Here is a 71,576-nt window from a genome sequence, read left to right on the forward strand (position 1 = left end):
TATTAAGAAGTGTGGGTAATAGTAAATGTCTAAATGAGTACTCAACAATATACATATATATGAAAATTATGTATTTCAAGGGGCTCAATTGCTACATTCAGATTTAATCAATCCATTATGTATTTATTTCTTATTTTATTTTTAAATTAAGATTTACTCTAAAAGTAAATGAGTACTCCAAAATTAACAATATGGTGGAACTCATTAATATTTTTTGTTGGAAATCCGATGGGCCCCTATTTTGATCCTTTATCAACCAAACCGTTTTTACATTCCTATGAAATATTTATTAAAAACTTCCATATGAGAAAGAGGAAAACGCTTGCCATGGCTTCAACTCCACACTCAAATATATGGACTAAATATTATCAATAAATAATAATAGTTACTTCCATTAACTTGTTGCTGATATTTTACTACGGATTTTTTATCAATACGTAGGATATGAAAAACAAACAGTGATGTCCAATGAAACAACACAGATCAGGAGCAGAGCAAAAGCGGACCTTGAAAACACCAGAGGTATAGGATCAGATGTCATGGAGGACACACCATATTAATTCAGTTTTTCATTCGTCAACTTTTCTTATTTTTTTTTTTATTTTTGTTATTTCAGTAGTTGTTATAATGACCTTGTTAACAGTTGGTCATTGTTTTTATACTGAATTCGACTACGGGTTTATCAAAACATAAGGCTCACGATGGACGTGACCGGTCAACATGGGATGCTTACTCCATTTATCCACTTGATCCTACCTCTGAAATTAACGGGATTCCAGGTGTTTATTTTAATTTGCTCCGTTCACAGATTTGTACTGAGTGAACATTTTTTAAATCAATCGGTTTCACACCTTTTTAATTGAATATATGAATACATATTTAATGATTTTGTTTTTTTTATTATGGTATAATTTCACCTTAAATTATAAAAATATAAGCAGAATTGTGATTGCTTTAGAAATTTTGTTTACACCTTTGATTTTTCTTAAAAATTACAATTGAAGCCCAAAGGCTTAACTTACTGATGTCCTTTTTCTTTCACGTGAATCAACTGTACGTGCAGGAAGTTATTTTCCCCCCGGAGGAATTTTCTAGATATGAATTTGAGTGAAGTCAGTACTGTATGATATTAATACTACACAAAAGGAAAGATCAGACTGTTGAAGGAAAACTTCACACTGTGAGAACAAAGACATGACGTCATATCACTGTTTAATGTGTGATATAATCCTTCCTGCTATAATAAATGGTAAGAGCCAAACAATTATTACATGAACGTCAGAGAACAAAGTGGTCAAAACGTTCTTAAAGTACATCTGTATCTACATAACAAAGGACCAGATCAAAATGAATTCTAGCTATAAGTCATGAACTTGTACTAAACACAGCATGCCAGACATAAAATTTGCGTCAGGTACTTTGGCATTAAAATGATACTAGCATGTTGTCTGCTTTATAACATCATGAAATTTTTTTTAAAGTTTTAGAGTGATCAAAACACAAAATCAGGAAATTATTTGTCCATTTCACAATACATGTATATCAAAAAACAAATTAAAATTCCATGTGACATATCAATGAAATTTTTACTTTTCAAGTGTGCCCATATTTCTGATGAATGCCAATTTAATGTGCCCTCAATATCTATTTTCCGAAATGCATTTAACAAAATAATTCTTTGCTGTATATTCAAAATAATTTTAAGCTTGGCCATTTTTAGCCAGTAGACTAGGAGAGGGCAACCAAAGTTTTTAGAGATGGCAAAGCATAATGTTTATAAATTTGCCTGCAAAAATTCTGTTGACATTAAGACTGCAATATAATCTGACAATCAAAGAGAAATATGATTTCCTAACCCTGAAAGTTAAAATCAATACAGTGTAATGATATTAAATTATGTATTTGTTGATACAATCCTCCATAAGATTAATTGATTGATTGTACATTGTTTAACATCCTTTTTTACGCATGCAGAGACGTCACTAGCTGCAGATCCCTTACTGTTTGATGGTAGCTGATATATTATGGTTTTATGGTTTTATATATTAATCTTTGACCATAACACTACAGATCCTGTAATGCAAAAGAAGTTCTATTTTTAAAGGTGCAAGATTTTTTGCGCTTTTTTGGAATGCATTTCTCTTCTCTCCAGCATTTTTCAATCAACTACCTTTCACTCTCTAGTTTTTAACACATTCTTTCACCAATCTGTATATTTTATCCACCTCCTAACCCTTTACAGGTGTCTCTACTGGCGATAAACTCACTTATGGTGAATTTTCAGCAATCCACTAGCCAATTCTAATCAAGTGAGTTTATAACTTGCAAAGACGACGTACATTGTAAAGGGTTGGAGGTGGAGGTGGATAAAAAAACAGATTGATTGTGCCTAGAATAAGGAAGTGAAAGATAGTTGGTTGACCAATGCCGGAAAGTGGTGAAATTCTCCCAAAACGTGTGCAAAAAATCTTGTGCCATAAATTGCACATTTTTTGCATAACAGGATCTGTAGTGTTATTGTCAGTCTTATACTGTAGAAGTACTTTTTTCCGCGGGGTCATAATTCTGCGGAATCTCAATTTCCGTTAAATCCGCGGGTAGAAAATTACGCGGATTTCTTAGAATGTCACTTTATGCCTTACATTTATATTAAGTACGCTTGGACAAATTTCCGCGGAAAATTTGTGGCCGCGTACATAGCGTAAATTAATACCACGCGGAAAAAAGTACTTTTACAGTATATAAAATCATAACACTACAGTTCTGCCCCTAAGACGTCACTATATATCAGTGAAGGGTCTTTCCTCTGCTCTCAAGGCCATCAAGCAGTAAGGGATCTTTATCATACTAATGCCTTCCATGACATGGGGTTTCAGTTTTTAAGGTCTCGTCCAAAGGATACACAACCTTCACTTCAAAGTGCTGAGGGCTTGGCAAAGTAACAGTCGCTACCTATTAATCGACATAGGACGGTTCAGGCTGGGGTTCAAACCCATGGCCTTCCGATTGAAATACTGTCACATTATCCTTCGAAAGGATATTTCAGTTTTATATGAAATGTACACTTAGGTTGATTCGCACTTCATCTAAAGTAAGGTGACGGAATTATTCCATGTTTGCTGATCATGCTCAAATGTCCACCGAAACAATACAATTTTGCAGCAGAGCAAACAAATACCTCTAAAAACATCAGAGGTAGGATCAGGTGCCATGGACAAGTAAGCGTCCCCCGTTGACCAGTCATTTTTACTAAACAATGATATTGATAAGAGTACTTACCGCTCTCCTTCAGTCTGGTCAGTAGTTTGTAGAACATGCCTTTGTAAACATGGATATTAATAAGAGCACCTACCACTCTCCTTCAGCCTGGCCAGTAGTTTGGAGAACAGTCCTTTGTGGGACTTCCCATCAGGGTGGGTCACCAATACATCCACATCCCCACAGGTCAGTTTCCCTCGGCGATACGACCCACAGCATTGTACAATGACCCCCGGAACAAGGTTCTCTGCTGCCTCCCTCACCTATAGATGATACAATAGAAAATAAGAAATCCAGAGAAATTAATTCAGACTTCATAACATGTAAAATATATGCTATTACCACAACCATTTATACAATAGAAATTCAGGAAAATTAATTCAGACTTAAAACCTGTAAAATCTTTTATAGTTAAAATAATATTGCCACAACCATTTATTTGTTTTGCATGGAAATCTACTATATGTGAAAAATATATTTGTTTTTAAAACAAATTCCTGTCTGTTTTTGTTCTGTTAGGATGGTTTAACACCTATCATTTGCTGTAAAATGGTGTTACCATATTGCTTACAATTACAGTACTGTATACTAATCTACTGTTTTGACATATACAAATTTTACTATGTATGATTTTCTGACACCTAACATTTGTTCTATATGCTATTATTCACCTCAACAATTTCTTCAATGTCTCTGATAGATCATTTGATACATTTTTTTTATATCTATTTAGTTTGGGTTTATTTTATACCTACCACTTGTTCTATGGCTGCTGCCTCAGTTCTTGGCATTCTATCCAGGATATCGTCATAATGCTTCAATCCAATCCTTTGCTGGTGGGTCAACTTGGCTTTTGTCCGTAGGTCATCTAGAGTTCTAAATCCCTGAAAAAAAGTGACTAGCTCTTGATTCCTAAATAAAGCCAGGAAATGGTTAGTGCATCGTTTAGAGAGAAGCATCATTCACTAAATAAAATTACTTGCTTTTATTTTTATGGTGCAGAAATTTATGTAAATTAACTCTTGTGATCAACCCTTCACTAATGAATTAATATTCTCGCAACTTGATGTCTAAGAGCCATTTCATGGTACATGTATAAGTACACACATAAAAGAGGGGAATTAACAGTACTTGTACATGCTTTGTACTTTAGACATTTTCTCACTTGAATCATCATTTTATTTTCATGTGACTAATTTATTCAATACCAGTGAAAAATATATTTCCATAAAAGACCTTGAAAAGAGATTGAAATGAATCATAATTTATTCAATATGTGTTTGTATATTTATTAAGAATAATGTGATAATTATGATCTTCAGTTGTAATAAATGAAACACATGTACAAACTTAAATAAAAAACATTGCTATAAACAGAAAAATTAATGTGTTTGTGTTTGTCAGGATAACAATCTCCTTTAATCAAAACTTGTTTCAATCAAGGCCAAAATGTAAAATTTAATTAAAAATGAAGACAAAATGTCAAATAATTAAACTACTCTATTCATTTTTTGAATGCAAATAGACCCCCATGATTGTGGCATCCCTTTGGTCTCTTGTTTTATTAAATTCTGAGACTCAATTATTCAAACCAGATTATTTGGGAAAAAAATTTTTTTCGTTTTATTTCAACAAAAATAGGAAACTGTGTGTCTTTGAAAAGAATTTTTATCTTAAAAAGAAAAGCATTAGGTACTGTATATACCCGCGCATATATTGGTCTGCTTATAAATTGGTTGTGTTTTTGTAGTTATTTTGGAGGGATTTGCCATTGACCAGCTTATAAGTAGGTACAACTTTCTGCCAGAATTAGTTGACAATTTTAGATCAATGTTGTGTTGTTTTAGTGAGATTTCAATTAATATTTTAAATAAATGACATTGATATTTAATTCTATATCACTGAAAAATTGTGTAATGCATACTGAAGAATAAATAAAACTATAAAAATTCATAAATACTTGTACTTTATGCATAATCTTATAAAACTACCTTTCGTTGTCCAGAATTAATACCAATCTTTCAATGGCTTGCCTATAAGTCAGACAATGATTTTTGGACCAAAATTTAACTCCCAAAAAAACAGACTTATAGGCGAGTATATACGGTGAGGTTACTAATACCTGACTGGTACATTTAATCTTGCATATGGGTTGAAAGTGAATCTATAATGTTAATATTCAATGTATTTTAAATTTTCAAAATTCCAAAGAGAGTCTCTAACAAAAACAGTACTAGCTGAGTAGCTGTTCATTTTTTTTTTTACAAAAACTGTGGGCTCAAACTACATAAGAAGAGTATACTGCTGTTAAGAGTCTTAAAAACATAAAACTGATATTATGAAGAATTATGTGATAATTAATTTATCAAGTTGAAAGTCGGTCAAATACTTAGCTAATTTAAATATTTGATATAATTTACACACTAATATATATTACATGTACTGTTATTACATGTACTGTTGACATTTACCTGTTGAAACCACTGCCTTGCAGTATGGGCCCCTGCTCCCCACACATTGGTAAACAGCTCTATGACTTTGATGTCTTCATCAGCATTAAATTCATTTAGTTTTCGGAGCTCTCCACTCTCCGCAATTTCCCAGATTTTGTCGGCTAATCTGGCTCCTACAGCTGGCAGGGCTCTCGCCTCCTACAGTTTGATACAGCAGAATAATTCAAAATTTCCTCTTCATTTATGAAAATCTTTCAGGAGCATTTTATATAATATGTATTTACATGTGCATATTTACATTTTCCTGTGATTTTGGGATTGTAAATGCCTTTACCATGGCTTTTAGGGCTGGGTATTGGCAAGAGATTTAGTATTGCGATATATTGTAATATTTTAAACGGTATTGCAATATGTATTGCAATATTTTCAGTGAAATTAAAATGGCACTTTCTTATTATATCAGATTTAATTTATAGGCAGATTGTACATAACTATTACAAGTTAGCAAAGGAAAAAAAAGAATTGTTGATTTTATTAAGTTATGCTCTGAAATACAACCATAAAACAGCTTCTGTCTTACTGTTTGGTGTCATAACAACTCTTTCTTACATCTATTTTTATATTTAATAATAAAATTCCTTATAGTCTGCACATTTTGCCGATATATCGATATTACTAAAACGTATTGCAATATGATATTTTTTGTCATTGTATTGCAATATATAGAAATATTGATATTATTGCCCAGCCCTAGTGTCTTTATGTTAATTAACTGACATGATGCACATTATACACCGACCTCCCATGAAGTGATTGGTTTGGGGTGTTTTCTGAGAGCCTGGATGGCTTTCTGGTAACCAAATGCTCTCCACTGATCACTTGTGGACTGGTACTTCTTCACCATTTCCTGAAAACACAACTTCTTTAATAAATATATCTGATCATTGTTTCTCAGTACTTGGCATTTTCAAATCTAACATTTCTTTGAAAAAACTTTACATTGTAAAGCATGCAACCAACACCACAGAAATGAACTGAGGTCAAGCACTTTGATAAATTAATAAAAAAAAAATTTACAAAAATAAAACCCTCATCCTCATTTTTTTCAAATCTTCAGATAATCATGCTGAAAACAAACTTCACAATTAATCACCTTACAATATCCATTCTGGACCTGTACAAAGCATGGTAAATATGAATGAAGGGAGGTAAATCCTATTTACTACAATGATAAATATATATGTTATTGCAGATCACCAACAGAGTAAAGATCACTGTAGAGTACCTCAAGTTTGCTAGTGATGTGCTCATTCAAATTTTCTGATACATTTTTTGATGACTGGGTACATATCCATTGTCCTTTCTGAAAAATAAGATTCTTTAATGTTTAAATTTGTATCATATTTTTGTATGCTTGAGAATATGATCTCTTTCACCATTAAAACTGAAAATTTAGCTGTTTATGAATGTTTTTATATTAATTATATTACAATATTGTTAAACATTTAAAATTAAATCACTGAATATATATGCTAAGATAAATGTAACAAAGAAAGAATGTACAGGTGATTTAAAAAAGAAATCAATGTTCATTCTGACAATCATTATTCTACATGTTCTATGGTACAGGTTTTAAGTTAATTACAGCTATAAGTTTCTCTGGTGAGGTAGATGACGTGGTGCTGGTACTGGGCCCCTGAACAGACACTGGATCCTCCCCATCACTGGGAGCGTAATCACTGTCTGGATCCTCCCCTTCCTCCACCTCTACCTTTGGTCTCTTGTAGCTGTGCCACATTTTTACTGGCTTATGTTCTTTATTGTTTTCAGACCCGCCATCCTTAACGTCTTCTTTTTCCGAATCATTTTCGAATTCTTGTTTTCTTTTTCGAATCAACGGGGATAAATCCAATTCATATGAAGTGGAGTCTACACATTGTTTTTGTTTTATACAGTCACTTAACCAAGATGTTTTAACAACTTTAACACCTGCAAGAGGTTGATCTATTTTAAGAAGTCTACACATTCGATCCAGTTCCATTTTTTCATCAACAACAATATAATCCGGCTTGTCATTTTCACCCACTCCTGATAAAAGTACGCCGCCATATTTTTCCGACTGCTTTCGAAAAATATCACAGCGAGCTTTTTCTATTCCTGCACTTAAGATAAATATTTTTATGTCTTTGAAGAATTTTTGGGAATCGTTAATCACGGGACTTATTGTTTCAGGGAGTTTACGCGATTTCTTTGACATTTTTACTCATATCACAGTACCCGTATCAATTAGGAAGTAAACATATGCAAGCTAAATGTCGACTGTTAATGAGTAGTGCTAAAGATTCCGGATTGTACCCAGCGATAAACTCACTGGCACTTGTTTCCATAATAATTTTTTATGCCCCCGTAAACGAAGTTTTGGGGGTATATAATTTTTGCCCTGTCCGTCCGTTCGTTTGTCTGTCTGTTTTTCTGTTTGCATGCAAAAACTTTAACCTTGCCCATAACTTTTCATGGGTGTATTCTTTGTGACAAGACCTTTCACTGGATACCAACAACTTTGACCCTTTGACCTTGAAGATTGACCCACTTTAAAAAAAAACTTTAACCTTGACCATAACTTTGAATAATAAGGGCAAGGGCTTTCATACTTCATATATGTAATCCTTGTGACAATACTTTTCATTGGATACCAACAAATTTGACCCCTTGACCATGGAGTTTGACACAACTTAAAAAAATACTTTTAAGTTAATCTTGGCAATAACTTTTGAACGGTTGGTGCTAGGACTTTCATACTTCACAAAACTATTCTTTGTTACAAGACCTTTCTTTGGATACCAACAACTTTGAATTTGACCTTGACCTTGGAGATTGACCTACTTTTATATTACTTTAACCTTGGCCATAACATTTGAACAGGTGTTTTATATTTTACATTTATATTTCTTGTGAGAAAGCCTTACTTTGGGTATCAACATGTTTGTTTAGCATTTGAGAAAATTTTTAAATAACTGTGTATCAAAAAATTATTAACGAAACAAGATCATGTGAATGAAACCTGAAAATATATTTTAAAATAGCCCCACCCAAAAGAAATGTATTTGTGAAACACTGATGCCCCATATGGCGGCTTGTGGTGAAGTTTGAAATCTCTCAAATACACACAATCTCCAAGGTTAAAAGATAAAAATTTTTAGTATCACGAGAGGGTCTTTTCACAAAGCATTCACATTTGAAATATAAAAGCCTTTATAGTTTTGAATTTTCACAAGTTATAGCCAAGTTTAAAAAAACACGGGGAGACAGACGGACTGGACATAATATAATACCCCCAAAATCTTCGATTACGAGGGCATAAAAATGATTAAAACAAGATGTGTTCGTGAAACTCTATGCACCCGGCGGCAACAAAGTTCGAAAAACGCTATTTTTAGGTCACAGTCAAGGTCACAAGGTCATTGACCTTGGTGTCATTTGCAAGAACTTAATTAGTGGAGTATGAATACCAAAAATGGAGTCTCTATATCTTATTGCTCAAAGGTTATGGCGAAGGTTCAAAAGGCTGGTTTTAGCATATAGGTTACAGTCAAGGTCACAAGGTCATTGACATTGATGTCATTTGAAAGAATTTAATTAGTAAAGTATGCATACCAAATATGAGAAATGATTTACAGTATATATCTCTCATGGTTCAAAATTTGTGACGAAAATACGAAAAATCTATTTTCAGCATGTAGGTTACAGTCAAGGTCACAAGGTCATTGACCTTGGTGTCAATTGAATGAGCTCAAGCAGTGAAGTATGCATGCATATTAAATTTGAAGTCTATATCTCTCACGGTTCAAAAGTTATGGCGAAGGAGTTGACCAATCTAATTAAGATCAGACTCGTATTCACTCTGAAGAAGATTAGGGTGGACTTTATAATATGTACCTGAAGACCGGTATTTAGGTCTCCGTATCACGATATGTATTGCGCAACAAAAAATCGCGATATACCGGTATACCGATAAAATCTCACATCCCTAGAGTTGAAAGACAAACAAACAGACAGACAGAACAACAACAATATGGGCCCTATCTATTGATCCGGATAGATAAAACAAGATTTTTAGTATTACATCGCTATTTTTACACAATCTTTTAAAATGAAAACTCAAAAAAGAAGATAGACTATGATTTACAGGATAAAGACATTAACTTTTTGTCAATATTTGAAAATCATAACTTGTTTGTTTTTGTTATCAATGATGAATTATTTGTTCGATTAAACTTTAAAAAAAAATAAAAGTCTGCTCCTCCTTGAATGAAGAATTTATCCATTCTATCTCTTTGGACTCCTCTAGGATGTAGGAATGTATCTCTAGTTTGAACAAGAATAAACGTTGTACTAAATGCTTAAGAAAATTGCTCAACATTGAAAAGATATTTTACAAGAAATAGAAAAAATCATATGTTTTAAATTGGTTAATCTAGATATTATGGTATGATATGTACAGTTACTGTATGCAAATTAAAGCATGTTTATGTCTGTAGAATTTGCGATTTTCGAATCCCCCCCCTTTTTTTTTAAAGATAAAGTGCTTAGCTATTTGAAAACAGCAAATACCAATAATATTTTATCATACGAATATTTATTATTCTATATATACCAAGTGGTACATAGGAATTTGCTTGAATGTCAATCAAGTTCACCAATTATTTTTATAAGATTTTATTTTAAAAAGTATCTTTGCGGTTCGTCTACATGCTTGTCAAGATTTCCGCTTTATTAAAGAAGTATTTTCTGGAACTGTCTAAATGTGTTCATTTGCATTATTCTGTTTCATAATTTACATTTGATTTTCACTCTCAAACTTGCTTCAGAAGTAGAAGTTTTCTGAGAATGTCAAGTTATTTGAAGGTAAAAAGATTAATTACTTTGTATTATGTATAATGTTAATTCAAGTTAACAAACAGTGATCGACGGTCTGTAACGAGTAATTTTTCCCCTTGTTCATTTACTAGATATTACATTTAACTTAAGGGACCGGGTAAATGTGCCTGTTTATCTTCAAAAGTCAAAGTTACGTAGAGCCTGTAATAACGTTATGCACTATATGATAAACGTGAAGCACTTTAAGGGTCATTGGAGGTGACCATGCCAAAATAATTGCTTAATTATTTACTCTATCATAGACATACATGGATGACAAAAGAATATCTTTTACAGTTCATAAAGATAACATTCCTTCATCTCCAACATCAAAATGTATCACTTTGAAAAAAAACAACACCTGATTAATAATTGATTGAAATAAATTGTTTATAGACTTTTCTCTTTCAAAAAATGCTACTTTTATCAAAAATATTTTCCCTTATATATCTGAGTTAATTTTGTAAAGTCATATGCATAAAACAAAAGGGGTTTATCAATGAAGGGGAAGTTGTATATTTATTTCCTTATTTTTTCAGAAAACGTTATTTTTTATTTTTCTTTGTTAGAAAATACAGGTCTGGTGTCCTTCTATCTTTCAATTCAAATTTTGAATTTGGAAATTTTAAGTTTTATTTCTTGCCAAAACTTTTACATATTTGATGATACAGAAAGTATCCAATTAACAATATACGAAAGCCTATTAGGATCAATCTAGAGAGAAAAAAAATTTAAAAGGCGTTATAACGCCTTTTGAAAAGGCGTAATAACGCGAAAAAAGGCATTATAACGCCTTTTGAAAAGGCGTTATTACGCCTTTCCATTCCAAAAGGCGTTTCCAAAAGGCGTTATTACGCCTTTCTAAAAGGCGTTATTTCGCCTTTCTAAAAGGCGTTATTACGCCTTCTCAAATGGCGTTCCTTTATAAAAGGCGTCATTACGCCTTTCTAAAAGGCGTTATTACGCCTTTTCAAAAGGCGTTATTACGCCTTTCCAAAAGGCGTTATTACGCCTTTTATTCAATACATAGGCGTTATTACATCTTTCCAAAAGGCGTTATTATGCCTTTCCAAAAGGCTCACAATTATTAGGAATAATTTCTAAAAAATAATTTACACCTTTCCAAAAGGCGTTATTACGCCTTTCTTAAAGGCGTTATTACGCCTTTCTAAAAAGCGTTATTACGCCTTTCCATTCTAGAAGGCGTTATTATGCCTTTCCAAAAGGCGTTATTACGTCTTTCTATACCAAGGGTCATTGATTTCAATTGCTCATTATACCCATGCAAATAGTTGCCTGCTTTTTCCAAGAAGAGAGAAAAATATCTTCAAATGACATAAATTTTAATACACTGTACATGGCAAGCAAAGCTCCAAGATAAGTCTGCCTATATTCTAGATCTTCACAAGTAGAGTGTTGCCTTCTCTTTTGGAAAGGCGTAATAACGCATTCTAGAATGGAAAGGCATATAATAAGGCCTTTTAGAAAGGCGTTATAACGCCTTTTAAAAAGGCATTATAACGTCTTTTGGAATGGAAAGGCGTAATAACGCCCTTTTTCGCGTTATTACGCCTTTTTCTCTCTAGATTGATCCTAATAGGCTTTCGTAACAATGTATACTTAAATGTCTGTTTCTTAAAAGTCATTATTTTTGTAATGTATGTATCTGTTTGTTTGTTCGAGGTCGGTCTAATGAATTTTTCACTCAAATGGGGACCGCATCCGTTGTCGGTCGATAGATGCAAATTTTCCTATTTTCAGCATTTTTGGCCATTGAACAGTGAGGGATCCTTTTCCTGTCACCACCTACTGCCACACTAGACCTCGGCTAACATGGTCCCTTCCGAAGGACCGGTCTCTACGTCCCACTGTGGGATTCGAACCGGCGACGTAAGGATCAACTCCTTACTTACCGACTCCAGAGCAGATGCTCCAACCACTGTGCCATGTGGGCGACTTTTCTTATGTGATTATCACTTTAAACAATGTAAGATCGATGCAAAAATTTTTCGTGTTCAACAAAAATATCTTTTGACCATGCAAACGATACGCTTTGGTTTCTCTTTTCTTTCTTCAAATTTATGTTCACTGGTATTTAAATTGCCTTTTTATTTTGAGCTTCCTTAACCTTTTTCATCAGTCATGCGTGTAGTGAAGTGTTCCTTTGGATTTCAAAATATGAAAAGCATTCATCATGAAGAATAATATTCAAATCTAGCAATCGAGTAATATCAAACAAAATCACTAATTTTTTAATATGATTTTTATTTTCTAAATTTTCAGCGCTGTAGGTGTACATTTTGTTCAAGATTTACTCTTTACTAAAGAGACATTTCCGAAAACTCCTTAACATGTTTGAGTTACTTTGTTTCATGCATTTCTCTGATCATGTTAAGGTCTTCTACTTGGTTCTTATTACCTCCATTCATTTCCATCCAGTCTCCATACTTGCAAAACTATATCTTTAACATTACTATGCGTAAACATTTCACTTTTTACTTTCAAAACTTGCTACAGAAAATGGGCGTGAGCTGGGTCTTTATAAGAGGGTTAAAAGTAAAAAGAGAAAAATCAGTCAATTAAAATACTAAATGTAATTTTCGCTCCGTACCTGATGCAATTTCACACCATTTTGAACTCGCCTAGAAACAGCGTTATTCATTAAGATATAGATAAAAATCGCCAAACTTTTAAGGTTCATCTTATAAGGACAATCAAGTGCAAAAAGGGTAAAAAGAAAAAAATGTTCAAAAGAAGATGGGTGGATAAGGCGGGCAAAGTGCCTATAGTGCGACAGATAAGAAGTGAAAAATTTTAATATCAATCAAATCCAAATTTTATTGGATAATTCATCTAGTATTAAAGTATTCTTTATGAAAAACCTCTACAATATAAAAAAAAAATCACAAAAACAGAAAATATTTGCCTATGAAAATGCTTACACACACTAAAAAGTACAAAAACAATCATTTTCTCGTACTTTTACAAGATTTTTCAATGTGAGTGGGCCTTCGCTCCATTTTTAGGTCACCTGAGTAAACTCAGGTGACCTATTGCTATCCGTTGTTGTCCGTCGTCGTGCGTCGTCCGTCGTGCGCTGTGCGCCGTGCGTTAACATTTGAACATTTTCAGCTTCTTCTCTGCAACCTCTCAACCAATTTCAACCAATTTTGGCACAAAGCATCTATGGATGAAGGGAAACAAAAATTGTGAATTTCACGGTCCCTGCCCCCCTGGGGCCTGAGGGGTGGGGTCAAAACCACTAAAATTAGTGCAATCTTTAAAAATCTTCTTTACTCCTGGACATCATGCAGGCAAACTGTTGGCATGAATGTAATGAGCATTGAGTCCTCTACCAAAATTGTGAAATTCATGGCCCCAGGGCCAGGGGTTCTTGTGCTAGGGCGGGGCTATATGGATTATATAGTGAAAATGTATTATTTCTTTGAAGATCTTCTTCTCTGCTTTTGGGTATTAAGTAAACTAAGTAAGTACATAGTTATGTTGAGAAAGAGTGCCTCTTCCAAAATTGTGAATTTTATAGCCCCAGGGTCAGGGGTTCTGGTGTTAGGGCGGGGCTCTATTGATCATATCGTGAAAATGCATGAATTCTTTGAAAATCTTCTTCTCTGCTCCTGGGTATTAAATAAACTAATTAAGTATATACTTATGTTGAGAAAGAGTGCCTCTTCCAAAATTGTAAGTTTTATGGCCCAGGGTCAGGGGTTGTGGTGTTAGGGCGGGGCTCTATTGATCACATAGTGAAAATGTATGAATTCTTTGAAAATCTTCCTCTCTGCTCCTGGGTATTAAATAAACTAACTAAGTACATACATGTAGTTATGATGAGCAAGAGTGCCTCTTCCAAAATTTTGAATTTCATTACCGGTCACACCTGGATTGGGGATTCTGGTGTTAGGTGGGGCTCTATTGATTACATAGTGAAAATGCATTTATTCTTTGAAAATCTTCTTTTCTGCTTCAGGGTATAAAATAAACTAACTAAGCACATAGTTATGATGAGCAAGAGTGCCTCTTCCAAAATTGTAAATTTTATGGCTCCAGGGTCAGGGGTTCTGGTATTAGGGCATGGCTCTATGGATTATAAAGTGAAAATGCATTATTCTTTGAAAATCTTCTTCTCTGCTTCTGGGTATCAAATAAACTAACTAAATACATAGTTATGATGAGCAAGAGTGCTACTTCCAAAATTGTGAATTTTATGGCCCCAGGGCTAAGGGTTCTGGTATTAGGGCGGGGCTCCTTTATTATATAGTGAAAAATGCATTAATTCTTTGAAAATCTTGTCCTTAAATTTGCTCCTGGGTTATATGCCAATTACCCAAGTATATATTTATTTATGATGAAGAAAGGTGCATCTAGAAAAATTGTTATTTTTTTATGCCCCCCGGGTCGCGGGGGGGAGGGGTTACATAGTCTGAAAATAAATTGATGCTTTGAAATCTGCTCTTCCGCATTAATCAACAATTTTATGATAAAATTTGCAAAATTTTGAAATATATGGCCCCAGGGTAAGTGGTTCCTTTGGGTTGAGATGCATAACTGGTTAGAAAGTGGAAGTGCATTTTCTCTTTGTTACTCTGATCTACCTCTGGGTATTAAGTAAATAGAGTAAGCATGCTAAGTTTATAGTTATGATATTATAAGCAATGGTGCCTCTTTCAAAATTGTGAATTGTGAATTTCATGGCCTCTGGGGTAAAACACGAACCAATTTTAATTGTTTGAAAGTTGTTACACGATACTCAGGTGACCTATAAGGCCCGTGGGCCTCTTGTTTTGAAAGATGATCCTGAAAGTTTGCAATAAAATACACATTTTTTAGTTTACAAAATCATGGAGCGAAGACCCACTATACCTTAAAAGAACACTTTTATGACACAACATTCGCATCTTTTCGAGAAATACTTCAAGTCCATTAAGTCGCGGGTCATATCACAAACATGATTTAAATGCTCAAATTCACCACGAGTGATGTAGCATAGTGATTAACGCGTTAGTCTCAAAGCAGTATGCTATTGATACGTCGGATTTTTATTGCTAGGGTTCGAATCCCACGAATACCATCTATTAATTTTATGAAAAAAAAAATTTTTGCGAGAATTTTTTTTCTCTCAGAAAAGTTTTTCTCTCATAATTTCCAAAAAATTAATAATAAGAAGTTAACTGAAATACTTAATTCACATACTGAATATGATTTCTTGATATCGGGCGCTATAGTCATTCTGCCCGCCTTGTTCACCCATCTTCTTTTCTTGTATAGAGAGATTATCCTCATATTAGTATTAGGAATATGGAATATTAGCTATTTAGTCCCAAACCTGCCATCTACATGGGAGATGATTCTAGGGGTACGTGTTCATTTATCTGCAGAGGTAAAAGTTGCTTAGAGTGCTTTAGAGTTTACGATGATCAGAGAAGCATCCCCATTATTTTTCTCAAAATTACCGACGAGGTGCATTACAGGGTGCAGAGGAAAATATTTAAGAATTCTATGAGAATGACCAACATGACATGTTATAGTATTTCAGTAACGAATTTCTGACCATTTTAAAAAAATTGTACTTCAAAATATTATTTTCTCTTTATTATTTCTTTTCTACTTAGAATGATTATCAATTATTTAATTATAATATTCACTTGCATGTTTACATTTTATTACATACTTGTATATAAATGTAGTTGTCGTACTGAAGAAATTTAAAGTCTGTCTTTAAAACCCTTATATCCATTAATTAAAGTGTTCCTTATGGTTATCTAACATGCGTACTAAAAACTAGGACACTGGTAGGCAATGCCCGACAAACATGGCTGCAATTGAAAAACAATATCCACTGGGCTCTCCTCTAGTGCACATTAAAATGTGTGAATCCCATGAATTACCTATTGATATTGTATGTGAGGACTGTGATAAATTTATTTGTGCCAAATGTGCTAAAACGGATCATAGAAATCATGACTGGAAAACTATACCTACAGCAGCCACTGAAAGGAGGAGGGGTCTACTTTCATTTCTGAAGAACATCAAGGAAGAGAATCTACCTGGGATTGAGGAGAAAATGGAAAAGGTGTCTACACAAATCATAGAAAATAAAGAACTGTGCGACTCTGAGATTAAAAAGCTTCAGAAGCATTGTGAAGAGATAATGGCCAGGCTAACAGAAATCAGAGAGCGCCATAAAAAAACACTGCAAGACAATATAGTTAAAAAGAATGATCAACTGAATCATGTGAAATCTGAGTTAGACAAGAAGAAGAGAAGAATTATTGACACAGTGGAATTCATGGAGGTGAACAACAGCACCATGTCAGATTACAGCTTGATTGACAACCACAGAGAACTGACAAAAATGCTGTCTGAATTGGAGGTTCATATGACAAACTGTGAACATTCAGTGAGGTTCACTAGAGGGGAAATCAAAGATGACTTTCTTAATTCTATGGTTGGAAAAACTTGGGATTTAGATGATACTGATGTGACTATAAAAAACTCCTTTCAATATGGAGATAAAGTAATAAATATTTTGGAGGTATTAAGTGAAGATCAATGCTACATAAATGAATTTAAAACAAAATATATAGAAAAAGTTAATCAGCAAGGCACTAAAGAACATAAATTTAGTATTTTTCCTAATGACATGTGTGTGACTGATAACGGTAATGTTTATTTCTCTGACTTAAGTAACATATCCATCAGCTGTCTGTCACCATCAGGATCTGTCTCTAAGGTCATCAGTACAGATCCACTTCTACCATTAGGAATCTGTCAGTCAGTGGACGGTGGACTACTGGTCACCTTGAGAGACACAGAATCAGATCGTTACAAATTAGAGTCACACAGCAGACGTCTGGTGAGACACATCACAGTGACAGGTGATGTCATCCATGAGAATGAGTACCAGGAGGACGGTCACACCAGACTGTTTACATTTCCATTCAGAGTCACACAGAACAGTAACAGTGATATCTGTGTTGTGAACCATACAAGTCCCACTACAGGTGATCTAGTGATTATGCCCTCCTCTGGTCGTTTGAAGTCTGTCTACCGTGGACAGAACCTGACACATAATTTCTGTCCAACTGATGTAGTGTGCGACTCCCTCTGTGACATCCTTGTTACTGACTCTGATAACAAACAGATCCATCTGCTGAGTCCTGACGGGGACTTCTTAAAGTTCTTACTAACAGAAAATGAAGTGAACCCACCAGTCTCTTTGTCCCTATACAAGTCTACACTGTGGGTGGGATTCTATGAAGGACTTATCAAAGTGTTTCAATATAGATGGCAAAACGTATGAAGTGCATAAATATTGAACAAATTCATTAATATAACCTACAACCAATTTATCAAATACCTATGTGATCTCCATCAAAAATTGTCATAATGTAGTTCAATTTCTAGATGTATAAAAAAAATTCAAATTTTGTTTTCAATCACAATATTCACTGATTTATTTACTTTGAATGTATATTGCTATATCATTTACATACAATGATACAATGTTGATTTCCATAAAGCCGAACAAGCAAAGGCCCCTCTGCCTTCTGCTGCAAGGTCAATTAGATCAAGATAGATATTTCTTATCCAGAGACCAAAGAGAACAAATTATTTATTATGATTAAAACATTATTAAGAAAGATTTATTTACCCGGTAATATTTCACACAGAATGCATTAAACCTGCGTATGACTTTCTGCATGTACACATTAGTAAGATTTTCAGAATAAAAAAAAATAATTTAAGCACCATGATGCCTGCATTTGAATTTTAACAAGATGTACCTGGTATGTGGAACTTAACCTAGCCCCTCTATACATGTACTTTGTTAATGATTTAAGTTTTATTTCTAGTTGTTAGTCATAGAGAATATTTCATTGATTTATACTTTTTTTTAAAAAATTCATTATCCTATCACGCTTTTGTGTTATGTTAATTGTCCTTAATGGTTCTTCAAAGGTTTATAAACAACATGAAATATACAATGTACGTATCCCACCTTGTGTAATCAAGTTACTAAAATTGTAATTCAAATTCCTATTTCTGTAAAAAAAAAATTACCTTGATTTGCTTTGGTTCCATGTAAAATATGAAAATATAAGCTCTCATAGATTTGTATCACTCATTTAATGGATACTATATTATGATCAAATGATGAATATACTTGGTGTTGAAATTAATGGCAAGAAAATACCATTAATTGCGTCTTTCATAAACATAATGAAATAAAAAGAATTAAATTCATATCAATTCACTGTGCATGAAAATTCTATTGAGGGATTTTTAAGTCTCTAACAACATTGAAAATATGTTATCTTTTCATTGAAAATGGTGTCAATGACAGCGAAATGAAATTTACAATGTGATACAATGTATACAAAAAACATCATATAAAGGCAACAAGTGTAAATATTTGCTGATAACTAAGATGATCTAATCTGGTCCCTGCCCCCCTGGGGCCTGGGGGGTGGGGGCAAAAACCACTAAAATTAGTACAATCTTTAAAAATCTTCTTCTTTACTCCTGGACATCAAGCAGTCAAACTGTTGGTACGGTTGTAATTAGCAATAAGTCCTCTACCAAAATTGTGAAATTCATGGTCCCATGGTCAGGGGTTCTGGTGTTAGGGCGGGGCTAAATAATTATATAGTGAAAATGCATTATTTCTTTGAAAATCTTCTTCTCTGTTCCTCAGTATTAAATAAACTAATTAAGTACATAGATATGATGAGCAAGAGTGCCTCTGCCAAAATGGTGAATTTTATGGCCCCAGGGTCAGGGGTTCTGGTGTTAGGGCGGGGCTCTATTGATTATATCATGAAAATGCATTATTTCTTTGAAAATCTTCTTCTCTGTTCCTGAGTATTAAATAAACTAATTAAGTACATAGTTATGATGAGCAAGAGTGCCTCTACCAAAGTTGTGAATTTTATGGCCCCAGGGTCAGGGGTTCTGGTGTTAGGGTGGGGCTCTATTGATTATATCGTGAAAATGCATTATTTCTTTGAAAATCTTCTTCTCTGTTCCTGAGTATTAAATAAACTAATTAAGTACATAGATATGATGAGCAAGAGTGCCTCTGCCAAAATGGTGAATTTTATGGCCCCAGGGTCAGGGGTTCTGGTGTTAGGGCGGGGCTCTATTGATTATATCATGAAAATGCATTATTTCTTTGAAAATCTTCTTCTCTGTTCCTGAGTATTAAATAAACTAATTAAGTACATAGTTATGATGAGCAAGAGTGCCTCTACCAAAGTTGTGAATTTTATGGCCCCAGGGTCAGGGGTTCTGGTGTTAGGGTGGGGCTCTATTGATTATATCGTGAAAATGCATTATTTCTTTGAAAATCTTCTTCTCTGTTCCTGAGTATTAAATAAACTAATTAAGTACATAGTTATGATGAGCAAGAGTGCCTCTTCCAAAATTGTGAATTTTATGGCCCCAGAGTCAGGGGTTCTGGTGTTAGGGTGTGGCTCTATCATGATTATATAGTGAAAATGCATTAAATCTTTGAAAATTTTCTTCTCTGCTCCTATGTATTAAATAAACTAAGTGCACAGTTATGATGAGCAAGAGTGCCTCTACCAAAATTGTGGATTTTATGGCCCCAGGGTCAGGGGTTTTGGTGTTAGGGTGGGGCTCTATTGATTATATCGTGAAAATGCATTATTTCTTTGAAAATCTTCCTTCTCTCTTCCTGAGTATTAAATAAACTAATTAAGTACATAGTTATGATGAGCAAGAGTGCCTCTACCAAAAATGTGAATTTTATGGCACCAGGATCAGGGATTCTGGTGTTAAGACAGGGCTCCATTGATTATATAGTGAAAATGCATTTATTCTTTGAAAAGCTTCTTCTCCACTCATAGGTATTAAATAAACTAATTAAGGACATAGTTATGATGAGTAAGAATGCTTCTACCAAAATTGTGAATTTTATGGCCCCAGGGCAGGGATTATGGTGTTAGGGTGTGGCTCTATCATGATTATATGGTGATAATACATTACATCTATGAAAACCTTTTTCTCTACTCCTGGGTAATTAAGCAGATGAACTATTTATATAGTTATGATGTGCAAGGGCTCTTCTTTCAAAATTGTGAATTTCAAGGCCCCTGGGTTAGGGATACCAAAGACGGGGGGGGGGGGCTCTACTTCTATATACTGAAAATGAATTGTTTGAAATCTGCTCCTTGGTATTAATTGAACATTTTTGATAAGCAAGTGTGCCTTTTCAAAAATTGTGCAATGTGTAGACCTAGGGTCAGGGGTTCATGTGTGGTAAGGGAACTCCTGATTATTGCTGAATATTACCGATTAGTTTACATGCATTTTTGTTCCCCTACTCTGCTTATGGGTATTAAGTAAACAAACTAAGCAATTACTAAGTGTATAGTTATGATAATCAATGGTGCCTCTTTCAAAATTGTGAATGCCATAGCATCTGGCTTAAAACATGAACCAAATTCAATCATTTGAAAGTTGTTGCATGATGCTCAGGTGACCTATAAGGCCCATGGGCCTCTTGTTCATTGTTTCTATACCTGGTCAATTAAATAGGTTGGCTTTTGACATGATATTTGAAGTCTTTAACTATTTTAAGTTTCTACACGCGTAGTCTTATCATAAATCAAATCAAAAAATGGTGGTCAATATGCTTCTTTTGGCGCTACAGTACATTTGATATGAAGTTTTTGCACTGAAATCTGCGTCTTAATCAAAAATCACTTCTTCGACGTTTTCCCTCCAATAGTATTATCCAAATAAATCATAGGACAAAATAAACTACTTGTCTATTTTTAAAAAGACAGTTAAAAATTGTGACTAAGAAAAATCTTCAAATTGCTTTGCATAATCAATTTTCTGACCTTTCTACACTCACAAAAGATTGTTATTTCTGGCATTGAAAAGTTAACAAGCAAGAAAATTGTTTTAAAGTCTTCAACTCTTTCGGAATTTAAGCAGATTGATCAAAGCAGACTTTTTAATTCAGAAAAGAAAAACAAGAATGAAGTACATGTATATGATGAAAATTTTTGTATGTTACTTAAAAGGTGTAAAAATTTATGATAAAATTGACTCAATTTTTTCAGAGAAATAAGAATATATTTAGAACTATTCTTGTCGCAATATAATAAAAGAATTTATAGAAAAGAATTAAATAGATATTTCAATTATAAAACTAGCATAAAACACTTCAATGCAAACCATGTACCTTATAAAATATGTAGCTTTCAAATCCCGCTCTCTCCTACCTCTATGAATCGTAAAATATTACTCAAACAATTTCAGTAAAAGTTTTCATATTTATTAACAAGTCAGTAATTATATATTTTACAAAATAATCTCAAAGCACCTTAACATCAAAACAATTATATACATGTACATTCAAAACACATGACATTAATTAAACGTTATACAAAATTTTCTGCACAAACATTCAACATAATGAAAAAAAGAGTTCTGCATTAACATTTCAACACAATAAAAACATATTCTTGAAGGAGTCTGTTCATGGCTTGCATCCTCTTATTTTCGTTTGTATTCAGAGATTCTGAAAATGACTTGGCACTGTGTGTTTGGAGTATTAAAATGTGAGCACTTTAATCAGTTCTTCTTGTGTGTCTGGCGGTGACGCAGCATGTTTCCGGACTGCGCAAAACACTTCCCGCACACTGGGCATGCGTAAGGCTTCTCACCGCTGTGGGTACGCTCATGCTTCATACACGTGGAGTAGTCGGCGAATGCGCGCACACAGGTCCTGCATTTGTACGGTTTTTCGCCAGTGTGGATCCGGAAGTGGGTACGCAGTGTGGACTTCTGAGTAAAGGCTTTCCCGCAGACGGAACACTTGTGAGGACGGACTCCAGTGTGGGTCGCCATATGGTAGTTGAGATTTGTGTTTCCTTTGTAGATTTTCCCACAGACGTTGCACTGGTATTTAGCTGGTTTGGCCATCGACTTGACAACATAGGTAACTGGTTTCGTCGTTTCGTCACACGTTTTGCTTATCTTGTCCAAATTGGAGCACACATCTTCGAACTTCGAACACTCGGTTTTCACATCGACGTCACAGAGAAGTTTTTGTTGCAAAAGCTCAACCGCGGAGGAATTTGGAGAGAACGATCCACTGGAATTCACAGAGGCGTTGTCACTGAAGCTGCAGTATCCGCCGTCAAACTCGTCATCCATGATGCTAGACGCCAGGTCACTAAAGGTGCCATCATCAGTAGTGTCAGGGGTCAGCGAAGTCTGGTAAACACAGTCGGACAGGTTGCTTGGCGTCTGCTGGAACTTCTTCGCGACATGGTGACTCCTCTTCAGTTTCCTGTTGAGTTGTGGGTAGCTGTTGAGGATCTTCTGGAAGATCGCGGACCTTAGGGTATTGGTGTGGTTGTTGTTATCTTCTTCCTCCAGGCTCGATGGAAGATGGTTGAAATCGGGAATGGGAAGATCTTCCTCCAAACCGAAGGAAGGTCCCGTATGATAGTAAGACTGCTGATTGGCTAAGACACCTGATATGGTTGGCACGCGGTAGTAATCATCAGTGGTAATGAGAACACAGGGGTCCATAAGAGAGCTTTGTCTGAAACAAAACAAAAAAAATTAAGATACACAAAAAGGGGATTTAAACACAATATAGGATGGGATAGACGATTTGCCTGATTGGGATTTTTCGATTTGTGTTGGAATATTTCGGGAGTTAATTTTCTAAATTAAACAACTGAAGATAATTCAGGGACTGAAGATTAAGGACAGAAATTTGTCACAACATTGACCATTTCATTTTATTATACTTTCATGTTAAATACTAAAATCTGATTGGTTTAGATGCAGTTAACAATCCGTTCGATTACCCTGAGCCTTAGCAACACACGTGGCAACGGGTAACACAACGGTAATGCCACATGCGTGGAAATTATGCGCGTACGGTTCACCGTAGAATTCTCAAAACGTCAGTTGCGCGTTTGAAAGAACCGGAATTAACTTGACGTCAATAAAAGCTTGCGTCCGATATAGCTTACTTGAAAACAACAAACGACAGACGATACATGCTTGAGAGTGTAGGAAACATGCTTGCGAACCAGAAATAACGAAATTTTGAATGATAAATGACTCTAATTCGAGTATCAAACAAACAATAAGGAGATTAGTGAACCGGTGAGTGTGAAAGCTTTCTATACATGAACGTAAAGACGATCGACGTTTTTTTTTTGCTGACGCCGTAAATAAGACATTCAGTATAATAAAATAAATGGTGCCTGTTTTGTAGGGTAACATTTGAAATTGACACCCCTCGGAAAACCATTGTCAACCTCCGCTGACGCGTCGGTTGACAATGGTTTTCCTTGGGGTGTCAATTTCAAATGTTACCCTACAAAACAGGCACCATTTATATAGAGTGACCTATAACCATTCGCATCAAAACCAAAAAGGGTCGGTCATGCTTATTTTAAGATGCTTCTAATATTGTAATGACCTTGCGACCTTGCCCTTTTGCTTTTGGTCTCATTATAAGCACGGTCTTATATTCTCCACGCTCAAGGTATCCGACCCATATTAGCCTCAGATCCAATGGAATACTAAGTCATATTATTTATCTAACGCTAACGCGCGGTACTCAATTTGTCGGCACGGCCAGGTGTGTTATAGGACCGAAGACAGACAAAAATATGAATTCAATGCTTAAAGCTGACATGAATTCTTAAAAACGCAACATTTTCATCTATGTACGACTTGTTTTATACCAACTATATTCCGCCATATTTCTTTCAGATACCTTGTCTCATTGTAACGATATATACCCGAATGCGCTCGTTACAGTTGAATGATTTTTTGGTTTGGGTATCGACTTGTGCACATCTCCGATGGTAAAGCATATGAGAACACATGAGGAAATCAAGACATTTCTAAACCACAATAAGCATAATAATCATATTTCTGAATAATTATTGATTTGAATCAAATGTAATTCAAAAAAGAAAGAAAATGCAAGTTTGAAAGAAAGTTTTAGTTGCACGAGTACGCATTTTTACACTGCGCCAATTTATGCAGAATAAACATGAAATAAAAAAGCACTAAAACGCGTAAACACACTTTGAAATTACTATCATTTGAATAGAACAAAACAGCCAGTGTCTTTGATTTGCAGGTTTTATGCAGACTTTGATGCATATCGAGAAAACGCGTCGAACGCTGTAAATGTACCCATACGTGGTAATAAGAACTCTGCATCGGTTCGAAGATGTGCACAAGTCAAGTGATATACACCCTGAATTCCATTTATTGAAAAATGCAACACAAAAAAGAAATAAACTCCATAAAAACTCAAAAGTAAACACACTGTGACTACTCCGTTCAGCCTAGCACATCAAAACACTTAGTCCGTGCTGATCAGATTTTGGTCAGGGAAAATATCACAAGTGGAAAAGAGAATTTATTTGGTATTTGCGCAGCTAAAAGGGGGGGGGGGCTAAAGTATAATTATAACGACTTTATAAGGTACAACTGAAAATTGTCTATCTAGTTCTAATAAACATTCTATATATAGTCTGCAAAATTCATTTGTCAATTACAACTGATTATTTTAGTACTAATCTCAAATCTAAACCAAGTAATTTGATATACGGTAATTATTTAGTTCAAGACTTAAAAGCATTTAACCAGAATACAAAATTTTGCGTGTACATTTGTTCGTTCTTTAACACACACGCGAAAAAAAACATCCCTTGTTTAGATTGACATTAAAGCATTTGTATTTTTAAGGGGGGGGGGCAGAAATAATTAACATGACCGTTACCTAAATAGTCTTGGAAGACAGACATCTCTGCCAAATCCATTTTTCGAGATTTTTTATTGCCTCACTCCGACCACATTTAGTATGTGCATTTTTGCGGAATGTGGCTGTTTTATGATTATTACAGAAAGTCTTTCGAGATTTCAGTATCCCTGTCTGAAAGTCTAGCTTTTTTTTCAAATAAAAATAATTTCTGTTGCAATATTTGGGAGATGTTTTTAAAAAGTAGGATAGGGATACTTGAAACCTGGTTGAATACAGATAATTTATAATCACTATTTTATTCATTGAACTCTCTTTCTTCTCCTGTAACCATCCGTAAGCGCAATAAGAGATATAAAATCATATGCATTTTGTGCTGTACCATTTATTAGATCGTGGGACAGATCAAGAATTTTTTTCAGGCGGGGATGTCGAAACTTGAAATAATTGAAATTGAAATAATAATTTTACTTTTGACAAGAAAAATAAACCTAAACGCCGAAATTGAAAGGGAAATAAACGTCAAATCTACATCAAAGGAATGGGAACATTGGGAACTTTCTCAAATACCTTCTAGCTCAGGTAAGGAATCTGGACAAAAATAATTAAGACAAGAGGTATAAAAAAGCTAATTTTTTGGAAGAATGTGAGACTCTCATCGGCAGTTTGCTATCCCTTCCTATATGCTTCGACTATTAACATTTTATGTCAAGAAATATAACGCACATTCAATTCCAGGGGCGGATTCAGCCATTTTTAGAAAGGGGGGATTCCAGGTCGGTGCCCTCAGCACTCAGGCGCAGATCCAAAAATTTTCAGGGGGGGGGGGTCCACCTCAGTTCCAAAAAAAATCTAACCTAGAAATTTGTTGACAAGCAAAAAAAAAACTAAAATAAAAACAGACTCGTAAACTCGCCCAAACTTCAATAACCTATTTCGTGGGAGGGGGGAGTCGATGACTTCTAATTAGAGTTAGAGTTAGAATATTTATTCAATCAATTTCGGCCCACAGTGATGCATATAGTACAATGTACAAAATCATTACAGTTATACATACAAAAACAGAACAAAACAAACATTGTATAAATAAGCTTCGAATCTTAGACTTTTCATCCAATTTAACATAAATTCGCATTTACCAGGGAGTGTGCGTTTTCCGAGGGGGGTCCAACGTAAACTTTTTTCCTTCCTTTAGTATATAAATCTAATAACCTTGCAAATCCCGGGGGATGGGGGTGGTCCTGACCCCGCACTAGATTCGCGCATGGCACTCATGCCTAGAATCACACCACAGCCACTTCAGTTTGTATTGACGGGGGACCTCCAAATTCAGTTGACAAGCAAAAAAAAAACAAAACAAACAAATAAACAAGCAAACAAACACAAAAACACTTTTAAAAAAAACCCTATGTATCACACTCTAATATCCATTTTTTTGGTAGAGGATAGAGGGGGGCTTCCTGTAACTTTTTTGTTCGGTATATTACTTTTAAAAATGCTTGAATCTGCGCATTTTCCGCCAACAAAAAATGTGGATGGAGCTTCCAAATCAAAATATTATTTAAAACTGCAGCAAAAGATTATCATTAGAAAAGCCCCCTCCATTTGCATACTACGGGAACATTTGAAACCTTTATCTTCACTGAAACGAAATATTTCATGTATATTTCATGTATACTTCTAAAAGTTAGTTACTTCTGAGGTTGGTCCAAAAATGGTATAGCCAAAGTTCGCTGGAATCTACCTTGCATGTTACTGGTGGGTGATCGGAGCCCTTAGCCAGGGTTACCAAGACAAGATAAAAGAACTTGGAGATGAGTTTCAATACATACTAAAGTGCAGCTCGTTACTTTCAGAAAGAATGCTATGCTTAACAGAAAAAAAGCATAAAATTTCAGAATGTAATTAATTCTTAACACATTATGAGTAACAATAGATACTGTTTTCTGTGAAAATTGTGCTCGTTTATAAAGAAAAAAAATAAAATATGCCCCCGGCCTAAATTCCCATACTTCACATGTATAGCAACGTACAATTTTTTTGTTTAGTTTCTTATTCACGCATGCTTTATAGATCTACTGTTATGTATAAAATCACCTATATATTTTGTGATCTCTGTATACTGTTGTAAAATGGTGAAGAGATTCAAATAAATGACTGAAAAATGATTGAAGGTACAAAGAGGAAAGCAAATCCGCGAAAATCTACAGATCTAGCGAACAGAAAGGACAAAGGAGATTTTTTTTTTAATTCTTCAAATTATATCTATCTTTTATATTGCAGAAAAAAACATTCTCTCTCTTTCTCTCTGTGTATGTATGTACAAAAATAAAGGGGGTCCAATCCCCGGAACCCCACCCCACCTCTGGATCCGCCAATGAATTCTATTTCGATCATTCATGTACCACAGCATCAAACTCGTTTATTGTGCATAAAATTATAAAATAAGTTTAATTCAAGTTATATCAGGTCTATATTTAAAAAAAATAAAGCCAATACACAGTATTTATAATGAAAATATTTGATCGTAATAAAATCCGCTCTTTTTCAGAGAGCGTATGCAATTTTTATTACCCCCCCCCCCTTTTCACGAGAGAATCTAGTCAAAGGATGCATGTTTCGTAATGTTGCTCGCTATGAAATAAATTTAATGTAGTTAAGCCATGTTTATAAATCTTGTTTACATTTACATATAAAGACAAGAGTAATATTTGGTTGATTGAAAAAAATTATTTGCATTTTTTCAATCAACCAAATACCAGTAAGCTTTCCACCTTTGAAATTTCCCCTGAATAAATAGACTGATCGTCGTGGACCACGTGCGTCCAAGTGCTATGTGGTGAAAATTTTTTACTGTTCAGTTAGCAATGGATTACATGCTTTCTGAGATGCATATTTCAATAAAAGTAAAATAGGATATTTCTTTAGACATGTGCACATCCCTGTAACAAGCAGTATTCAGGTAAATATCTTTATCACTGCGTTCGATGCATATTCTCGACCTGCATGCGTGCATATCCAAACGGTTTTTGCTGTTTTTCGTGTTATTTTTTTCTAAATTGCAGCAAATGCATTCAAAAATTATTTACTTCTCAGTTTTGTTATAGTTTTTGTTGGATTTTAACTTTTAAAACATGTTTTTGGTCAGTTTATGGATTTATGACAACTTTGCTATCGGAGATGTGTACATGTCGACAGCCAGGCTAGAAAATCACTCAAGTGAAACAATTCTACAAGGCTATATATAGCAGGTACAGGTGGCCAAAAATCTTCGATTAAATATGGCGGAATCGAAGAAATATGGCGGACAAGGGCGTACAGGAATGTAGTAAGTCGTACAAAGATGAAAACTGATGCCTTTTTAAGAGTTCATGTCAGCTTTAAATAAACAATTCATTGCATGAATGTTCGGGAAACATGAAGACTTATTCAGCCAAGAAAAATCATATTCTATAATATAATATGATTTTTCTTGGCTGAATAAGTCTGCATATTTCCCTCACTATCATGCAATGAATGTATAATATTCATTTTAGATCAGTTACATGTATGTAAGAGCAAAACATGCCCTAATTTATGGTATTGTCCTAGTTTGAAGAGTTATCCCCTTTTCATTTAAGGTGAAATATCGATATCCCTATGCTACAAATTAATCACAATTTTTTTTAAAATTCCAAACATTGATTTTCATCAACAACAATGGCATTAGGTTCAAATGGAAAATAGTTTGAGTATGAAGCGTTGCTTACTTTTTAGAAATGAATACAATATCTCAAATCACGATGCGAAGAAAATTTGATATGGTAAATAGAAAGATTGATTTTTTTTTATCTCACAATAATATTAGAAATATGAGGTATATATGAAAATTATATTTACTCTCACACCTATGCAATTCTCATTAGAAAACATACTGAAGCGTTGCTTTTTAAATCAGAATATATCAAATTGTTTTCTGCATCTGAAATTTCTGTAACAAATGACTTATACTTTCAGAGATATAAATATCTTAATTTACACCATTTAAAGGAACTGAGTACAAATGTTTTAGGTAAAATTTTAAAGATAATTAATAAAAATATTTGCAATAGCAACTAGAAATCAACATCTGTACGATATAACAAGTTCGATTGAGTTGACAATAAAATGGTCTGTGCAAATGAAATCTACAACAATTTAGTGAAACATTTATATACATGACAATTTAGTGAATATAATCCAATGGGAAAAATGTCTTTAGAAAGTTATCTCTCTTATCAGAGGAATATTACACCTTAATTCAATTTTTTTTTTAAATCAATGTAGAAAAATCTATCCGATGAAAAAATAATTTCAAATCCTTGTTCTTTTCCTAATGATAAAAACTTCTTTTCAACATATTACTTTTTGATATTCTTAGTATTTTTTATTTTCAAAAAAATAACTTCCCATAGACTTCAATGCAATCTCAAAAAAAAAATGAAAATTTCTGAATTGAACATATTTTATTGTAATATACATATACAATGGGATTGGGCACAAGTTCTCAAAACTTATTTCGCCCTCTCCCTACATGGAAAGTTTATAAAGTTTAAGCTTCATATGTGTTACACAGTTATAGAAAAATATTAATAAATTCACAACATGAATTAATAATAAACTGCAAGGACGTGTGTGATGTACAAATGCTATACACAATCATGTACAAAATATCACTTAAATCTGCCAGACTGCTGAATATATGAATGTACAATGAAAAAAAGATATTCATTTTCAGCAGCACTAAAAGAAGAATCGCCCCACAGTAACGTATGGGTGTCAACAATGTGAACCTTGTCGAATCTCAGAAACTTGTCGAAAAATTCTTTCCTGGCCTCAGTATAGTTAGGACAAGAGAAAAAAAAATAATAGTGAGTGTCTTTTACTTTTCCACAAGAACATGATGGACTTGATATAATGTTATACCTATGAAGATCAATATTTAATGCACAGTTATGTCGAAGTCTGGTGTGTAATACATTATTACGTCTTTTTCCGAAACTGAAATAAGGTGGAGACATGAACAGTTTTTGTTCACCAAAATTGTAAATTTTAAGCATAATTTGAGAATAAAATTAAAAAATAGAGAACCATGGATCATAACGCTCACCCGAATCATTATCTCCCTTCTCGATTTCCCCTACAGATACCTGCGTTAAACTTTGATCACCCATTGTGGATAATAAGTAATCATATAAGTAATAACCTGGGTTTGATCTACGATTTGAACAAACTAATTTCTACACTTCCATTAGATGTTAGCATATCAACAGAAATAGTCGCGACTTGATTGTTCTGGGAATTTTTTTTAAAGATACCCCGGTATTACACTTTGATCACGTGTATTCCCATCCTAAACGACCCCCATGGGTAATAATTTGAATACAATTAAATCTGCATTCACTGAGAATGAATTCAAATTATCATTTTATTATTCTACAGAAAATTTTTCTAGGTTTTTCTTTATCTTACGTAAACTTTGATCGGCTCTCTCTCTTTGCGCCCTCCTCCTTCCCATGGTCGTTATATGACCAAGCTTTATTTTACACTAATTACTCTATGTTCTTTCCATATAAATTAATAAATGTGGTTTGACTAATCATTGCTTTACTCTTAATGAAAGGCTTCCCTATATATATTTGTCCCCCGCTTTCGCAAAGCGAGGGGACATTAACGCTCATTCGTCTAGATCCGTCAGTCAGTATGTCCGTCCGTCACAAAAAAAATTAATCTTTGTCATGACGATTGAATGAGAAGAGATAATGTTTTCATATGATACTTATGTATACCTATGTCAAGATCTTTCTAAAAACACAATGATTTTTTACCCCGGGACCTTGAGTTTGACCTACTTAAAAAAATTAAAACACCTAAAATTGGCCAGAACATTTGAAGGAGAAAAGATAGAGCTTTCATTTAAAAGATTTGTATTATTTATGACAACTGACAAGACCTTTCAAAATTCACTTTCTTAACCCCGTGACCTTGACTTTGAAGTTTGACCTACTTTTTAAAAACTTAAACCTTATTTCTCATGACTTTTGAATAAGAAGACAAAGGTTTTCATATTAAACCTGTGTATTGCTTGTGACAAGACCTTTCTAAGTATACTAGATTTTTTATCTTATGACCTTGTCCTTGAAGTTTGACCTATTCTTCCAAATATTAATTTTTACTTTCCTTTCATATTTGACATTTGAGAAGATATTTCCGAAATTTCTGACCCCTTGACCTTGACTTTCGCGATTGCCCTAAAAAAAAATCAAGTGAACGTCAGTGAAAACTTCACACATGAAAGGGCGTTCATATTTGCCACAAAATGCCAAAAAAAAAAAAAAAACCTCTCAACTCACCCACAAAGAGACCGAAAGCGCGGAACCACAATTCTTTGAATTTGAATTGCTTGTTTAATTTATGTTAAGGGTTCATCCTTCGTTGTAACCCGAACCTACCCCCGGTGGATCATGATTTAGAGCAATATGAGGTTTTTTCATATCAATGTGACAAGTCATATAATTTTCCCGTTTTTGAGAAGAGTTTTGAAGGGTTTCATATATATTTACATGCATGCTCATATTCCTTTGTAAAACTTTGACAGTCCGTTGTAGTCCTACCACAGAGGTTTTTATCGCAAAAAAAAAAAAAAAAAAAAAAAAAAACGGAAAAAAGTTCCCACCCTCAACTTTACAGATTTATTTTTACAGTTTACAGTATGTGTCTGATTTTTCTTACACAAAAAAAAATTCAGTCTTTGAGAGATTGTTGCAAATTGTGAAGATTCTACGCAACTGAGTATACAGTAAATAAATATTAAACTAAACTGAAATCAAATTTCGCTGTAATTGAGATTAAAATGTGAAAAGTCAAAGAAAATGGACAAACATGGCAAGGAAAATGATAATGGTGCGACAAAGAAGAAGTAAATTTCAATTACAACAAACCTCAGCTTAGACAATAAGTCTTCCAATTCAAACACAATTTCTATTGTATAAGCTCAAAAAGTATTAATTTATAGAGTAGGCTTATACAGATTTCTTTCCTTGATTTCGACCATTTGCTCTCAAAAGTCAATTGCATGAACTCTTAGTGAGTTTTTCAAAGCTTTCTGACCTTGACCTCTAAGTTTGTCCCACTTTGAAAAAAATAACTTAGGACATTACTGTTGAACAGTTTATACTGGGGTCCTTATATTTTCACATCTGTATTCCCTTCTTTTGATACGAATAATTTTGACCTCGACCTTCTTTTTCTTACTTTTGGGAAATATCAATCTCGGTCATAACTTGATCAGTTGGTGCTAGGGCTTTAATATTTCACCAGTATATATCAAGGCCTTCACTTTGGTACCTTTAATTTTTGTCCCCCGCTTTCGCAAAAGCGAGGGGACATTAAATCTCATTCGTCTGTCTGTCTGTCCGTCTGTCCGTCAGTCTGTCAGTCGGTCAGTCTGTCAGTCTGTCCGTCACAAAAACTTTAACCTTGCCCATAACTTTTGATTTAGTGGAGCTATGACTTTCATATTTCACATGTGTATTCCTTGTAACAAGACCTTTCTTTGGGTACCACCAAATTTGACCTTTTGACCTTGACCTTGGAGTTTGACCCATTTTTACACAAAAATTCCAACATTTTACTTTGGCCATAACTTTTGAATAGTAGGTACTAGGACTTTCATATTTCACATATGTATTGTATGTAGCAAGACCTTTCATTAGATAACAAAAACCTTGACCTTTTGATCTTGACCTTGGAGATTTACGTACTTATGAAAAAACTTTAACATTGACCATATCTTTTGAACGGTGAGGACTAAGGCATTCGTACTTCACAAATGTAATCCTTGTGAGAAGACCTTTCATTGGATACCAATAACTTTTACCCTTTGACCTTGACCTGGGAGTTTTAACAACTTTCAAAAACTTTAACCTTGGTCACAACTTCTAAACAGTAGATACTAGGACTTTTATATTTCACAAATGTATTCCTTCTTGCAAGACATTTCATTGGATACAAACAACCTTGACCTTTTGACCTTGACCTTTGAGATTTACGTACTTATGAAAAAACTTTAACCTTGACCATAACTTTTGAACGGTGAGAGCTAGGGCTTTCATACTTCACATATGTAATCCTTTTGAGACCTTTCATTCGATACCAACAACTTTTACCCTTTGACCTTGACATTGGAGTTTTAACTACTTTTTAAAAAAAAATTTAACTTTGGTCACAACTTTTGAACAGTAGATACTAGGACTTTTATATTTCACATATGTATTCTTTGTGGCAAGTCCTTTCATTGGATTTCAACAATTTTGACCTTGACCTTAAAGATTTGCGTACTTATGAAAAAAACTTTAACCTTGACCATAACTTTTGAACAGTAAGGGCTAGGGCCTTTATACTTCACATATGTAATCCTTGTGAGAAAACCTTTCATTGGATATCAACAACTTTGACCCTTTGATCTTGAACTTGGAGTTGACCTACTTTTAAAAAAACATTTTACTTTGGCCATAACTTTTTAACGGTCAGGATTAGGGTTTTCATCCTTCAAAAAAAATCAACTTCAGTGTTACTTTCTAAATAAATGACATATGATAGTATGGTTCATATTACACACAATATGTCATAAAAAATAACATCTCACCCACAAAGACACCGAAAGCGGGGGACCACAATTCTTTGAATTTGCTTGTACCCTTATACTTGACCTTGGAGTTTGACCCAAAAAGATATCTACTCCTTTAACTCTGGCCATAGATTTTGAAAGGTTAGTGCTTGGACCTTTATGTTTCACATGTACAAGTATATGCTTTGGAACAAGATATTTTTTTAGGTCACAGTATTTTTCTTCACGACCAGTATTCGACTTCGACTTGTAATAGAGAAACTTCAACCTTCGTAAAAAGCTACCGCCCGCGGGGGGGGGGGGGGGGGGGGCTGGGGTTCGTGTTATATTACAGATGATCTTATACCCAACAATGTAGCACCCTTAATGAGAGATCCCTTACATCAGAAACACAAATTATCAAGCTGACATGAAAAATATCCATCTTATCTCTAAGGATTTTGAATACGATGTGTATCAACTTATCCAATAAAAAATCATCATACTTTAAAAAAAAAATCATTTAAAACAAAGAGTTTTATTTCTAATTTATGTATTCATTTAAAAAAAAAAAGTTGAATATATTCATCTAGATTACTTTGTGAATTCGTAGATATTTTTCATAAGATTCATCATTGAAAATGACGTTTCAAACTGCCCAATAAAAGAGGGAACCACCCTTTCAATGAACATTTTCAATAGAAATGGTGGAAACGCACACACACCTGCGATACTAATCATATACAAAACCATCATGTCCTAAAGAACAAGGAATTACTACATGTAACTGTACTTACTTTGTCTGTTGCGTTGTGGCGGGGTGGGGCGGTGGGTGGACCCGGGCCTGTATGCTGATGACAGGGGTGGGGTAGCAGTCAGGGTAGGGACTGAACATCAGATCCATTCCTGGAAACGAGAGAGGTAAAATAAAGAAAAAATAAAGTAAGCGCAAATAATTCATATCCTGTATAGTGAAAATTGTTTAAGGCAGCACTGTACTTTCTTGTATTTAGAACTTTACTATTTTGACAAGATGCGGGAAATCATGAAACGTTTCTAGTATTTCAATTAAATAAATAAAAAGTTAACAGATAAGAATTACATGTATAATTTTGGGGGTTTTACTTCATGGAAATGCCGAAAAACTATTAAGAGGGGGGGGGGGCTCTTTGGAAAATTTTAATCTACAATTTAGAGTAAGAAAGACTTTGCTTTCAGTGTATAGAAGAAATTCGTACAGCGTATCTGAGCGTATTATTGGGACACACCATTTTGATTTTGCCGATCCCCCTCCCCTCGACTGGCTTTCAAAATTGAATTTGTATTTAAAACTGAAATCTTTGTGCACATTTCTAGCTTCCATACGTACGATTTCTGATGTTGGAAATGAGATATTTCTTCTTTGACAATAATCGAAACGCAAGAAATGTTATTTTGAAGTTGAATGATGTAGGAATGATTTTAGCTATGATTTAAAGGAGAAATTTCATCATCTAGAATTGAAATATTACTTTGAGTGAAAACAAATGGAATACATGTATATAATTTTTGTTCAATCTAAAATGCACCTCAATCATTTATAATTCTCGAACGGAGCACTTTTGATTTTCAGTATTTCCAAAGTGCATAACAATTTATGCCATGTACCGTAAAAATTATGTTGTTTTCAGGAGGGGACAAAAAAATCTTTTAAAAAAGTTTTTAAAAAGTGTTTGAAATGGCCAAAACTCCAAAATCATTTTAAATTTCGTGTGATGTTGTGGAGGGGTGTCTAATTATTATCTAAAACTAGTAAATGTATCTAACTAATAATATTATAAATAAAGTTATTCTGATATAATTACATTGTCGTTTTTTCCCCCAATGTTTTTCCATTTCTTTTTCTTTGTCTCACGCATGCTTTATTGCTTTACTGTAAATATTTTATTAATATCCTCTCTATACTGTTTTGTACAGACATCGAGATTTTTTTCTCTAAATCACAAATGTCATGCAACAAACTCCATAATAAGCAGATACAATAGTTTTAATGTATCAAATAATTTGGCATTAAGAAATGTTTTTGAAAATTTAGACAAATGCACAACAATTCATTCCATAAATTAAATATTCTTACTTCAAAAAAATTAATTTGAAAAAAAAATCAGTTTTTTAGCAAATTAAATCAAATAGCAATATTTGAACACATATTTTTTAAGTGAAGCAATATTATTACTTACTATCTGAAAGGCTTCTAGAAAATCTTCTCTTTGGCTTTAGGACTTCAAGAAAAATAAAATAAATCTTCAGCAAAATTTCTCTCCCTTTACTCAAGAAATTTTGAACTCAAAATTTGATTGGGTGAAATATACAAAATACCACAATCCTATTGGTCGAGTGGTCCTGTAGGTAACTTTTGATGGTAATTAAACAATCAATTTGTTAATTGTTTAATTTTCCTTTGAAGAAGGGTTTGAGTGAAGGTTAATGGTCTGGCTTGGTTGGAGTAGTAATTTGGTGCTCAAATCCTGTACAAGTGTTGTTTTAACAATACCAGGTTTATCTTTGATGATCATGTTTTTTAGGACAGATAAAAGAATTGTTTGTGACTCTAAATTGTTTTTATAACAATTAATTGTAGTAGTTATGATTGTTTATGATCAGGAGAAAAATGCAGAAATATCTTAATCTTAGAGGATTTATATAGTGTTTTGCAGATTAAAGAATTCTTACTTTATTTTATCATTCTGCCATGCAGAATCAGATATTTGTATTCAATTGTCAAACATAAATCTACAATTAAATCTACAATTAATTTCATATGACACATTGATTGTAAGTCTCAATTGTATGCCTATACAAAAAAAACCAAAAAAACAATTGCATTAATTTTCAACACTCTTGATTCAAATTTACAGATGATTTATTCAACAAATAACTTTTAAGTAAAGAAATATAATATACATAGTACATTAAATATGTCTAAAATAATTTAACATCCTATTATATCTAGATCTCTGAACAAAAATATACAATGAAAAATGTTTTTATCAGTTATTTAAGACCTGAGGTTGAGTATTTGACAATAAATAATTAAAAGCAATAAATCAGCAAATAAAGAAAAGGCAATTATAGTCCATTTTTTAAATACACATCCATAAAATCATACACACTCAAACACACATACAGAACAACTTTTTTGGTCCTTAATTGTTATTATTCTGATCAATAAATAATATCTTCGAAGAATTACTCAATCTCCTTCACTTCTATAAGTCTTCATAAACAAAATAAATAAAACCATACAAGTACATCACAGTTACAAATATGAAAATATCATGTTTATACCACATTTCAGCATCTTTTGATCAGAATTAGTTTAGCACATTTATTTTTTATTAGCATTCATTGATTCATTTTTATTATTTAGATAAGTACATACACAACTGACATTTAATCTATAAAACATATACCACATCATTATAAACAACATCCTCCTCTAATTCTTTAATCCCAGTTACAAGTGTACACAATCATAAATAAGCTCATTCAAGTCTGCATGAGGAACAATATGTATACATGTATTTGCTTGTAATTGTTGTTCGGTAGCAGATTTGAGGCTGCATGAAAATATAATTTATATTAAAATAGGTACATTTAAGGAAACACTGTCTAGTTTTTTGGGTATCAACAGTTGGACATATGGAATAATTTGTTTGTAATTGAAACATTATTCTATATTTTTAGTCACGAAAGATTGAATTGCATACTAGGCACTTGCCCTTTCACTTAGCGAAATTTGCATTCAATTGTTAATATCCAAAAATTAACACATTTAACTTTATAAGACTTTTCAAAGAGAAGTAAAAGTTGGAATATAAATACATTTAACAGTATGTACTTGTTTTACATGCGTTATAGATAACTCTCAGCATAAAAAAGAAAGCAAACCAAAGAGGTATACCACTTATAGCGAATAACAACAATATGTATAAGCTCTCTGTTCAATATAAAGATAAAAAGGTCTTCGGCATTACACCATTTTTAAGAGTGAGTCCACGTGGTCAACTTTATTTATCATGTGTTCAGGTGACGTAGGAATGAGATCACGCTCTGAGGGCAACGAAATATACGGCAGGTGAGACACCGACCGTGACAGAGCTGGGTAATACTGGCGGTAACAAAAGTAGGTCAAGGTCATCCCAAGGAGACTGCCTACTGTCACATCTAGAAAGGAAAATCAGAAAGGAAATGTTTTATATAAATTTAATAATGCTCTATTAATTCTAAACAGCTTTTTAAAGAAATGTTTAGTGTCACATTAAAATTCCAATATTATAATTTTGTGGAAGTATTTTAATTTTATGTAAATATCCCGTGTGGAACCCCTTTGTTTTTAGACTGTATATACCTTTATTGAACCTCAATTTACTGGACCTTTAAACCCGCCAGTCCGTGCAAGATAGTTTGGACACGGCAGTCCAGAGAGGAGGACGCTTTTACCCCTCTCTCATACATATAGATATCTGATATGTTTTGTAATTAGAAATTATAATTACACCGAGTACCAGTAATACTTGCAGGGATTGCTTCCTCTGTATTTCCTGTATGTTATGGTCCAGCTTTTCTGAGGTAAGGTTTATGTTTATAATTTTATCTTTATTATTTTCATTTTGCGTTCATTTGTCCTAAAACATCCAGTAACCACATTTCTCATCATTTTAAGCATGTATGTTTCGTTCATAATTGTATTTCTATGTATAGTAACACGTATTTGAATATTTCTAAACTATGGTGTACAATTTCCGTCATAAAAGTTTGTCCGTGTAGTAGCAATTCGCAATATTGCATTTGTGTAAGAGTTGTATGCATATTTTAAACAACTCTTTTGTGTAATTAGTCTTATCTAAGACGTGTACATTATCCACAAGTTTGATAATGAGTGAAGTATGTATTTGTGTCAAGCCACAAGCGCTTATCAATAAAACTTGTATATGTATGTTGGAGCAGGTTCCATCTATCCATGGTATAAGTCTACGTAGAGACGGTGTGGAAGGCCACCCAGTGCCTTGTAGTGAGTCAGCCTGTTCCGAGTGGTGCGTAAAAGGGAAACGACCCTTGGGCCCTAGAGTTCCTCTAGCCAGTATTGTGGAAGGCGGTAGCACGACGCAATAGGACAAGCAGCAATGGACTTTGTTGAATTTGTACACTTTTTTGTAATTAAATATGTAAAGTTTAAAAAAAAGTATTTGAGTTATATTTAAATTTAGTAAAGTAACAAGAAATATTAAATCCGCTCGACAATCTGTGACATTTAGATACAAAAAAATATATTCAATAAATATTAAAAACTTACAGATTCATCTAGTCTCTTACTTCAATAGTGGGACATTTTTTCCAGTATATTAAAGACTCAAAGACATGTAATTAGTATAAGAAGTCAAACATTATAACAAATGTGACCTTGAACTGACCTTGCCAGTGATGATGAAAGTCTGCTGTCCTTGACACAGCTATCATTGTGGCCCAGATCAGCAGAGAGACAAACAGACAGATCTTTAGGGAATTCCCGTGACCATTCCTGTTGAAAATGTGAAGTTTACCAGCAAAGTACAGGGCCGTGAATCCCAGACTGGAAAAAGCAACTGAAATTTTTTTTTTAAAAAAGTGTTTATTAAAATATTTACAAAAATAACACAAGGGAGTATTGTACCTCCTCGTATAAATTAAAATGCATGAAAAAAGAAACATCTTGCAACATAGTCAAATAATTCCTTGGCAATAAATTTCACACTCTTCATTGAAATAAGGAATTTGATGGTAATTATGTTGTGCAGTATCTTAATATATAAAAGTAGTTTATACAAGATTTAAAGAGACTCTGAACTTACAAGAGGAATGTCCGCTGGGGAAGCTCTTGTAGCCCTGAATGACGTCCTTAGCTCTCCCCGTACAATTCATATCGTCACGAATCTGTCCATTAGGAAAACACCGCTCCAAGAAATCCGGCCGAGGTCTAAAGAAAAATGGGCCTGATTATCCCTCTATAACTCAAAGGATTTTCATGAGAGTTTTGTAGCTAGTATTGTATGTAATTTTATAACTACCTCAGATAGTATACAAACCTTCCTACTCCCAGCTTGATGAAATTGGTGACACACCCAGTCAGAAAAATGGCCAGGGATGCACCTAGTATTGTACAGGTATCAGATTATAAAACTGTATGATAAATACATTCATGTACATATAAATGCAGTTATATCACAGACACATTATTACCGGGTAGATAATATTCTTGATAAATGAAAATCATATGATTTTTTTTAAGACATAAACTTAATCAATGAAGAGTTATCTCCCTTAAATTGTGACAGAGTGGTTTCTCACCGAGACCAGGTCTATTTCCTGAGACAAAGCCGAGAGAAAAAAATCCTGAATCAGAGGAACTTGAATATTGCTAACTCCCTCAATGAAATTAACATGAAATTATGTTATACAAATACAAAGATGACAAATGATCAAGAATTAGCTATAGAAGCAAGTAGCTTCCTTGATTAAAGCTCGGCAAAACTGGAATAAGTCCAATCAGAGTGATTTTAAGAGATCTATTTAAAAAAATCTTAAAATCAGTAGAGGTATAATAATGCTTGTTAATACCATGACTCTTCCTTTAGTCACCCAAAATCCAAATTAAACATTTTTAATATCTAGATTTTTTCAGATAAAACCATGCAGACTTTATTACAAAACTAAATGAAGAGTTATCTCCCTTAAATTGTGCTTTGCTCTGAATTAGAGAGATCAGAACTGGTAATATTACAGCTTTAAGTTAACTTAATTGATATCCTAATTAATTAGCCACACATGAGATATCTTCCTGTCACTATACCTACACAGGAGAGCTTGCTTGGCGTCCACTCTGTCTCGCCGGAGTAGGAAGAAAATCAGGACCATCATCACAGGCACTGTCAACACCGTCACCTGAAGAGGGGGATACAATGGAATCAATGATCATCTTTGTAAACATTTACAGATCATTGTACTAAATCCGTTACATCATAAAATACAGTCAAACCTTGTTATCTCAGACTCAAGGGGACAAAGGAAAAACTTCAAGACAATCCAGGATTCAAGATATCCAGGTTAAAATACTTAAGATAGGGAATTTCAACTGAAAATTTCTGTGCTATTGCCACACAGAGGGCGGAGTAAAAATGCTAGGCCAAATCTTTAAACACAGACCCATAGTATATATCCCGGGTAGAAGCTGGGGGTCCTAGGGTATCTATATAGCCATTGCTCTTCTTTCTGAATCTTCCTAAAGTATGGAACGGCATCATCTGTTAAACTGAGAAGAAAAAGGGTTGTTAGAACCTGCATGAGTACATGTGTACCAGTAATGAATTACCTTTGTAAAATATGATTTGTATTGTAATCATCACCAATATTAACCAAATCCAAAAATCTGAATGCAATTAAAACTCCTGAGGTTTTTTATTGCTGTGAAAACCAGAAGTCTCTGTTGAGACTGTAGCTCTACTGGTTTATACTTAAAACAAAGGAAGAGAAAAGTAGCAGTTGGGACTTGAAACTTTAAAACAGCAATAAATAGAAAAATGATCCTTGCCACTCATCAAAATAATAACCCATGCACAGAATTATGTATCTTAGTATAGTCTACTTGTGTGCCAAATTATATTGTAATCGGACCAAAACTGTAGGAGAAGCATTATAAAAGAATTTCTCAGAAACTTCCATTTTTAGTTTCCATGGCAACACCGTTCATTGAAATCAAAAATCGATGCACAGAATTATGTATCTTAGTGAAGTCAACTTGTGTGCCAAGTTATATTGAAATCGGATTAAAACTGTAGGAGGAGTAGCATTTGGAAAGAATGTCACAGAAATTTCTATTTTTAGTAACCAAGGCAACATTCATCGAAATCAAAAACCGATGCATAGAATTATGTATCTTAGTGTAGTCGACTTGTGTGCCAAGTGATATTGAAATCGGATCAAAACTGTAGGAGGAGTAGCATTTTGAAAGAATTTCACAGAAATTTCTATTTTTAGTAACCACGGCAACACCGTTCATCGAAATCAAAAACTGATGCATAGAATTATGTATCTTAGTGTAGTCTACTTGTGTGCCAAATTATACTGAAATCGGATCAAAACTGTAGGAGGAGTAGCATTTTGAAAGAATGTCACAGAAATTTCTATTTTTAGTAACCACGGCAACACCGTTCATTGAAATCAAAAACCGATGCACAGAATTATGTATCTTAGTGTAGTCTACTTGTGTGCCAAGTTATATTGAAATCGTATCAAAACTGTAGGAGGAGTAGCATTTCGAAAGGGATTTCACAGAAATTTCTATTTTTAGTAACCACGGCAACACCGTTCATTGAAATCAAAAACTGATGCACAGAATTATGTATCTTAGTGTAGTCAACTTGTGTGCCAAGTTATATTGAAATCGGACCAAAACTGTAGGAGGAGTAGCATTTTGAAAGAATTTCACAGAAATTTCTATTTTTAGTAACCACGGCAACGCCGTTCATTGAAATCAAAAAACGATGCACAGAATTATGTATCTTAGTGTAGTCTACTTGTGTGCCAAGTTATATTGAAATCGGACCAAAACTTTAGGAGGAGTAGCATTTTGAAAGAATTTCACAGAAATTTCTATTTTTAGTAACCACGGCAACACCGTTCATCGAAATCAAAAACCGATGCACAGAATTATGTATCTTAGTGTAGTCTACTTGTGTGCCAAGTTATATTGAAATCGGACCAAAACTGTAGGAGGAGTAGCATTTTGAAAAATTGTTCACAGACAGACAGACAGACAGACGGACAGACAGACGGACGGACGACGGACGCATTACTATCGCATAAGCTCTTCTGGTCTCTGACCAGTAGAGCTAAAAATGAACATTACAGTACAGTATTCAGTTTGGACTGTAGTAGAACATGTAAAATATAAAGATATTATCTTGATTTTCAAATGCATTATACATGTACAAAAAGTGCATAATGAATAAACTTACTGAAATGTAACAATGAGAATTATACGAATCAGAATCTCTAATGCTAGAGATTGGTGTCCAGTCTCCATTTCTGTACAGTGCTGGAAAATGATCTAAATGACCATTTATCAGGAACTACTGAAAAAAATATATGGAAAAAAGTAATTTAATAATGTGTGCAGTTTCAATGTTTCTTTGATATTTAAAATTATTGCATATTTATGATAAGTAAAACTTGCTTAACATGAAGAGAATGTGTTCTTCTGGAAAAACAAAAATATTTTCCACAAATAAAGTGTAAAAGGAGAAAAATGAGAAGGATCAGACTGGGATTTGAACAGGGGCGGCTCTGCGCGTAAGAATCTCCAGTCAGCTTCTACCAAAGGGCTTTCTGCCAATATAAATGTAGCTATTGAATGTGTCTGACCGCAACATCCTGCCCTCCTAAAAGGTCTTCAGCCCCCAAGGACACCAACCCGGGCTCTTCCCTGGCAGGTCAGCGCTGTTAATTTTATTATACTTTTAGCGCTGTTAATTTTATGATACTTTTTAGTACCGGGACCACTCCCTCTCGAATGGGGAAAATCATTGACTTTTTTGTCAAATTGTGAAAATTAACATATATTATACTTTCTGCTGTCAATTCCAGGGCAAGACACAGTACCAAATGTAACAGGACAGAGGGGAAAATGTGACAAATCAGACCAGAATTCATTCTCAGATCACCGAGGCAATCAGGCTTGCTGCTGCTGCTGCATCTTATTTTCCTAATGTACGTAGTGGAGCGAGTAGGCGAGAGCGGATCTAACATCTAATTTTAATTAGATTGGAACTTTTACTGCCTCACTATAGTGACAGCTTTAAGAGTCTTCCTCTATTTCGGACAAGTTCAGCAATGATGAGCCTGTTTAATGCTTGGATGGGTGACCACTTCACATTACACTAATTCTTTTTTTTTCACCAATTTCTGAAAGGTGTCTTCCTTAAAAACTCATAAAATTTGACCATGCATGACTCTTTCACAACACGTTTCAAAGAATAATTTTGTTTTATCAAGAGTGGATTCAGGAACAAGAACAAAATAATGATATCACTGGTCACAATGGCATAGCAGATTTTTCTGATCACACTAAGATAAGATTAGCAATAATGAGATAATAATGTCTCTGGCAATATAATTAACATATTTTAGGTCAGTTTGTTAACAGGCAGATTAGACACACTTCAACTTACTTAAGACTTAAAGTCACTGATTAGTGACCATCTTTACCTTATTTCGTGCATTTTTACATGTCTGAATAACAAAGTTTAGCAAAGTTGCCTAATGTAATGATCAAATGTAGATTAACACGGTGGTACACGTGTACATCTAATTTTTCTCTAGGAAACTCGGGTTAATCTAAAAATGGTAAAAGTTAAACTGAAATCGGACTAAGTCCGGTAAAAACTAAAGTTGACAAAAGTCGTAATAAAGTTGCATAAATTAATTTAATTTTTGCATCAACGTTTTGATCCATTGTTAAACCATTTCACATTTTATTATTAATTCAATATAAGTAAAAATACGATAAGGTTCGCAGCTCTTCAAAATTATCGATTTCTTATTTCTCCTTTCAGCCGGAAATGAAACGCAGACAACCCAGAGGGACTGAAAGAAAGTGAAAAATTCATGCATCACGACATTAGGAGACATGTTAACATGAAGTTGTCACCGAAGGTTATCACGGGGGCCCTGAACGCCCAGAATAAGGGGGCGTCAGACTGGTAATAAACGTGGTTATTGTTGACATCCCGAATTTCCTCTAATTCCTTTTTATCATCTTGTTGCATATTGCTTCCTTCTTTCTGAACGCTTTTTAACGCACAAAAATATCAAGCAGATTAAATCAAGCTATATTGTTTATGTAAATTAAAAATATGCATGCCATCATTCATTCTGACAATGACATTACAAGTTTAAAAATATAGGCCTATATGGAGAACCAGGGATAGGTCCCTGGGAGAACTTAATTTGTAAGGCCAAACTAGTCTCTCAGCTCTCAGTAAGTACATGCTGGTCAAACTTGCATGTAGAAGCTAAGCTTTTGTTTTCATACATGTGTCAATGCAGTGTTAATTAATTTATACAGGTATACTTTTAAATATTATTTTCAGGGGCTGGCAGGGTTTACTGTCCTATGGTTGTCAGGGGTTTATTGTAGTGGTGGACCCCAAAACAGTACAAGTAAGAACTACATGTATTTTACTTAAACTAAATAGGAGTAGTTTGATGACCTCTTAAAGCAAAGGGCCATTTTTTCCATAGAACATTAAACTGTTCTGTACTTAGAAATTTTCAATATGGTATTATAATCTGTGAAGAAATTATTAATGGATTCCCTATCCTTAAAGGTTAAGTTAAACAGTGTAATGCTGTTTTAAGAATCAGAATTATACTTTGAAGCATAATTCGTTAAGATTAGACAATATGTAAGATCATGTCAAACGTTTACCTTTAGATATAATGTAAAAATTAAACATTGATCAGGTCCTAATATACTGTACTAGTATAGGCAAATCAAAGTATTTCAACTAATAATGACACTATTGTTTCAGGTTTTACAGGTGCTAGCTAAACATAAGGGGAATGTTGTCAAGGTAATATATGAGAGATGTTGTTGATAATACACAGGTCCTGAATTTAAGGATAAAATGATCTGATTTTATATTTGATATATTAATTTGAAGGTCAGAACTAAATTTTGAACTTTTTGAAAATATAGAGATTGACTTTGTAGGTGAAATGGGCCAAGGAGAATTACCACCATGACTTAGGGAACCCTTACTCCCTTCGTCTGGCCTCGGGGGACAACAATGGGGTAATCATTGTGTGGGATGTTACCTCGGGAACAGTCAAGTCGGAATTTTCTGAGGGAAGCAAGCCAATACAAGGTGAGATGTGACTGGTGATCATCATTCGACTACTCGCTATATAAGATAAAATATGATATGAAATAATAAATAAAAGTACCTGACCTTTGACCTTGTTTTACAGACATGGAGTGGTTGACCTATCAGGATGCATCACATGACTTACTGGTAGCCCTTCACCCTCCCTACTCCCTCATTCTGTGGAACGCTGACACAGGAACCAAACTCTGGAAAAAGTCCTACACAGAACCTCTGCTGGCTTTCTCATTTGATCCATTCAGCTCTAAAAATGTTGCTTGTGAGTATTAATTGTAGCATTGTTTTCCATGACTTTATTATTTTGCATATGTCTGATTATGTATTAACAAGACAATCTATTTAAAGTATTATTTCATTCATATTCCTTTTTGTGTATTTTCAGTGCAAAAAAAGTTGCATAAAATTTTATGGAAATTCATGCATACCAGTTTTTCCTGTGTTTTGGTACTTGGATAAATGCTTTTAAGTCTGTTATGTGAAAAAATCCTTGTTTAGTTGAGTTTTGGGTAAGCATGTTTAACGCAACATTGCTCATACTTTTTGTTATTTCAGTTCTGGGTCCTGACTGTATTGTGTTCATAGACGACTTTTCTGTCACTAAAACTCCCTCAAGTAATGGAAAAAAGTTTTACATCTCTAGTCCCTCAAGTTCTGGTAAGTATAACTCAAGTCTCTCAAGTTCTTGTAAGGGTTTTCAAGTAATGACGAAAAGTTCAACATCTTTAGATGTTTTAGTTCTGGTCAGTATCTCTCATGTATGACAATATTTGATTGGACAAATTTAGATTCAGGAATAATAGAACTTGGTGTTTATACTATTTACACAGCAAGTAACCTGAAAACAGAGGGCTCCACCAGTAGTGTGGAGAAGAGAACGGCCTCCAGGAACCTGGCCGAGAGGATGAGTAAAATACTGGTGGGGGAGGGACCCAGTAAAAAGTGAGTACTAGTCTGTCATTACGAATCTGTACAGTCATGTAGCCATAAATATTAAGTGTAAATGATAAGAACATAAATCTGCTCTTTTGGAAAATCTGTCATATTGTCACAGCTAGATGCATAGAAGACAAAAAATGGTGATTAAGATTTTTCCCCAAAAAAATGAGAGAGGGGAGGGAAAGCCATCAAAGTATAAACATGAAATGTAATAATTTTTAAAAATTAAACAGTATTAGTGAAATGAACAAAGAGATCCATTCCAAAAGTAAACTTCATCTAACATGTCTAAAGCACTTTAAAATTGAAGTAACTCTGAACATTTTCTGCCCCGTGTTAACTTTGTCTGTGTTTGTGTCAGGAGCAGTAAGGAGGAGTCAGACCAGGTGGCTCTCAATGACTGTATCCAGCTGTTACACCACCAGTCCTGTAGGCACCACCTCATCCTAGTGTACCCCCGGGAAATACTGATCCTGGACCTGGAGATTAACCAGACTGTGGGAATTATACCCATGGAGAGGGCTGGGTCACCTTTTGTACAGGTGAGTGTACCCCCAGGAAATTCTGATTTTGGACCTGAAGATTAACCAGACCGTGGGAATTATACCCATGGAGAGGGCTGGGTCACCTTTTATACAGGTGAGTGTACCCCCGGGAAATACTGATCCTAGACCTGGAGATTAATCAGATCGTGGTAATTATACCCATGGAGAGGGCAGGGTCACCTTTTGTACAGGTGAAAAATTGAATGATTTTAATTGTGAAGGTGCAGAAAAATTTATCTACAAGGCAAAGTCATAAATAATATACATGTAGGTAACTCTGTCGTTTAGCTTCCCTGGAATATATGGTATAAAACCAAACCTCTCTTTCAATGTTGTGTATTTAAAGCTACTTCTCTGAGATTTTTTTCCAGATTGTCTCCCTTAGACAAAGGGATGTGTTGTTGTGTCTTCATGAGAATGGAAGTGTGTCCACCAGAATACGCAGGAAAACAAACGCTATCACGACACCCGCCTCAGAGGGACATGGGGCATTTGGTGAGTAGATCGTAAAAGTATCTTTTGTCAAAACTTTGGATGCTTGTAATTGTTTGCAAAATACACAGGATGATGAATTTTAGATAAATCTATGGGTATTGTGAATGGAAAATGCCCATGAATATTTAAAACTAGTTAAACTATTCTTGCTACTGTGTTGATCAGTGAATTACCATAAGTAGATATCATATCTGAAAAAAATTGAAAATTATGCTTTCTTTAATCAAACTTAATTGAAGTGCTACATCATTAATTGGGAGGATAGACATTATTTATGTTCTATTTTACAGATGACTCCCCTCCCCCTGTTTCTATGGATGTGACCTATGACCTCAGATGTCAGTCGGATGGTTTGAGGGTGACACGACACAGCCGGGTGTCCAGTATGTCATGTTGCATGGTAACGGAGAGTTCCGTGGCATTGGTGGTGACAGATAGCCGTGTTGTATTCTGGGATATGATTCTACTAGATGGAGGGGTAGGATTTTGAATATTTGTCTAACATTCAGTATTAAATTTGGTGTTTTTGAATTGTGCTGTCTCTTTTTCTATCAAATCAAAGGCTGGTATTAAACTGTATTCAGTCATTATGTGATATGATAAAAAAAAGTGGTTTAATACAAATCAAAATGTTTTTGGCAATGAAATTAATTAGCGTCAAGAGATTATTACAATGAAGTTTTTGTGCTTGCCCAAATTTTTATAGAAGAAAAATTGTACCATTAACAAAAATAAAAAAAAATCTTGTTATTTATTTTCAGACTGAAATAGAAACATCCCCACAGCTGGATTCCAAGTCAAAATTTCCCATCGTCTCCAATTCTCCTCCCCCTCAACTCTCACTCTCCGATATGATTGGACGATTACCTGTCGTGAACCATGATCACCCCTCGGTGCTTAAAGGTCGCGCTGTGGCCTTGAAGTTTGTGATGACTGGACTTTTAAATGGAGTGGTCTCCCCTATAAGTTCTCTACGCATGTGTCCACCCCTCACCACAAAGAACTGGAGTGTATATCAACCTCTACTGGCCGTAGGTATGTACCTGTAAAAGCTCGAGTTTTGTTTCATATATGTACTAGAACACAGAGTTGTATCAATCTGTACTGGCCATTGGTATGTGCATGTAATGGCTGCAAATACAGCTAACGATAGCTTCGAGTATATGGTTTTAAATCTGAGCATGTATCAAAGGGGGATATTTATAGGAATGAATTAATGAACCAGAGACCTTGCTGGAGATCATTAACTGAGAATAGACTTAGTCAAAATTTGATTTTGAATAGCTTGTCATTTAAATGTACATACATACATTAATATAAAAATTTGTAGGTTTGTATAATACTTCAATTTTAAAGATATGGTAAAAATTTTGTTTTGTTATCAAAATCATTTCAAAAGTTACATTCATTTGATTGAAATTTTGACTTAAGTCTGTTCTCAGTTTATAGTTTTGGGGCCCTAAGCTCTAATAAATTTAACATGAGAGAGAAAGAGAGAGTTTTATACCTAACACTGCTGTATTTCCTTTCTTTATATTGGTTCTTGTACATGTACTTGTAGGTAGTTCTACAGGAGTTATACAGATTATCAACATCTCCAGTGGACTGATCGTGAAGGAGTTCAGTGTTCATACAGGCCCTGTCAGGTTTCTTATTGATATATTATTAAATTATAGATATTCACCTGAAATATGGAGTCTTGATGTCCTGTATGTCATTTTTAACCCTTATTTTTCAGAGGGATAGAGTGGTGTAACCTGAAGTCATTCCTGTCCTACTCCTACCCCTCCCAAGGAACCAGTGGTCTGGTCAAGAATGACCTCATGTTGGTCGACATCTCTACTGGTCAGTATCCATCTAATAAGAAATCTGATAATCAAAATCAGGTGAAACAAAAAGTGTGTGATAATATATGAAACTTAAGTTATTTCTTAGTCTATTTTGCACATTAATTTTGCTGTGTTATTCCAGGTAAAGTGAAGGCTGTGAGGACTAACAGAGACCAGGAATCTCCCATAGAAATCCTACGTGTGTCCTGTCTCAAGTAAGGGAAGAATGATTAAAAAATTGATCCTCCAAGGATAACTCCTTCCTACTTTTTTTTGTGAAATGATTATAATTTCATATTGCTAAAATATATGATTTTGAATTTTACAGACAATACTTCATTGTTGGATTTAAAGACAAGCCTTTAGAGCTGTGGGACCTCCAGACAATGACGATGCTACGGGAGACCGGGAAGAGCCTGCCCCACCCCACAGCCCTGGAGTGGTCCCCCTCCCACAGCCTCAAGTCCCTCAAGAAGAAGATGCTGAGTCAGGGCGGGGACAAGGAGGGGGGTCAGCTGACATCGGCCCTGGCCGGCGGGGACAAGATGGGCGTGTCTACAACCTCCCTCTCAGAGACAGCAGAAAGGTGTGTAGTGTATTGTTACTACTGGTTAACCTGAACTTCAGTGTGTAATAATTATAATACATGTACATGTAAATCTTGGGGCAAACCAGATTATGGTAGAGCTTTGCTCTTTTAGAGCAGCAGAAATGTTTGTACTGTATTGTCACCAAGGATTATCCTTAACTTACATGTGTTATTAGTGCCGTAAAATACAGTAAAGCCTCATTGTTTCAAACTCAATGGGAGCAAGAAAAACTTCAAGATATCCAAGAGTTTGAGATATTGAGGGTAAAATACTTAAAGGAAATAGTGCTTGGGACTTCCAAATCACTTCAATATATCCATTTTATTTGAGATTTCTACATGTATGTATGAGACACCGAAGATTAACTTACATGTACTGTGGAATCATCATTGTTCGTGGGGGACCAATGTTCATGGCTTTCGTGGGTAACCCTGACCCACGAATTTACATCCCCACGAACGTATATACAGAATTTGTTTTATTATTTGTTAAAAGTTACGATTACACAGAGTGAGACTATTTTATATCGTAAAATAACCATTACCATTGTGTCCGTGTGATCGCGCATAAAGAAGACAATCTGTATATGATTATTGACACACAACCAAAACAAAAACAAAAGAAAATATATTAAGTATCAAAGACATCAATTTAACTATATACAATAAGTAATAAAATGATAAATATAACTGTTAAATTTAAATATGTTTACTTTGTAGTCCAACACGCTCAAATGTCCCTTTGATGACGTCAAATTTCAGTGCGATTTTGGAGTGGGTGCTAATTAGCCAATTAGCATGAAATGGTTTCAGGGTAGATGTTTTTAAGTCAATTTTGGCATTGTCTTCGTTCGCATTTAGAGATCTAAAAACATGTTCCGCGTACCACTGGTGTTCTTTATAATCACAATTTAATTCGACATCATGCTGTAATTTATCAGTGAAAGCCGCCGGTACATTTTTGTGTTTACAAGAGAAATAACTTAAATAAGCAACATTGACGGAGTTATCCTTCTTTGTTTCAACTTTGGAGGAAAAAAAACGAAATAGAATGTGTTACCAACGAAATTACATCCCCACGAACCAGGAAATTTTTGGCTACCTTCGAACATTGCCCCCCACGAATAAAAATGATTCCACAGTACCTGTAAATTTTAGTACACACTAGTAAATGGTGGACAAGATTTTCTCTTTTGTGATGCCAGAACTGAATTAATTTAGTTTTTTTTCCTCTTCATTGTGGTAATCCAGCTTTGCTGGTGCCAGAATGAATTTCAATTTTGTATATTTCATGTCTACAGTGATTCCAAGGTGAACCAGAAGATGTCGGTGAAGGAGCACTTTGTGTACACAGACTCCGAGGGGACACTCTATCACTTTGTTGTGGAGGGTACCGGGTTTGCTGATGCCAGCAGAGTCCCAGCAGAGGTGAGGGGTCATTTGTTTGTTTTGTTTGTTTGTCAGAGGTGAGCGGTCATTCGTTTGTTTGTTTGTCAGCAGTGGTGAAGGATTTGTTTGTTTGTCTGTTTGTCAGCAGTGGGGAGGGGTTTGTTTTGTTAGAGAGACTTAGGAAAACTCTTGGGTTTCCACAACCATAAAATGCATGTTGACCCTAAACCCTGCTAACAAATGTACAGTGTTTTCAAAAAGTTCTAGACATGTTTTGTAGGTCATAGAAAGTAATCAATCATTAATCTGAAAAAGTTATAGTATGTGTACTGTAAAAGCACAAATATTCGTCGGATATTAAATTTCATTTATTTTGTTGTTAACAATTATCAACGGAATTAAAGCCCACACAAAATTTTATATGACTATATATTGAATAGGATTACTTTCACAATAATGAAAGTAAATGCACACGAAACTATTTTTGATGACAAATCAACAAAATTTTATCTCCACGAAAATTTGTGCTTCTACAGTATTAAACAATTTTAGAAGTAGAATTTAACATCAATAACACGTTTTTAAACACATTATGGTGTGCTAATCTCACTGAATTTTCAGAATGACTCAGCAATATCATCAACTCATGTGGTAGGGTATTTATATAAATATATATAAGCACATAAAATGCATGAAAATTAATGAATTGTATACTTTTTTTTCCCTTTAGCATGAAGTTTCCACTCTTTTAGCTGATCACATGTCAGATTTTTCAAGTGATACTTCTGTGATAAGTTCACTTGAATACAAGTAGATTCAGAAATGAATACTGTACACTAAATATAAGTACACATAAATACTTTTATTTTTCATAGTACATTTGTATTTTATACTTATGACTCTATACTGTATATAAAAATGTAGGCCTGTGTAAGACGATAAAATAAGATTTTCTGTCCACTGACTTTAATACCAGTACATATACAAGAAACACTTTATTGTGCAGATAAATGAACACTGTATATTGAATATACATTTTGTCATCGATATACATATTAAATGATAATGCTTAGTTTGATCTGATTATATTTATCTATACACTAGTATCATTATATACTGTACATGTATTAATGGAAAACAAATGTTCTACACTCTTACATAGAGACTGGTTTACATTTTATTACAAGTATTATTATAAAGCACCATTCTTATCACAGTCATCCCTATCACTGATAGCCAAAGCATTTCTTTAATGCAAGACAGATATAAAATGACAATCAATTTGAAAATTCCTGTTCATGTACATGTTCATTTTGATTAAATTATTTCTTTTAACATGAATGTTATGTCTGATAACTGAATGTTAACCTTGATAACATTGTGTTTTTTGTACAGCTTTTTAACACTGTCTGATTGTTATTTGTTTACAGCTTGTAAACACTGATTATTAGTTGTTAACAGCATGTTATTTGTTATTTGACACAATGTCTATGCAGTGTTAATATTGTTTGTGTGTTTGTTTACAGTCCGGAATGGGGACCATCACATGGATTGCCTGGAAGGGAGACTTTATTTTGTTTGGGGACGGAGAGGGTCAGCTGTCTGTCTGGGATCTCAAGTCTAAAACACAGAGGTAGGTACAGAGAAATTAATTTTACAATATGAAACACAGAGGTACAAACAGTCAAATTACTTTCACTGTAAATACAGAGGACAGGAGGCATTGATCATTAACCCTTACCTTTAAGTTTTATTTCCAAATTACTTTAAACATCATAGAAATACATGTATTTAGAGCTGATTCCATTTAAAGAAAATTAAAAGGAAAAATTAAAAACCCATCAGAATAACCAATAATTTTTTCCTCCTGTGTTTTAGAGTAAAACATGCTGATAGTAAACCCTGTTGATTTGACACTGACAGCTAAGTGATTTCAAATCACCATAGCTTTAAAATTAAATTGTTATCTAAATGATATTATGAAGCAAATTTGTGCATCCCTTGGTTTACTGTACACAGTGTTAGTTAATGTACTAAAATCTATCAACAGGACAATGGCCACGAGGCGTGGGTGGATCAAGAAGATCAGGTTTGCCCCAGGGCGGGGGAACATGAAGTTCTTCCTCTTGTATGTGGATGGCTTCGATATCTGGGATCTGAAGGAGGGAAAGGTACAAAGATGAAAATATGTGATTTTACGGTAAATAGGGAGTAGATGGTTGTTAGATTAGTTTCTGTCTCAGGGTGTGGTCTTTCTTAGTCCCGTCAAGTTTTAAAGTACTCTCTCATTTACAGGCAGAGCTGCTGAGTTCTATGAAGAGTCCGCGTGACATCTCTAAGGTGATAGATGCGGACTGGACTGGATCGGACCGGCCGGTACTGGCTACAGCTGACGGGTGTGTAGAAGTGTTTGACCTGACACTTAAGTCCTGCTCCTGTGGAATCGAGGATCGAGAATTCCCAGGTGAGGACAGATTTAAGGTGTTCTCAGTGGAAAATAATATAGCAGGGTGTTGTAATACCTGCATATGGGAGGGGGACTTCTGTGGAACACTTGTAAATTCCAAATAATAAATTGCAAACATAAAACAAAAGTGTGAGAATTACGCAGCACAGTTAAGGTTACAAAAAGGAGGCGGAGCCTAATTTGTACGGGAAAACTTGACTATGACATCATACACAATATTTGTCATACAACATTTCTTTAAAATACCACAAAATGAGTTTATCTGATAATTTAACCAGTAAGAAATCATCAAACTACATAAAAACTTACTACAGCGTGTTGTTTTGTCGTTAGTTAAATCCCACGTAATAGGTTATAAACAAGTCACTGATCGCAATACACTTGTCAATATGACGTCATTTCTTACAACGTGACGTAGTTTATATGCAGTGAGAGACAGATCAAGTAATATTTTCTCAACAAAATTTGTATTCTCTTATTAAATAAAGTATTATTTACAAATATTCTATGGGCCAATAACTTGAATTTAATGTCTTCTTCACTATTTTATTAATATATTTTCTGTACATTACGTATTTAATTTACACTGCCGTATATTTGTATGCAAGTACATCGGAGGGTAATGTGGGGGGTCTTAATAAATCAATTTATTGCAAGGGCATACACTCTATGGATCAAAGTAAGATTTTACATTTCAACTATAAAACTAATAAGGTATCTGAAAAGTGCTGCGATCCTGATGAAATCTTAAAAACAATTTAATTATATCAATATTTCATGCCGCTGACCAGCAAAAAATATAGCATTCGGTCATAAAATTATAGTTTTAACAATGAAATTGTAGAATTTAGACAGGATCGCAGCACTTTTTAGAAACTACAATGCGTGTTGAAAATATTATATACTAAACTTGGAAATTTAACTTGGTTATGCCCTTGCACTAGTGATATTTATATGTAACATCAATACTTCAAGTCAATGTGCTAAAATTGCGTGACTCCCGCATCACGTGACTAATCTAAATATAAAATATAATCGTCCTCGATATGTAGTTATTAATCATAATTACAATTATCCGATATAAATAATGTACTAAAAATAATCGCCATCCCGATTACGAATATATTTTTAAATACAAAATTTAGTCGATATTTCCATTGCACACCTTAACTGTACTGCGTAATTTAAGGAAACTGAATTTGTAGATTCTGTTGTGTAACTTAGTTACTTTGTCATGATCATCTATTGTGCTCATTATTTGAATTGACTGGGTACCTACCTACCTAGTCCTTGTTGCACCCTGAGGCACTTAGGACAAGGACTAGGGATTTCCATTCCTCTCTATCCTTGGCTGTCCTCTCCACCTCTACCCAGGCTTTTGTTTCTTTTCCTTCAGAATTGATCAGGTGAAATATAATATATTATAAGTGAAATGAAGATTTTGATTCCCATTTCTGACTTCTGGAAATACAAACATGGTGTGCCTTTAAGGAAACTACGGCTTTCAATCTCTATAGGTCACGTCTGGAAAACCATTGTGCGATTACAAATTAAAGCCAATATTCTCTACTTTCTTCTTTTAGATGAGGTGGCCAGCCCCTACATTCTCCCCCCAAAGGCCTCATTAATGATGAAGTACCACCTCCAGAACCAGCCCTGGAACAGCGAGTACTCCCGCAAACTGGAGGGACTGAGAGAGGAGGAGAAAAATCTCCAGGGGGCGATCAACAAACAAATAGATCTACTGGACAGGTAAGGATCTGACCAAAATTGTGCTAAGTGAGCAGGTTAAAGTTTTGTTTTTTTGATCACGTCCATTTCCAATTTACTATATATATATTTGTTCTATAATTAAACCAAGCTTGCATGAATACTGATTCTGGGATGCACACTAACTATTAAAAAAATTATGATGTGAGGTTTGCTTTACTTTTAGATAACAATTGTCCTTCTAAGCTTCGTTATTTTTCATTATCTTTGTTTCTCTTTTTTTTCAGTGAGATTTTAGATTACTTACCACACTGTAGATTTGGAGTGGCAGAGAGGTGTCTTATACTTGCCAAGTAAGTAATGGGGAGGGGAGGGGTATTTGAGCAGCTATTAAAAACAACTTTCCCCGCAACAAAAAGTTTGCATGGGCATGTTGTCTGCGATATCCTTAAATTTGTCACTTTTAAATTTAAAACCATATTCAAATTGGTTACTGTCATTAATGCTTTTTGTACTAATTATCCCTGTAGGTTGTTTGGAGATGAATCTGACTTTTTGTTCTGGACTGTAGCCCTATATTATCTCAGAGCTGTGAAGTGGAGTCCAAAATCTCGGGTCAGGGCTCTATCAGAATTATTATAACTTTTAAGATTAAGTTTTGAGTACAACTATATTGATTATTTATAATAGCACCTTTATTTTAACTATTTTGTTCCTAAAATTTTTACAAAATATGAGATAATATAAATATTATTTCCCTTAAAAAGAATTTGAGTGAGGAAAAGAGATTCTTTTCTTTTTTTTACCTCTTTACAAGGGATATATACATTTCAACTTTATAAAACGTAATGAATACATCACACAGGAAGAAGTAGATTTGCTGGGACCAGAGAAGGAGAAGTTTATTCCCGCCACACCCTCCTACAAAGAGACCAATGACCTTGTGATGTTAGACAGCCCTGACGAGGGGGAGGAGCCATCCCAGGGGGCGTGGTCTCTTGTAGACACACCCCTAGAGAGATACTTTGATATGATCTGTGATAATGACAGCTTTAAGGTAAGAATAAAATACCGGTATTAGAAATTTAGTGAAGTTGGTAATTACCTTTATGTGAAGATAAACAGTGTGAATTATTATGCTCCTGAAGAAGAGAGGGCATTTTGCTTTGCTGCTGTCGGTCCACCAACAGATTCCGTTCATTTTCTTTACAAAGGTTACATATACTAAAGTGAAATTTGGTATACAGATTAATCATAAAAATATCTAGGTCAAGTTTTGTTTTGGGTACGAACTAGCAATTTTTGACAGAGTTATTCCCCTTGGACTCAGAAAATTCCAATTTGCAGTCTATTCATCTTCTTTGCATGTATATCCAGGGGGAATGGAGATAAGTGATTCACAAACATCTCTTATTTTGAAACGAGAATTGCAAAAGTTTTTCAATTACCTGATATATGTATTCCTGGTTAGTTTAAATGAAGGGAGTTTTTATCCTTCTTGTATACATGTATGTACTCATCATATGGGAACATTGATATAAAGACTGTTATTCTTTAGCTATACCAGTTGGACCGTGTGGCTCTTCACGATAGTAAGAGAGTGACGTACGACCACACCAAGAAGTGCGCGGAGAATTACATCATGCTGCGTGAGACAGATCGAGCCGTGCAGTTACTGCTGGAAACGGAACCCGATAACGACACGTACTACACCGACTGTCTCAGGTAAACACATGGGGAAAATCTAAATAATAGAAGTAAAATAGAGACCAGACTGTTGTTTAAAATGTACCAATTCAATCTTTTAATTGTTTGTTAAGAACCTGGAAACTTACCGGGGTATAAATTAGAGAGACTTCTGCTCCTGTAACCATTCCTTGTGAGAACACACTGATTCAGAAACGAATTATTACTTGCATATCCAAAGGAATGTTCATACTTGTCTGAATTATACATTATGAGTAGACAGCAGTTACATTTATTTCTTATTAATTGCTGAGTGATCTCTTTCCAGAGCTTGTTTGGTGGCAAGTATCAGATCTTCTGGTGTCTCACAGAGCACCATCAAACTGGTGGCCACAAATCTCATCGCCAATGGAAAAATCAAAGGTAAACAATGATAATACATGTGATGTCAGAAATCCTCAGCCGTTAAATATGGTTCATGTATGTAGAGGGATGCTTTAGCATTATAAGTTCATGAAAGAATTTTTTACTTTAATTTTTCTTTTATTGTGTTCTATTACAATGTACTGTCTGATATTGACCCTTTAATATTTGATTTCTGTATACAGTGTTTTATATTTTTCTCCTGTAGAGGGCATACAGTTACTGTGTCTGATATTGACCCTGATTTGATTTCTGTATGCAGTGTTTTATATTTTTTAGAGGGAGTACAGTTACTGTGTCTTATTGACAAAGGACTTGATGCCTGCCGATATCTTCAGACATATGGAGCTTGGGATCAGGCTGTCTGGCTGGCAAAGGTCTGTTTTTGTACATTATTTGTGTCCTTGTTTGAAATCCTAGCATGATCTTTCATGTTTTATACTTATAACAACCAGAGTTTAATAATCTATCTGAAAAATTTAGCTGTATGTTTTCATGATATTCTGGTGGTCTGTTTATTCTCAGCTATTGAGAAATTTACGAAGTAACTTTTCTTTGGAAAGATTTAAGAACATCATGTTTCTCTTCTCTTCCCTGTAGGCCACGTTAACCAGCAGTGATTGTTGTGAGGTGATGAAGAGATGGGTGGATCACTTATGTGGGACACAGGTCAACCAAAAAGTAGGTCATGAACGAAAAAATATGGGTCACATAAATGTACATAAAAGTGTCTTGTCTTTTACACAAATGAAATTATAATGCCAAAACATCCAAACATGACCCATACAACATTTCTGTAAATGCAAGTTATAAATCACCTGCATGGATGTAGACAAAAATGACTATACATGTACTGCCTTGTACAGAAATTGTAATAATATAACATGATAACCTAAGTAGTCAAAATACACTCCAATACACTGAAGCTTGAAGGTCCTCAATTTGCAGGGGATTAAATTTTCATAATTTAATTACACATTTAGATCTATTGTGAAAACTAGTATCTCTTCTTGGAATGCAGGCACCTGCTTCATGTATCATTTATTCGTAAACAGCCAAACTTGTCCATTGCGCACATCATTATAGAGAGGTGTTCTGTTACTTTCAGAGTAAGGCCTTACTGGTGATGCTATCCCTAGGTCAGTTCTCTAAGGTGCTGGAGATGTTATATGGAATGAGACAATTCAACAGAGCAGCTTGTTTTACGGCGGCACTGGAAGAATTCGGACTACTGGACCAAAGCAAGGACAATGGTAAAAAAATTGTGAACAACTGTCAAAAAAGATAAAGAGTCATGTCTCCATCCTTTATGATTAATTTAATTATGTTAATTAATATATATGTAATTATAGAAAATCTTTGCTCCCATTTCAATTTTAAACTTCATTCGTGTGAAAAAAATAGAAGAAAATTTAAAATGGGATTCAGAGTGAATCAAAATTGGGCAAATTTTTTTGCAAATGTGCCTGATGGGGCAATAGTTACATTTGGGGGAAAATAACATTGTATTTATACATTTTTTTCTTTTTGTTCCTCCTCAAATATATTATAGTATTTAGTGTGATGAGCATGTATTTTTTAAAAACAAAATCTTGATAAAGACTGTCACTATTTTTAGTACTGCTGGTGGAGGCTATTTACCTGGAGTATGCCCGTCTCCTGGCTAACCTGGGACTGAGGACTCCTGCCGAGTTTTACTGTCAGAAAGCTGGTGATAAAGGGAACCAGTTCAAAGAGGAGGTCCGCATCCTGTTCTCATGATTGACAAGTGTTCCATGTGTCAGCTTCAAATTGTGCTTTAAATGTACTGCCTTATATGAGAAGAAACTGACTCACTTTTTAATTTTCACTTCAAATCTATAGTGCATTATAAAAAGGATGACCTTCTATAATGTGTATCAAATATGGATTTGTATATTTTTTTCTTACATAAAATTCATCTAAATATTAATTCTCTGAAGAATGTGTTATGAAATTTTCCTGTGTAAAATTTCTGTGAGGCAATTCGTATACATATACTCATGTCTGTGTGTGTTTCTGATGCTGTATGACAAGAATTTAAACCGTTTTCATTGATGTGAATTTTTCGTTTTGCAAGGTTAAGGTCTTTAATTCCAGATAAACATGCACTTATCAGCTATATATTTTAAAATTAATTTCATGTTTTCTCTTTCATTTACATTTATTAGTAACAATGACCTTATGCTTGTTTAAAAAATATTTTCAACGGCAAAATTACTAGGTTTTGGAATTATATTAAATGTATAGCAATTTAAATGAAACAAAAATACCATATCATGCTTTATATGAATTAATTCATAAAATTATTGTAATTGTTATTTATTATAGTTTATTTATTGTTATAATTAATTCCATCTGTCATGATGGATAAGAATAAAAATTACTATTAGGTATATGATTTTGTTTTTGTTAATTTAATTTAGACTTCTTTAATAATATGTAGTCTAAAAAGAGGCTCAGTAAAAGTAAGTATTGAACTTGCCCTGAAGATTCAACCCTACTCTTAATGTCAGTATACTCCTGACCAAGGGAAATGGAATTCTGAATATTGGGAGAGGCATATTGCTCTGATATCATAGCCATGCATGCACAAAGTCTATCTGTTTAATACTGATGAGCAGAAAAGAAGCTTTTTGAAGACTGTCACAATGCATTTTCACTATATGATAAGGTCACCTTTCTTAACTCCAGATTTCCTGGGGCCACAACTTTCAGAATTTTGGAAGAGGAACTCGATCTTGCTCATCATACATTTGCACTTAGTTTGTTACCTTTATACTTAGTACATAAAAGAAAAAAAAAAATCAAAATACATAATGTGTTCTACGTTAATATCAGCAGAACCCAACCTTAACACCAAAAACCCATGATTCACATTTCAATATTTGGAAGAAGTATCCTTGCTCCCTCCTCGTAACTTAGCTGCAGAACTGTAGCTCTCTGAAAAAAATTATATTGATACTCCGGTCTATCGATATAATTTTTTTTCGGAGAGCTGCAGTTCTGCAGCTACTCATAACTATAAGCACGTAGTTTATTTGCTTAAAATCCCCCCCCCCCCAACTCCTTGATCGGGAACCACAATCTTTGAAGAGCACATTGATCATCACGATTCATTCATAAATATATAAAAAATTAATTACTGAATTGGGTGACTGGAAATTCCAGAAGCCCCCCGTTTTTTGGAGAATACCCATACAGAAAGGTAGAAGCCCCAATAAAGTGGTAGAAGCCCCATAAAATTGAATGAAATGGGGTACATAAAACCCTAAGATGATGTTTAAATGAATGATATCAATATCCGTAAATTTTTATAGCCAATTTTACCTCAGAGTCGACAGAAATCGGGCATCATTACTGGTTTACCGTACATCACGCCCGATCTAATTTCGAAGCTAGCTGCTGTTTATCATCGTATATATGAAATATTAGGAAATAAAATATTTTTTAAAAAAATTAAGGACGTTAGCCATTAACATAATTTAAGATTTTTATTTTTTAGATTTTAGAGAAATTCTGAATTTAGCGATATGAACATATCTAAAAGCTTCAAAGCAACAATAATAATAAAAAATACTAATGATAATTAATTAATAATTACTTGTATGTTTCAAAGAGAACAAAAAAAAAAAATAAATTTCAAAATATGAAAATACTGAATTTATTTTTTAGATTTTAGACAAATTATGAACTTAGAAATATAAACCTTTTATCATCTCCAAGCATAGGTATTTTATGTAATTTTACATTTCATTGCCAGTTGAATCTGTCGACTAAAAATTGCCATTGCCTCTCTGTTCAAAGTAATCATCCCATCTTCACGCCAAATGTTTTATATGTATTTGAATTCATTAAACCCTTCATTTCCAAAATATCACATTCTGAGAATTCCCATATTTCCTTCGCAGTGTGTTATTTATGTCGAAAACAGTAGAATTGTACTTTCCTGGATCCATGGTTCCACAAATCATTTGCCTAAACAGACTTCCAAGAAATATTTTCTGAATCGAATTATTTCTTAACAGTTTTTCAATAATGTTTTGGATTCCTAACACTATATCTGACACAGAAGATGAATTTATGTGAATTATCTTTTTCTCCCACTTGCAGAAACACTTTTAAACCAGTCTTAAACCATTAAAACCCAAAAATGTTTTTAAAATTGTATATTATTATTTTTTCTAGAGTAGGGTTAGTATCAGGCAGTATTCCTCATCGCCAGACGGGTGCAGACCAGTGAATATACTGTTTGGTGTTGTTAGGTTAGATTAGGAACATAAATTTTTTTTTAATCTTGCTAATTAAATTATAAATTCCTTTGTATGAAATTTGTTATAATGTTATTTAATTTTATGTCAATTACTTTTATTTGGCTGTAATATGTTTATACATGAACAAAAGATTGACTAGGAATAATGATAAAGTATCTATAACATGTATAAGTCTTTTTTAAGTTTTTTTTATTTTGTTTTAATCTTTTGGTCATCTTCGGTCCTTTGGCTTTAATATTTTTCCGTTTCAAAATTCAAATAATGGCTCTACAATTAAGGAGGCCTCCATGTGGCTAGAGCTGGGAACATAAGGAAACTATCATCTATGAATATTTTTCAGGTATTTCTTAATTTATCATTATTTAGTATATCAAAATTATCAAAATTCATATTTTCCTTATGTGTGTGCCAACATCCTTAAAATGAAAATTAGTATTTAAAGCATATTACCATTTCATATCATTCAACATTATTTAAAAAAAAGAATATATTACAAAATCATTTATTTTACAAATTGATAATGAAAGTCAAGAACAATGGGGCATAGTTAAGGTTCAGTGTATATATACACATGCCCTGCCAGAGGGAGGTTGGTCAGACTAGCTGAGAACAGGTGTTTGATCAAAAGGAGTTCATTGTCAACTTGACCAAGTGTCAACAGCTGTGTATATATTGCATGTACACACACAGGGGTGCCTCTTTATCCCAGTACATAACAACACAGCTAGCTGATGTGTAAATAATATTCTCACCATATTCTCATAATACCCACTTTACAAGTGTTTGCATATATGCAATTATGCACATTTTAATAATTTTTTAAATTATGTAACTTTTTTATTTCCCGGACCTGGATTCTAATAATTTCATTCTAATGGATACATATTGCTTTCTTATATACATGTAATATCAATGGGTATAATTTTTTCTATTACATGCACACACACACACACAAATAAAAAATGATAAAAAAAAAAAAAAAAACCCTCCCCCAAATAAAACAGAACCAAAAAAAAAATTGCAACAAGTAACTAGAAAATAATAATGAATGCATGAATACTGAACTTCAAATTTGAATAAACATGGAAGAAAAACAAACCAAAACAAATACCTTAGAAATTAGATAAATTAACAACTTGATTCATTAATTAATTTAACTTAATTTTATATTATAAATGATTGAAATTTAAAAAAAAAAACTATATTAATTGATTAATTGCCTAGTTAAATTCATTTAAAACACCCAATCAATTAGTATTTTCACTGTTACAGTAATTTCTATCACCAGGTTAAATCTCAATGTTTTAATGTAACAGTACACATCAGCTATACAAATATTTTCATATTTTCAATAATGATTTTCGATATAAAATTCTTTTTGGTAGGTACAAACCAGTGTGGATAAAAGTATTCAAGTAGGTCAAGAAATATGTTCATAATTAATATTTTATTTCATTTAGGAAATATGTAAATATTCAATGCTTAATTTATATTCTTAACTTTCCTTTCATATACATTTTTTTTGAAAATAAAAATCATATATTATATTCTTCACTTGATTACGGTAATGATTTTCACGGATTACTCGAAACGACTTCAGCGATCGCGATTTCAGATCGGGCGTGGTGTACGGAATATGAAGACAAGAAGAAATGGCGCCCGATTTCTGTCGACTCTGAGGTAAAATTGGCTATAAAAATTTACGGATATTGATATCATTCATTTAAACATCACCTTAGGGTTTTATGTACCCCATTTCATTCAATTTTGTGGGGCTTCTACCACTTTATTGGGGCTTCTACCTTTCTGTATGGGTATTCTCCAAAAAACGGGGGGCTTCTGGAATTTCCAGTTACCGCTGTAAATAGATTTTACATTTATTTTAACATCTTTTAACCATTTCTCTTTTTTTTGGGGGGGGGGGATAATCATTATAAAGAAATGAAAAAGAATCAAGGAATCAAATAGTGCATAAAAGAAATTATTGAGAGCATATTAAAATTTTTATTTATTATTTTAATTGATTAATTTATTTATTATTTGAATTTATTTAAAAAAAAAACACTATTCCGGAATTCACCGTTCGTTTTGGGTTTTAAGTTTTATTTTAAACATGGCGACTTACATTGAAAACATGCGAAAACATTTTCAGCAAAACAAACGAATACGAGAGCACACAGCTCATGATTCCAAGGTGCACTCTGTGGCCTGGAGCTGTGACGGGAGGCGTCTGGCCTCAGGGTCATTTGACAAAACTGTCAGTGTGTTTCAACTGGACAACGACAGAGACCGGATGGTAGGCTTCAATCAATTTCGCGGTTTTATGTAGATCGTGTATTTGTGATTTGTGTGCTTGTTTGATAGCGACAGGTTTTAAAGTTTATAAATACAGTACTGTCAGTAATGAATTTTACTTTAAATGTTATTATTGTGGATAAATAGCTATAGATGGAACATTACTCAGCTTGTGAAATTATAGCTATGCTAGTAATGATGTCAGATAGGGTAAAATCAGATTGTTATGCGAGATATAAGAATGTCAGACTGCTCGGCCCAACGACACCTCGGCCTAACGATACCTCGGCCCATTGACACCTCGGCTCCGACGGCTCGGCCCAAATTTAAAGACACCTCGGCTCACATAAAAGACTGCTCGGCCCAAACAAAAATATATCATTTTAATTAAACATATTTATTATTTATGCTGTTATATATGAAATGCAAAAGAAAATTAATTTGATACATTTGCAATCTTCCAAGACGGCAATATTTGACGGTAATTAAAGAAAGACAATGCATTAATTAGTAACTTGATTATATAAATGCTAAACATTAAACAAACAAGAAGACGCAGTGCAATACCTTTTAAGTCTCGAGCGCGTGTCATAGGGGAGTGTTGACTGGGGGGAGTTAATTACGAGAAGCCGTTAATGAAAAGTTCCTGTAAGAAACCATTGTTGATATTTTATTGAATTGATTTGAAAAAAATATGAGTTTTTAAAATTAAACAGTAATATATTTATATATATATCAAAAATAAACAAATCAATAAATCTTGTGACATAAACTTCTGTGTAGACCTATTGGTTTACACATAATTTTCAGTAAATTCAATGGTACAATGCACTGCAGTAGACAATATTTTAGTCAGTCAGTCGGGAGAGGACAACCAAAACTTTTTAAAAATGGCTAATAACTATTAATAATGTATAATGTTGCATTGTAATAAACAACAAAGTCAATAAATAAATAGACCTTTTACCTCCCAATCAACGGATTGTAATTTGATGTTGTGCTGTGGTTTGTTAGAAAATACTGAAATTATCGTATATTTATAGTAAACGTATAGTGATTATATATACATAGTATACATTTACATTACCATAGGAAATAAAAAAAAAAAAAAAAAAAAAAAAATTAAACTAATTTAAACAAACTAAATTTTAATTTTATTCCTTGGGCCGAGCAGTCTTCAGTATGGGCCGAGGTGTCAATGATTTTGAGCCGACCTGTCAGGGCCGAGGTGTCAACCAGCACGGGCCGAGGTGTCGTTGGGCCGAGTAGTCTGTCTACCAGATATAATATGTAAAAGGAACGGATATCAAAATTTTATATTTAAGCAGTAATTTATTCATACAACAAGGTGAAGGACTGTACCCTCCGCGGACACAGTGACAGTGTAGATCAGCTCTGCTGGCATCCCAAGAATCCCGATCAACTGGTGACGGCCAGCGGAGACAAGACAATCAGGATCTGGGACGCCAGGACAAACCGCTCTGTGGCCACGGTCAACACAAAGGGTACGCATTCTATTCAAAACCTAGACCTAGGGTGAGGCATTCAGAACAGACTGTTTTATAAATAAGAGCTGGATGCACTTTGAATGATGACGTGAATGTGTCAATGTGAATTCAATCTAGAATGAGCTTATCTAAACTTTTACAGAGATGCAAATCAAGTCCAGTTGACGGTTTACCAAGTAAAGTTTATATATAATAGATATTATTAGAGGGAACAATTGATTTTAATTTCATACATGCATCAACCTAAAATTTTATTTTTACTTTATAAAGAATTTGTTTACACACATTTATGCTGTGTCTATTTTTTTATTCAACATGTAGGTGAAAATATCAATATATGCTGGTCACCAGATGGCAGCACAATAGCAGTGGGGAACAAGGATGACCTCATCACCTTTATAGATGTCAGAAGTCATAGGTCAAAGGCCGAGGAACAGTTCAAGTTTGAGGTCAATGAGATTTCTTGGAACAATGATGGTGATCTGTTCTTCCTGACAAGTGGCCAGGGAAGCATAAACATTTTAAGGTAGGGGCAGAGTAGTTAAAATATACACACATACTTACATTATAAGGGAAGTGTAAACACATTAAAGTGGGCAAACAGTATGACTTTACAGGTTTTGTAGATTTTCAATGTAGAGTCTTAATTTATGATGCTGTAAAATACTATTTATTACAGCAGATACATGTAATAAATTGACACAGTGAAAAATCACTTCAAGTTTAAAACATATTATAAACTTATTTACTGGATATTGTTATATACTTTGCTATATAATGCATTTTTTTTTACTGTAAGGGAAAATTTACGAGGCCTTTTAATAAGATTTTATGATTTTTCTTGCCAGTTACCCAGACTTAAAGCTGCAGCACACATTGAACGCCCACCCTGCTAACTGTATCTGTATCGAGTTTGATCCCAAGGGGAAGTACTTTGCCACAGGAAGTGCTGATGCCTTGGTCAGTATCTGGGATGTCGCAGAGTTAGCGTGTGTCAGGACTCTCTCTAGGTTAGTGTCAAATGCCAGGAAGTCTTATACATTTTTATTGCATATCTTTTTTCAACTGAAAGAGAAATCTTGTCCTGAATTGTCGTCTATTTTTCAGGTTAGAATGGCCAGTGAGAACCTTGAGCTTTAGTCATGATGGTAAAATGTTAGCCTCAGCATCAGAGGATCTCATCATAGACATTGCAGAAGTCGACTCAGGTATGCTAAAACACAACACACAAAGTCATGTTTTTAATGATTTTAAAATCATACAGATTCCAAGTTTCTAAAAGTTATTTCTAATAACAGAATTTGTACTGTGACTTGGCAAAAAAAAAAATCCTAAGTGGGTTAATGAGTTTCATTAATGAATATATGGCTGATAGGAGTTTTTGGTACATGTACCTCTATGAGGTGAGGAGGATAGAATCTGGTTCATGATGAATGGTAAAAGGTTAGAGACTTACACGGACACTTAGCTGACCCACTAACTCTGGTGACAGGTGCCCCCCAATCATATCGCAGGGTTAAGAGTCCTCATCCTGAGTCTAATGAGGGAGGTACATTACAGTTGTCTGAACACAATCTGGTCAGGCCGAGACACTCCCTGGCCAGGTACTACAGACAGACAGACATCAGTGTTACAGCCTGTTATCAGGTTAGGAGAGGAGGCTTGGTGGTGCTGAGTTTGTGCTGACAATAGCTTTCTGAAACCAGAAATCAAAAAATTTAAATGACATCTTTTGCAGCTTTTGTTTTACTTTGAAATAAAAGCATGAATGTTCAGTGAGTTCTGAATCATCTTTCATTTTACAGGGGAGAAAATCACGGAGATCACATGTGAAGCTCCTACGTTTACGGTTGCCTGGCACCCAAAGCGCCCTCTACTGGCCTATGCCTGCGATGATAGGGACACATATGACAGAAATCGAGACGCTGGTACTGTAAAAGTGTTTGGGTTTCCGAGTGATAACTCTTGAGAGTTTTATAAATAGAACTTGGGAAAGACTTGCCTTGGCTATTTTCCTTGATAAAAATTGGACAGAGGAATGATCTGTGGATTTTATAGAAATAAGAGAGGCAAATGAAATCAGTTATGATAATGTTACAGTATTGAAGGAATGAACTGTTGTGATTTTGTACAGACTGGAACACATGTGTACATTATAACATATATTGCTGACCAAAGACACAGTTTTTCAAAAATTGTTAAGAAGATGACTGTGAAGTACTACATGTAGTACATAAATGTTCTGTTGTAAGATTTTTTTATGCAAAACCCTTTTTTTCAAAGACATGTCTTATGTGGAAAACAATAAATGAAGACATATTTAATGTACATAAATTCTGACCCATGTGTTTTATGTCTATTTGACTTGTCCAACTTTGTTAGTTCTACTATGCTTTCCAAGTATCATTTTGATCATTTCTGACAATTTGTCTTCAATTATTTTCAACACAGACACTCTTATATAAAAAATGCAAAGCAATAAATTGCAATGAGATTTCAGTCCTTGAGCACGATTTGCCATTCACTAAATTGATATTGTGTATATTCATTAAAAGATGGTCATTCTATAGGCAAACACAATAAGTCGTATACAATGTACGACTGAATGGATAAATAAATTGACAACAGAGAGACAAGGAGTACCAAAAAGTAATGTATACAGGGTTATTTTTACACTTGCAGACATTTTGCTCCATTTTAAATTAGCCCAGTCATAGTTTTATTTAAGAAACACTGTATTTAAGAAAAATAATTAAAATGCCCGCACATGTAGTGGAAAAGTATCTAAAAGTTGTATGTTGACCGAACTTCCATGGATGAAGCATATAAGGATTCACATTGCCAAGCTTGTTTTGGTTATAGGCATACATTTTCATTTTGGAACATGTTAAAGTTTTCTGTGTAAAACAAAAAACTGGGTGTGTTAAAGAATGCACACTTCCAGGCTGTTTCAGATGCTGGATCTGACCTACATATTCTGGTTGAGTGAACAGATAAATTAAATTTTTTGATGCAGGTCCTATTTCCAAGTAAAGACTCCTATGTTGACCAAATTTGCATGGATGATAATCAAAGGATGCACACTTACAGACTTGCTTCAGATGCTGGATCTATGAATTACAATTTTTGGTTAAGTGAAAAAGTTAAAGTATTTGGTGCCATTTCGAAGTAAATATTTACAAAATTCATTTAAACTTATGTACATTTGTAAAGATGTTTTTTAATTAAGTCAAGGCTTCAAAGAAAGACTTCATCAGCTTTCAGAAAAATTGACCAATTTGGAAGATGTGCAGCTTTCCCATCAAATGTAGCTTAAGCCATTCATAAAAGAGATATTTCCACTCATATTTTATTGAATTAGGTTTGATATGATTTTAGCATAACCATTTTTAAAGGATGCACAGATATCAGGCTAAAATGCCAGTAATTTTGAAAGATGCATGGATCTATCCCAAACTCCAACAGGTTTGTTTCGGTAATGAATTGGCCATACAGGAATATAAATAATTTTCCTTTTTGTTACTATTTGCCATTTCCACCTAACTATTTTCTCTTTAAATTACAGACCTTTATATGTTATTGGCCACCAAAAAATGAGTAGCAACACGGTATTTAATTATTTATTTGAATTTATTTCAAATGTGTTTAAGACTTATGCTCAGCTTTCATATCAAGGCCTGACAGAGTTTTTGAGGCTGGAAGCATGTGAAACTAATAAAATTATAAAAATTCTTAGCACCAAACGATAAATTATAGAAAATGCCACTCATATTTTATATATATATATATATATATATATATATATATATATATATATATATATATATATATATAAAAGGAATCTAGCCAAGGTACCATGATTTGTAGAAACATCACTTTAGAATGCTTGCTTTTTATGAAAACTATCAGAACTCTCTAATCAGAACTCTGTGTCTTGAGATGGTAACTGTTTAAACTAAGTGTTGCCTCAACCATTTACCTTCAAGGGAAAAGCATTGATTAAAATTCAATGCACATATAATGTCTGTAAGCTTTCACATAAGAAATAATTTTAGACCTAATAGCCGTTACAAGACTTAAATAATTGATGCCACTTAATTTTCCTAATTTCAAAATGCCTCGACTCGAAAGAGGGTATATTGTACTGCCTCAATTGAACAAACTTAATTAAATTTCTTATTTTATGAAAAATTATATATTATATATGACAAGTTTGCTTGAAATTGACTATTTCCTTCTGACCACTTCCCTCTGGAGAAGAAACTACCTATCATAAATTAATTCATAATTTTACATATATGATTTTTCTGTTCATTCAATGCACCAGTAGACACCTGTATATTTACAAATCATTGCACGTCTACCTGTCTTTTGTTAAATTTAAAGGCCAACTTTACAATCGAATAATTGTCTAACATGCACACACTATTACGCTAAAAAATAGATCATTACCAAGGTCGCTTCATCTGACAAACATGGCTGAAAATAACTCGGAAGAATATCCACTGGGCTCTCCTCTAGTTCAAATTAACATGTGTGAATCCCATGAATTACCTATTGATATTATATGTGAGGATTGTGATGAATTTATTTGTGCCACGTGTGCTAAAACAGATCATAGAGATCATGACTGGAAAACTTTACCCACGGCAGCCACCGAAAGGAGGAGAGGTCTGCTTAAATTTCTGAAGAAGATCAAGGAAGAGGATCTTCCTGGGATTGATGAAAAGGTAGAGAAGATTCCACAACAGATAACAGAAAATGAAAAACTGTGTGACTCTGAGATTAAAAAGTTACAAAACCATTGTGATGAGATAATGGCCAGGCTGACAGAAATCAGAGGACATCATGAACAAACACTGAGAAACAATCTGGTTAAGAAGAATGATCAACTTAACCATGTGAAATCTGAGTTAGAGAAGAAGAAGAGAGGAATTGTTGACACAGTGGAATTCATGGAGGAGAACAACAGCACCATGTCAGATTACAGCTTGATTGACAACCACAGAGAACTGAAGAAAATGCTGTCTGAATTGGAGGTTCATATGACATGTATGACAAAATGGGAACATTCAGAGAGATTCATAAGAGGTGAAATCAATAATCAAGACTTTCTTGAATCTGTGGTTGGAAGAACCTTAGATTTAGATGATATTAGTGTGACTCAGATAAACTCCTTTCAATATGGAAATCAAGCAATACACACTTTGGAGACTATCAGTGACGACCAATGTTACCTGTATGAAACATCTTCAAGTTATATAGAAAAAGTCAATCAGCAAGGTGTAAAAGAAAGTAGATTTAGAATCTCTCCTAATGACATGTGTGTGACTGATACTGGTGATGTTTATTTCACTGATGAGATTAACAAGTCCATCCGCTGTCTGTCACCATCAGGATC

General features: G+C 34.1%; 6 protein-coding genes across 7 annotated transcripts in view; 4 read left to right on the plus strand and 2 right to left on the minus strand.

Moving 5' to 3' along the window:
• Window positions 1-3,335: 3,335 nt before the first annotated feature.
• On the minus strand, window positions 3,336-7,995 carry LOC134270460 (DNA polymerase lambda-like). Its single transcript, XM_062752674.1, has 6 exons — window positions 7,357-7,995; window positions 6,997-7,074; window positions 6,511-6,618; window positions 5,730-5,909; window positions 4,014-4,142; window positions 3,336-3,521 (listed from the first exon to the last, which is right to left on the minus strand). Exons 1-6 carry the CDS (start codon window positions 7,966-7,968, stop codon window positions 3,336-3,338), a joined length of 1,293 nt encoding a protein of 430 aa, XP_062608658.1. The 5' UTR covers window positions 7,969-7,995.
• An 8,460-nt stretch (window positions 7,996-16,455) lies between these two features.
• On the plus strand, window positions 16,456-17,946 carry LOC134270464 (uncharacterized). The gene has a single exon (XM_062752680.1). The coding sequence runs from the start codon at window positions 16,456-16,458 to the stop codon at window positions 17,944-17,946; it is 1,491 nt and encodes a 496-aa protein (XP_062608664.1).
• A 4,271-nt stretch (window positions 17,947-22,217) lies between these two features.
• LOC134270465 (fez family zinc finger protein 1-like) lies at window positions 22,218-44,482 on the minus strand. The gene is made up of 9 exons (XM_062752681.1): window positions 44,333-44,482; window positions 43,084-43,200; window positions 41,273-41,378; window positions 40,924-41,011; window positions 40,156-40,219; window positions 39,922-40,046; window positions 39,505-39,675; window positions 38,068-38,257; window positions 22,218-23,232 (listed from the first exon to the last, which is right to left on the minus strand). Exons 2-9 carry the CDS (start codon window positions 43,149-43,151, stop codon window positions 22,254-22,256), a joined length of 1,791 nt encoding a protein of 596 aa, XP_062608665.1. The 5' UTR covers window positions 43,152-43,200; window positions 44,333-44,482; the 3' UTR covers window positions 22,218-22,253.
• Window positions 44,483-44,676: 194 nt separating this feature from the next.
• Window positions 44,677-60,376, plus strand: LOC134270461 (WD repeat-containing protein 11-like). Of its 2 annotated transcripts, XM_062752676.1 has the most exons (30): window positions 44,677-44,826; window positions 45,217-45,286; window positions 45,658-45,699; window positions 45,840-45,993; window positions 46,097-46,270; window positions 46,564-46,665; window positions 46,839-46,950; window positions 47,309-47,489; window positions 47,864-47,987; window positions 48,278-48,465; window positions 48,749-49,022; window positions 49,549-49,633; window positions 49,726-49,832; window positions 49,959-50,031; window positions 50,145-50,402; window positions 51,707-51,833; window positions 52,416-52,445; window positions 53,321-53,427; window positions 53,845-53,965; window positions 54,090-54,258; window positions 55,845-56,013; window positions 56,259-56,324; window positions 56,502-56,586; window positions 56,837-57,028; window positions 57,530-57,696; window positions 57,986-58,080; window positions 58,360-58,457; window positions 58,681-58,761; window positions 59,189-59,333; window positions 59,699-60,376. In XM_062752676.1, exons 1-30 carry the CDS (start codon window positions 44,732-44,734, stop codon window positions 59,839-59,841), a joined length of 3,834 nt encoding a protein of 1,277 aa, XP_062608660.1. In that variant the 5' UTR covers window positions 44,677-44,731; the 3' UTR covers window positions 59,842-60,376. The 2 variants fall into 2 exon arrangements, with proteins under 2 accessions (XP_062608660.1, XP_062608661.1); XM_062752677.1 differs by lacking the exon at window positions 52,416-52,445.
• Window positions 60,377-64,472: 4,096 nt separating this feature from the next.
• Window positions 64,473-68,731, plus strand: LOC134270462 (THO complex subunit 3-like). The gene is made up of 6 exons (XM_062752678.1): window positions 64,473-64,668; window positions 66,016-66,172; window positions 66,497-66,701; window positions 67,024-67,185; window positions 67,283-67,383; window positions 67,981-68,731. The coding sequence occupies exons 1-6, from the start codon at window positions 64,486-64,488 to the stop codon at window positions 68,142-68,144; spliced, it is 972 nt and encodes a 323-aa protein (XP_062608662.1). The 5' UTR covers window positions 64,473-64,485; the 3' UTR covers window positions 68,145-68,731.
• A 1,919-nt stretch (window positions 68,732-70,650) lies between these two features.
• Window positions 70,651-71,576, plus strand: part of LOC134270466 (uncharacterized) — a 1,491-nt gene continuing 565 nt past the window's right edge. Inside the window, exon 1 of the mRNA XM_062752682.1 lies at window positions 70,651-71,576. This exon is cut by the window's right edge and continues 565 nt beyond it. Within this exon, the coding sequence (XP_062608666.1) occupies window positions 70,651-71,576 (926 nt within the window).

The sequence above is a fragment of the Saccostrea cucullata genome, unplaced genomic scaffold, assembly GCF_032062105.1.
Source record: "Saccostrea cucullata isolate Sc308-1 unplaced genomic scaffold, CSIRO_AGI_Scuc_v1 ctg2048, whole genome shotgun sequence".
Classification (NCBI taxonomy): Eukaryota; Metazoa; Mollusca; class Bivalvia; order Ostreida; family Ostreidae; genus Saccostrea; species Saccostrea cuccullata.

Excerpts from the sequence above, each read along its gene's own strand:
- LOC134270460 (XM_062752674.1), bottom strand. The coding sequence starts at position 7,968 with ATGTCAAAGAAATCGCGTAAACTCCCTGAAACAATAAGTCCCGTGATT. Across the intron at positions 7,075-7,356 it reads CACCAGAGAAACTTATAGCT|AAAGGACAATGGATATGTAC; the intron begins GTAATTAACTTA and ends CTTATTTTTCAG. Across the intron at positions 6,619-6,996 it reads ACATCACTAGCAAACTTGAG|GAAATGGTGAAGAAGTACCA; the intron begins GTACTCTACAGT and ends TTGTGTTTTCAG.
- LOC134270464 (XM_062752680.1), top strand. The coding sequence starts at position 16,456 with ATGGCTGCAATTGAAAAACAATATCCACTGGGCTCTCCTCTAGTGCAC.
- LOC134270465 (XM_062752681.1), bottom strand. The coding sequence starts at position 43,151 with ATGGAGACTGGACACCAATCTCTAGCATTAGAGATTCTGATTCGTATA. Across the intron at positions 41,012-41,272 it reads ACCCGGGATATATACTATGG|GTGACGGTGTTGACAGTGCC; the intron begins GTCTGTGTTTAA and ends CCCCCTCTTCAG. Across the intron at positions 23,233-38,067 it reads GACTCACTCTTAAAAATGGT|ACAAAGCTCTCTTATGGACC; the intron begins GTAATGCCGAAG and ends GTTTTGTTTCAG.
- LOC134270461 (XM_062752676.1), top strand. The coding sequence starts at position 44,732 with ATGCATCACGACATTAGGAGACATGTTAACATGAAGTTGTCACCGAAG. Across the intron at positions 44,827-45,216 it reads AATAAGGGGGCGTCAGACTG|GGGCTGGCAGGGTTTACTGT; the intron begins GTAATAAACGTG and ends TATTATTTTCAG. Across the intron at positions 45,700-45,839 it reads ATAAGGGGAATGTTGTCAAG|GTGAAATGGGCCAAGGAGAA; the intron begins GTAATATATGAG and ends TTGACTTTGTAG.
- LOC134270462 (XM_062752678.1), top strand. The coding sequence starts at position 64,486 with ATGGCGACTTACATTGAAAACATGCGAAAACATTTTCAGCAAAACAAA. Across the intron at positions 66,702-67,023 it reads GGAAGCATAAACATTTTAAG|TTACCCAGACTTAAAGCTGC; the intron begins GTAGGGGCAGAG and ends TTTTCTTGCCAG. Across the intron at positions 67,186-67,282 it reads TGTGTCAGGACTCTCTCTAG|GTTAGAATGGCCAGTGAGAA; the intron begins GTTAGTGTCAAA and ends TCTATTTTTCAG.